At 34.9% G+C, this 53144-nt stretch overlaps 4 protein-coding genes and 2 pseudogenes across 6 annotated transcripts; 3 read left to right on the forward strand and 3 right to left on the reverse strand.

The window, feature by feature from the left end:
* The first annotated feature begins 2855 nt into the window (after positions 1 to 2855).
* Positions 2856 to 4377, forward strand: LOC145569467 (F-box/kelch-repeat protein SKIP25 pseudogene; annotated as a pseudogene).
* Positions 4378 to 5391: 1014 nt separating this feature from the next.
* On the reverse strand, positions 5392 to 9710 carry LOC145567977 (phytochrome-interacting ankyrin-repeat protein 2-like). The gene is made up of 3 exons (XM_081627413.1): positions 8912 to 9710; positions 6044 to 6215; positions 5392 to 5897 (listed from the first exon to the last, which is right to left on the reverse strand). The coding sequence occupies exons 1-3, from the start codon at positions 9053 to 9055 to the stop codon at positions 5686 to 5688; spliced, it is 528 nt and encodes a 175-aa protein (XP_081483539.1). The 5' UTR covers positions 9056 to 9710; the 3' UTR covers positions 5392 to 5685.
* A 4105-nt stretch (positions 9711 to 13815) lies between these two features.
* Positions 13816 to 19419, forward strand: LOC145567978 (glutamyl-tRNA(Gln) amidotransferase subunit C, chloroplastic/mitochondrial-like). Its single transcript, XM_081627414.1, has 6 exons — positions 13816 to 14019; positions 16383 to 16651; positions 16754 to 16794; positions 17418 to 17473; positions 18914 to 18965; positions 19063 to 19419. Exons 2-6 carry the CDS (start codon positions 16445 to 16447, stop codon positions 19136 to 19138), a joined length of 432 nt encoding a protein of 143 aa, XP_081483540.1. The 5' UTR covers positions 13816 to 14019; positions 16383 to 16444; the 3' UTR covers positions 19139 to 19419.
* Positions 19420 to 20114: 695 nt separating this feature from the next.
* On the reverse strand, positions 20115 to 29774 carry LOC145567009 (uncharacterized; annotated as a pseudogene). Its single transcript, XR_014095497.1, has 16 exons — positions 29648 to 29774; positions 29519 to 29580; positions 29078 to 29263; positions 28874 to 28991; positions 28069 to 28579; positions 27141 to 27233; positions 26234 to 26340; positions 25724 to 25997; positions 25440 to 25534; positions 22983 to 23039; positions 22614 to 22855; positions 21647 to 22055; positions 21309 to 21513; positions 20954 to 21196; positions 20659 to 20761; positions 20115 to 20547 (listed from the first exon to the last, which is right to left on the reverse strand). The product of XR_014095497.1 is annotated as an uncharacterized LOC145567009 (transcript).
* A 1227-nt stretch (positions 29775 to 31001) lies between these two features.
* LOC145567979 (LRR receptor-like serine/threonine-protein kinase FEI 2) lies at positions 31002 to 42564 on the forward strand. Of its 2 annotated transcripts, none has more exons than XM_081627415.1 (14): positions 31002 to 31221; positions 32433 to 32639; positions 33623 to 33758; positions 34603 to 34674; positions 36002 to 36073; positions 36937 to 37008; positions 37534 to 37605; positions 37689 to 37760; positions 38220 to 38308; positions 38517 to 38681; positions 38799 to 39131; positions 39226 to 39471; positions 41474 to 41607; positions 41966 to 42564. In XM_081627415.1, the coding sequence occupies exons 2-14, from the start codon at positions 32543 to 32545 to the stop codon at positions 42182 to 42184; spliced, it is 1779 nt and encodes a 592-aa protein (XP_081483541.1). In that variant the 5' UTR covers positions 31002 to 31221; positions 32433 to 32542; the 3' UTR covers positions 42185 to 42564. The 2 variants fall into 2 exon arrangements, with proteins under 2 accessions (XP_081483541.1, XP_081483542.1); XM_081627416.1 differs by having other exon boundaries at positions 38220 to 38296.
* A 907-nt stretch (positions 42565 to 43471) lies between these two features.
* On the reverse strand, positions 43472 to 49706 carry LOC145569469 (uncharacterized). Its single transcript, XM_081628812.1, has 8 exons — positions 49486 to 49706; positions 48662 to 49128; positions 48060 to 48205; positions 47694 to 47942; positions 46515 to 46649; positions 45745 to 45927; positions 44418 to 44579; positions 43472 to 43982 (listed from the first exon to the last, which is right to left on the reverse strand). Exons 2-8 carry the CDS (start codon positions 49047 to 49049, stop codon positions 43581 to 43583), a joined length of 1665 nt encoding a protein of 554 aa, XP_081484938.1. The 5' UTR covers positions 49050 to 49128; positions 49486 to 49706; the 3' UTR covers positions 43472 to 43580.
* Between the last annotated feature and the right edge of the window lie 3438 nt (positions 49707 to 53144).

Here is a 53144-nt window from a genome sequence, read left to right on the forward strand (position 1 = left end):
CTTAAAACACAAACATCACCATTCTACTGCTATACTACTTACTTTTTATAATCAATCAAACCTACTGTACATTCAGTTCCATGCTGTCACACACTCACACCTCTTAGTAATCTTTTAATTAGTTTTGTCTTCTTTTGCTTAAGGATAATCATATGTACACAAGTGTTGCTAATCAAGTAATCAGTGATTATCCTTAAGACCTTAATGAATGATTTGCCTTGCTATTTAAAAAAAAATATTCTAAAATTTCTAATATTTAATCCATTTAATTATATCCCTGTCAAAAAAAAAAAAAAAAAAAAATAAAATTAAAAAAAATAAAATCCATTTAATTATATGAAAAAGTTTGTAAACGGTTCGATTTAGAAGCGGTTTGGTTCATAAACGGTTCGGTTTATAACCAGTTCGGTTTACAATCAGTTCGGTTTTTAAATGGTTCGGTGCAAACGGGTAGCAGTTTGCTAACGGTTCGGTGTAAGCGGTTTTTTTGCCAGTTTAAACGGTTTCGGGTTGGAACCGGTTTCGGGTTAGATACGGTTCGGTTCTTTTTTGGTTCGGTTTTCTTTCAGTTCGGTTTATATTCGGTTCGGTTTGTTAACGGGTTCGGTTCTTATACGGTTTAACATTATTCGGGTCGATTCGGTTTCGGGTTTACTAAAATACGGTTCGGGTCGGTTTTCGGTTTCAAAAAAATCGGTTTTTAATCGGTTCGGTTCTCATTTGGGTCGGTCGGTTTCGGACAGTTAAACGGTTTCGGTTTGAAATTTGACAGCACTACATTTAATTAATAAGTATTCTCTTTGTTTCTTTTTATTTGTTACATTTGATATTTATGTTCTTCAATGTACATATTTGATTATGAAAATGTCCAAATAAACATAATTATATATAATATTAAAAAAATAAAAATCATTTTAAGACAAAATTAACAATACACCACATGTTATAATTTTAATCTTTAAAATAGTATATGTTCAAACACCAAATTTATTAAGGTCAACTACAAAACACGTAACTAATAAAAAGAAACCGTAAGCAAAAATCATATTATAATGAATTTGGTCACTAATTTATTAGTCCACTATTATCTTATAATATTAAGGCCCTGTTCACTTCACCTTATAAAAATAATATTAAGTAAAATTAATTTTAGTTCAGTAAAAATAAGTTCAGTTCGGTAAAATTAATTTCAGTTCAGTTCAGTAAAATTCAGTTTTCTTAAAGAAGAATTATAATAGAAAATCAGTAAAAATAATTTTAGCTCAACAAAAATAATTTCGGTTCAGTAAAAATAATTTAAGTACAGTAAAAATAATTTAAGTTTAGCAAATATAATTTTGTTTTAGTAAAAATAATTTCAATTCAACAAAAATAAGGTGAAGTGATCGGAAACAATGGTATTTTAGCTCTATTTAGGAAGTAATTTAATACAGTAATTTTTAACTGAACTATTTATACCAAAATAAAATTGAAGATCACAAACCAAGAAAGATAACAATAGTGAAGTTCCACTCCATGCATTTTTATTTATTTATTTTTTACAACTAACTCCATGCATCATGCTTAACACTATACACCGATCAAATTGAAAAACTTTGAAAATTTATAAAATAAAATTTAAAAATAAAAATGAATACTAGCACCAATAAAAAAATTAAAATTCTTTTGTTTTTTTTTTTTTTTTTTTTTTGAAAAAAGAATAAAAAAAATGTAGCAAAAAGGCCTACAAAAAGAGCCAATTCTCCATCCAAAAAAGTTGGCAAAAGGCAGCATAATTCCTGCAAACTTAAAAAAGATGGCAGTCGTATACTTTTCACTTTCTAGTAGCACGTGCATGATGATAACATAAAGGTTGCCTAACTTACTAACCCCAAATTTAATTTAAAGTAGCACGCTACATTCCTCTATCTACTTCCTTTATCCACCTTGTGTTCTAAGACAAAATCATGGCTGTCAAAAAAAAAAAAAAAAAAAAAAAAAAAAAACAAATCTATCCAACAAAAGTTGGGATTAAAAATTAGTCCAATGGCAAGGTTTACATCTCACTCTATAGAATAAATCTTACTCGAAGTTATTTAAAAAAGAAAATTATTTTTATCTTTTATGTAAATTACAAAAAATTTATTCATTCTGTTTCTAAATAAATGCATTAGTTAATTTTTTGTACTATATACATATCTTACTTTGGTAATAACTTTTTACTAATATTAAAATATAATTCTACAAATATTAGTCTACAAAATGTTTTTGGATGACCATTATAGATGTTTTGTTATGTGTTATATTATCATTTTGAAACGATGGATTATTGTCCAATATAACACGAATTCATGATAGATGTTGCGAATTTGCCAATATAACACACAAAACTTTATAAATATTATGTTATCTTTAATAATAATAATTGCGATTTCTCATGACTTGGAAGTTTCAAATTTGGATACAATTGATATGACAACAAGTAGATTATCACCTTCAATCCAGACATTACAAATATGTCATGTGAGAAACAAATTTCATTTCTCACGGTGATAAATATGAATTCCCCCATAATGAATTGCATGAGCCTTTTTCCGTCATAAACATGAAATATTCCGTAAACAAATATATAATTACATAAGGGAAAAAAAATCTTGCAAATTGCAATTATAATTTTAATCAAAAGAATATTTAGTATGAATTATGATTTATTGTATTACCTCCGATTTTTTTTTAATTGCAACTTTGGGGTATTATTGAGAAAGATATAAAATATTTCAAAGTTACAACTAAAAAAATTGTAGGTAATGTAAAAACTTTTTTTTTTTTTTTTTGAAATAAATAAATATAAAAACATCCCAAAAAGAAGGGCAAGCTCCTATCAATTTAAGCCCAAGTCCTCCACTATTATCCTTCTTTCCCACCTCCCTTTCTCTACCACACATATTCATTTCTTTCTTTTTAAACACACCTCTCCCTCCTACTCCCTAAAAAATACTAAAAAATCTATGTCCAGAAAAACCCCAAAACTCTCCGACCATGATAATCCCCACCACCACCACCGCAACCGCAACCACCACCAACAACACAATGATTCCAAAAAAAATGAGCAACAACTTATACCTGGTCTTCCAGATCATATTGCACAATTAATCCTCTCTAAAATCCCACCTTCATTGCTTTATACAATTTCACATTCATGGCGTAGTTTCATCTACTCCCCTCTTTACCCTCCTTTTTACTCTCTTTACACTCTTTTGATCCCCAATATTACCATCAATTCTTCTCCTTCAAACCCACAACAATTTCTTACTCTTATTTCTTTCTTTGCTTTTGATCCCATTTCTTCTAAATGGGAGCCTCTCCCACTCCCACCACCTTTGTCTCTTCTACTTCGGCACCCGCCTTTCATCTCCCGCGACCTTCCGGTCCAGTCTGTTGCGGTTGGTGACAGACTGGCTGTGGTCGCGGGGACTACAGAGCACCTTGTTCCCGCCTTGTCACGGCCCCTGGTGTTTGACCCCATCTCGAGGGACTGGCGGTATGGTCCGCCTGTACCAGTGCCCCGCAGGTGGTGCGCTGCTGGGGCACTTGGTACGTCCCTTTATATGGCGAGTGGAGTCGGTCCTCATTTCTCCACGGATACCGCCCGATCCGTGGAGCGGTGGGATCTATCCAGGGGCTGTGACAAGTGGGAGAAGGTCAGCTCCCTCCGGGACGGGCGGTTCTCCCGGGAGGCGACCGATGCCGTTGGTTGGCGTGGTCGTCTCTGCATGGTCAACGTCAAAGGTGACACTGCCAAACAGGGAGCTGTCTACAGCGCAGAACAAGACTTATGGGGTGACATGAAGGAAGGTATGTTAGGCGGATGGCGGGGCCCAGTGGCCGCAATGGACGAAGAAATGATCTACGTGGTGGATGAATCCAAGGGGGTTGTGAGGAAGTACAACGAGGAGACAAATGGGTGGGTGGATGTGGTAGAGAGTGATAGGCTGCGAGGGGCGCAACAGATGGCGGCTCGAGGCGGGCGGCTTTGCGTAGTTTGTAAAGGTGGGAGTGAGATAGTTGTGGTGGATGTGGTGGCATCGCCGCCGCAAATGTGGGTGGTTGAGCCACCACAAGGGTTCAATGTTGGTGCGGTTCATGTTTTGCCAAGAATGAGTAGGACCTAATCAAGTTTGAACTTTCTTTAACGTCCTACACCATACAAAAAATAGTGGTAGTTATATCAAATTAAAGATCTTAAAAGATGTATTCTATTTATTTAATTTTTTGGTTGTAAGAAAATCTTGGATTTTTAATGGAAGTATGAGAAAGATTTTGTACGTTATGGTAGGAAATACTGTATGAAAGATTTGATGACAAAGTCAAATGAAAACTTTTTAGTTCATGTAAAAATTGTCCACAGATTTAAGTATTGTCGTATTGTCAATCAAAATGTCAAAGAAAAATGGATAACAGTAGTTCACTACTTTACATTTTGCTACCTCGGCTGATTTTTTTTTCTTTTTTTTTTTGGTAGGGAAAAGTAGTAAATCAATTCAACGAATAATAAAAACAAAAGAAGCATTTTTAAGGTGGATTTTATACTTTTCAAACCAAAGATTTTGTATATTTATAGGTGTTATACAATGTTTCCCTCATATGAAAATTAATTGATTTTTTGAGGAGGAAACAAAATTAAAATGGACTCGTTCACACTTCACATCCAAAGACAGTGAACCTTCTGTGGTAGGGTGGTATGGAGTAATTTAATGAAAGATAAGGATTCTATTCATATACATTTGTATAAGAACATAAAAATAAAGTGGAAGTTAGTCAACTCGGTATAGGTTAGTAAGAATGATCTCTTCAAGCTCATTATTAAAATTTGATCACATAACCTCTTGATTGTGAGATGCAAACATATTACACTAGATAATTCTAATTTGTTATTCCACTCCATTAGAATGTGGTTGGTGAGCAACCAAAACCAATGTAATTACACAAGAGCATCACTCTATGTACCAAAGATACCAAATGTCCAAATGATAGTGACGTACTTGCATAGCATTATGTAGACAAATTTATGGTTGAATAGTTTAATTTGCATTGTTCTTGAGCCAAACTATGTAATCATGTCCAATTGATGTCTGGTTAATCAAGGTTACAAAAGATCTAAACATCCATAATAAGAAGTGAACTTTGGTTAGATACAAAAAGATGCACAGTAAACAATTTATTGTTTAGCTAATTTTGCCAACATATTTTTGACGATAAATAAAAGGAGCTTAACTATTCATTACTTGGTTTATCCAGGATTACAAGATAGCTTACATCCGGAGGGCTTTCCATCATCTATAGTGGCATAACCTCTGCTGACTTGATATTTTCCCCTATTCTAGAGATTTAAATCATTGGAGAAGAGTAATGTAAACCAAGTCTACTTTTATTTCATAAACTCAAACCATCCATGACAAAAAAACAGATCATTCAACGATGACAATTCCATATTACCTGATATACTACTTTATGACGCAACCCCAAAAGCTACATCATCATATAACAAAATCAAATGTCGAGCTTAGCAGTCAGTCATTACATACCACATACCAGAGCATAGTAACTGTATCATAAACATCAACAACTAAATAATAGACAATCGATCAAGGTGGCTGAAAAGCTAAATATAGATGTTGAGAGTGAAATGTGTGCCTGAAGGCAGCTTCAGTTATCAGAACAGTATGATATCTCACCAGAAGACGAACTGTCCTGCAAACGCTTTAGCTCATCATAAGCCCATTCAAGGCCAGGGCAATAGTGTAATGGTGGGTTAAATCGGCTGTCATTAATATCAGGTGGCAAGAAGGCCCCATTTTCAACCAGAAATCTGACTGCTTCCCTATTCCTTTCTTTAGCTGCTAAGTGGAGCGGTGTCCCTGTAATGCCCAAAAAAAAACCATAATCAGACCTCAAGTTAAGTAAAGAAAAAGATAAATAGCTCCCAGCAGGGAATTTAAAAGAAATGAAAGCGGATAAATTAAGCATGGTGAAAGGCCATAAAGCATAATACATTATTACTTACAACGACAAGGACCCTTGGTTCTGGCTTCAATATTAGCTCCCCGCTCAAGCAACACATCCATGACTTTGAGATGGCCTCCTTCAGCAGCAAGGTGAAGAGGCGTGACACCTTGCATTTTGGCGCCCCAAGCAGCCACATTTGCATCCATTCCCTCATTAAGCATTCGTTTAACCTGAATGTAGGCCCACATTTTAAAACTTCAATATCAAGTTTAAATTCCATCAGGAAAATGCAATTCAACTATGCATAGGTAATATACTACTATGAAGAAACTATTCTCTTCTACTAGAAAACAAAAGCAGCATAAAACACTGCATAATAAAAAGAGTGCAGTACTGCAGTCCCCAATGGAAAAAAAAGATGTAGAACAGAAAAAAAGAAAAAAGATGGTTGACATTCATAAATGACAGCTTCACATAGTCAAAGAGAGGTTCAGGAATCATGAACCTACTGTCACACCAATTATATGTGAAATACCAACTCTGAGTTTGTTAGTAGCACCAAGTGGCACACAAGCTAAAGTCTGTAGGTTACATTAACATATGAGTAACACCAATTCTAAGTCTGAGGGTAGTAAACTAGGCACCTTGGAAACCATATCATCTCATACCTCGAATATTTATAGGCACCTTGGAAATAGATACCTACTTTTTCAAGCCACGTGGGTTCTTAATTAGTATTACTTTCCAAAAGAGCTCCAAGGTCTGATACATTGCCCAACTATAAGTATGCAAATTTTGTCCACAATTATCAAATCAGCTCCAATTCTACCACAGAAAATCATAAAAGCAAGCACTTATTTCCTACATCCTGAAACAGTGAAGCCAGAAGAGCTCTTGATCTCACATAACAACCCAATCCTAGACAAAGTTGAAATTGGTATCCCTTTCATGTCAGTTCAAAAGATACTAAACTCAAGGCTAGATAATAGTGAGTCAAAGGATAAACATAAGGAAGAACAAGTAGCAATCACAGCAATCACATCAAGCTGGAGCAACTTACGCAGCATTCCAGGACTGAACTTATTGGACATGGAACGATTCATATGGACTACTTTAACATACTAGTTTATCCTCTCTCTCTCTTAATTGTTATAATCAATCAGTGCTGTTTACAGAGATTAAAAACTATCCTATAAACTCTCTTATGTCATACACACCTACACTTTCTTGAAACCAAATTTTTTTCAACCATGTGCATAGGTTAGAATATGATCTAGCCTGCTGTGTGCAGACTTGTAGATAACCCAAAGAATAATGATGCCAAGGAAAACAACTCAATAAGATTAGAGATATGGTTACCACATGGCAAAATACTCTAATTCCTATTAATACCTAAATCAAGGAAATACCCTAAATTAACAAAGGAGAATAAATCCTAATCTTACTTTGTTACTAAAAACAAAAGCCAAAAGACCCAAGCTCTACCTGCTAAACCTAAAAAGATTTGTCCACATTACTTCAGCAACTCAAAGCATACTCTTTCCCAACCACAGAATTTTTTTTCATCCATTTACTTTCATAAATTATTTAGCTTTTACCAGTTCCCTCTTTCAGGTCAAAACTAACCACCCTCTCCCCACCCACCCACCCCCCCCCGGGCGCCCTCTGCTTTCGTCAGCTTGATCTATGGTTGCAACTAATCTTGTCCCTGAAATAGCTAAAACTTTATACTATACAATCAGTCTGCAAGTCACTTCAGACTACATCTGGGGCTGTGATAATATTTCTCCACGCAACACTTCTAGCTGACTTAAGAGGCAACTAAGCACTTCCATATCAATAACATTATTGTTAAAACAATTTTTGATAATATCATTGCACTAAGGCCACATCTTGATGACTATTCTTGCTAATCACAGCATAAAGATAATATTCAATCTAAAAATCTTTTGATTTATACTGACAAATTCCATCACAAGAGACTAAAGAGAGCAGCCCTAGATCTTATACTTCACTATATTCCATAAGTAAAAATTAAAAATTCACAGAAAAGGGAATTGTAATACTAAATTTAGCTAACATAGATGATGAAACAATGTCTAGAAACTTAAACGACAGCTTAAAATTCTATCAACTATAAAACACTACTTGATCCGTTGCCTGTAAGGCCAACAGAGGCAATCTATCTGTTTCATTTTTTTGACAGGACTAAGAAGAGTCTACATAATCTATGGTCTAGAGGAAAAGCAGAGTGGAAACAAGAAGCCTCCTTCAAGCAATAGTGTTCAACTGTTCAAGGGAGTGACACAGTCCCTCTATCCAGCACCTCATCATCTCTATCACATTCATACAAACCCATAATTACAATTCGATCTACTTCTGACACCTACTCAATCACTCTAAGGGGCTTAAGTTGTTCACAGCCTCACGAGCCAGCAGTTATAGGAACCATGTTGGACTGCCAATGGAAATTGGGGCAGATTTAGACATATGTTTGGACCTTCTGAACCTTTTACTTTCTATCATTTAGATTTCAAATGAAAACACAGAATAGTATGCACATTAGATGCTATGGGGATGATAGGATGGCAACGATCCAACAATGACAAGTAATTGTATTGACGAAAGGGTGATCTTTCCGTAGTAAAGAACCCTCCAAGAAATCTGAAACACATATCACACCAAAAAGGCTCCACTTGGTTTGCAGATAATACTACAGCAATGACCTTCCACAAAGCTAACACCCATCTTAACCAAGAAAATCTAAATATGGAATCAAGTCAATCAACACCCAAGCTTCATAGAACACTGTCCGAAAGAAACAAGAACATATACGGATCACTACAACAATTTTCAACAACCAAGAGCAAAAACAACCAAGAGCAAAAAAGTGATAAAACTATACAATCAAGAAAGAAAATTATACCTCCTTAAGGTCGCCCTTCCGAGCAGCAATGTGAAGCGGAGTCCAACCTCTATCATCGGTATCGAAACTCGACCTATGCGACCGCTTCCTCAACAATCTTCGCCGGGAAATCCCCAACTGCTCAGCTTGAGGAGTAATCAGCATGATGACTATTTTTCTCAATAGCACAAAAACCTTTACCTCCGAAATCAATCACCAACTTATGAAACACTAATCAACCCTTGTTTCTAAAACTCAGAATCTCCCTTTCAAAGATTGAAAAATCAATAAACCCAGATGAAAAAAATCACTAATTTACATGATTTTTCAGACAAAACACTACCCAAATCAAAATCAAACTTCTTTCAGATTACTTAAAGTAGAAAGTGGGAGAAAAAACGCAAAGAAATTGAAATTAGCGAGAGAGAGCTAAGTAATTAGCCATGTTGTAAGGAGCAAAAGGATTCAAACCAGGACCAAGAACACGAAGATTGTTAACAAGGATGATTGAAGAAGCCGTAACCCAAGGTAGCTGATTAAACAAGGAGATTATGAACATTATAATTTTGTGCAAAACCCTAATTTGAAAATTCGATGAACTAGGGAACTAGGATAAAAAAAATTATAAGGGTTTCAGACGAAAATCAAACAAAACCTCGATTGATAATTAACAACATGTGTGATGATTGTTTGAAAGAGGGGAGGAATTGATTAGGGTTCACGACTATAATCGAAGGAGTAAGGTCAAGGAGGAAGAGGAGGCTTGGCGAAATTGAGAATATTTGTTGAGGTTATGGGAAGAGGAAGGAATTTTGTATTTCTAGAATTCTAGCCTTTTTTAGGACTCTTATATGGATAATAATTGCCTTCAGGGTAATATATGAAAAGGAGTTGAAACTGATAAATTTTTGAAAAGATTTCGTAATTCTAGAATTTTATATTTTCTATGACTCTTTCGATGGAAACTGATAAATTTTTGAAAAGATTTTGTAATTTTAGAATTTTATATTTTCTATCACTCTTTTGATGGTATTTGAGGCTGTCCCAATTAATCTCCGTAATAAATAAATTTAGTTTATCACGGAGTAAAATCGCTAAACCGCTCTTTGCTTCAAGGAGAAATTTTGAGCAAAACCGCTATCTCAAGTAGAGCGGTTTTACTCATTTTCAACGCAAAAATTACACTTTTGTCCCTGTGATAAACAAAATATGTTTATTATCACAAAGATAAACTTGTATTTCCTCATGATATTTGGCTTCAGTAATAATAAATCTCATTCAAATTGGATTTTAATAACAGTATGTCTTTTATGGTAAAGTAATTGTTAACTAGCTTTAGTTGTAAAATTCTAAAAATATAGAAGAAAATTTCCAAAAACTACTCCAACCACTAAACTCTACTCCCACCACTACATTGCCAACACTCATATTTTTTAATACTGATTAAAATAAGTCAAACCACTAAAAACTACTTAAAAGATACTGCCGAACACGCCCTTAACTAGTTTAAGGCCAATACCCTCAACGTTATTCAAAATGTCAAAAGATTGTAAATTTTGACAATTATTCCTACAATTTGATGTCAAAATAGTATAGTAATTGATAGACCCTCAATGTTTAAAAATCTCAACAGATTTGTAACTTTGCTCATGAAAATTTGCTTCTTAAGAATTTTTGGAGGAATCATTTTCGAAATTAGTCGCGCACAACACCTCTTGGTCGAGGCGATAAGCCACTAATTCTGCTTTTGTAGGAAGACTGATCAAACATAAATGCAAATATGCAATGCCTTTCTGAGCAACATGCACAAAATATACTGATCTAGTTGCGTAATTTTCAAAGGAAATTGGTTTGAATCTAGGTCCCTGAATTATTTTAAACAGGAAACAACAACCACAGAGCAATTGTATATAGTTCGAAGCATATATATTCGGGTACAATTTAGACAAATAACCAGTATTATGGAGGATTTTCTACACCATAAAAACTGATTTATGCTGTTGTGTCAACTTGAGTTGCTTGGTGGCTTTTACTTGGGATGTTTCGACCCATAGTGATCAACAAGCTGTTTTTCATTTGCTAGCAGTGCCTGCAAAAGCCGGAAACAAACATACACACACACAAAATTAAGGAGTTGAAGAGTTTATAATCATGGTTATATAAACTGAATAACATGGGAATGGTAAGCTAGAGCATCAGCTACTTTTACTTCCTTGGTAAACAACAAATAGTAAAGAAGTAAAGAACGAGCGAAAACATACAAATCAAAACATTTAGATCAGTAGAAAATAAACCAAAGGTCCATCGATTACATTCTCACAAGATCAAATTGATTGTTAAAGCCAACGAGTATAGCTAATAATACCTACTCCACATGAGAAGCAAAAAAAAAAATAAAAGAGATAACCACGGATCGATCATGGAAAATACCAAAAGAAGGATGGATTGACAGTTAAGGAGTAGGAACAAAACAGCAGATAAAGGTACTAGGAAAAACAAGGGGCAAAAAGAGAGATTTGCAAAGAGGGTCTCCAAACCCATTGCTCCTTTAGCTAAAATTGAACAAGGGGGGATCAAGAGCAGTAAAGAGATCACACGAACACAAACTTGTGAAGCACTAGGGATTTTTTTGCAGTTTAACCATTCAAATAGTCATTATATACTATATACACCTCTTGAGCAAAGGATCAAAGAAAACAATGTTCATCTGTCTATATTGCCAGTTTACCACAAATCACGATATTAGAGATTTGTGTCTCCCTTAAAACTATGAGCAAGTTGATTCCGTCATTCAAGCAACACAAAAATAGAGCACCTCATAAACAGTCATAGTCCTTGCAGCAGAGCAACACGAGGAAAGTGACCACATATTTTTCACATCTCTACTAATAAGATACTACCTCCGTTACATATTAGTTGCAACTTTGGAATATTTTATGTCTCACAGATAATACCCCAAAGTTGCAACTAATATGTAACGGAGGTAGTATTAATTAACTAACCACCAGCAATATGCAAATCTCAGTCTCACTCAGGTCCCACAGACCCTGTTTACAGTATTATGTGCAAGACCAGAAGCCGGGTTCAGGGTGATAAAAATACAATTTTGGCAATTCATCTAGTGTGTGAGGAATAGTTTTACAGTTGCCACTTTTAAGACATGCACACTTCTAGTTTACGTAAGTCTATACCACAATACGACAGAGGCGATAGTAAGAAAAAAAGTTTATGACAAACTCAAACAAATATCCACAACGTTACATAAAAAAGGAGGCTGCACTAAATTTGGGGCAAACAACAGACCAAGGTTGCTGGAGTGCTCCAGCGGAGGTTATAGATGTGAAGAGCGCTATGTGATGCAGCTCATTGTTAACATTCATTGTGGCATCCACCATTCATAATGCAGTGTTTTTGGTGTGATATTCCCTTCATATATAACAGAATTACCTCAGCTAAGTAGTGCTTAATCTAATGCTCAATTTGGTGTGGTATACACCGTTCATAATGCCATGAATTTCCCTTCGCTATAATAGTATAATGCAACAAAGGAGTCTGTAGCTGGGAGTACTAAGTGATGCAACTCATTTAACTAAACAGTGGCATCCACCCTTCAATGCAGTATAATAATGGAACAGCGCATTCCAAAACATTTTCAACCTCAGAAAGCTTCTTTCAACCAATTTGTAAGCTCCATCTCAAGAATTGATTGCCACAGGCAATAACTGGAACTATATAATATATCAGTTTGTTAAGTAAAACAAGTAGTAAAAAAACAATGGATTAATTTGGTACCTCATGTTACTAGTACACAAATAGTATACTTATACCAACTTTTAGCGTATAGGTTATAATATTGGAAAAGGAGAGGGTATTTCATCATCACCAACTAATTGATATCATCAATTGCAGACACATATAATAGATGTTCATCTGTATCGTTTTATAATTGCATCCCTAAACCCTTACCCCTCATTTGAACCACTGGCACCTTTTGAAAAAAAAAATATAAAAGAATAGGAAATCAAAACTTGATTACTGAATAGGATCTACCTTATTTAAAGTCCAACATTACCCCATAAATTGCCATCGTTTACAGGACACTTTTTGGTAAAAATGTTATTTTTTCTTTATTACAGTCTTACAGATAGACTCATAAACCTACTGGTTCTAGTTTATGAGGTTGAAATATGAATTGACATGCAAGCATCACCATCTCACTCTCACCGCCTCAACTAGCCTTCTACCATACTATCCCATGTACTTTCTTATGAAACCAAACATAACTTTTACATCCCACAAAAACAGCCACGGTACACAAACCTTCACAATTAATCCTTCGATTACCAACATAATTCAATCGAAAACTATCACTTATACTATTTCATGATGTCCGGAAAAAGATGAGACCTATTGTTCATTTGTTCACTATATTACTAGCAAAGGAGTACAATACTATCAACAAAAGATGACAATTGCTGACAACTATATTACTAGCAGAGGAGTACAATACTATCAACAAAAGATGACAATTGCTTTTCTTTGCAAAATATATTAAGCAAAATTGACCAACTATTACACACTAAGTGACTAATTAAAATCAGATTCACATTGATTCCAGCAATAAAAGAACAATTCAAATACCCAGAAAATCATACAAACTCCAAAATTGACACAAAATTCAGACAACCCAGATAGAAAAAAAATTCATAAAAGATCAAATTGCAAAGATTGAAAATTTTCAATGAAAGACAGATACTCTGAGAATGAAACGAACCTTGCAGATGGGCATGGGCGGACCCACGTGAGGACAAGGGGGGACCATTGTCCCCCACTTTCAAAAAAAAAAAATCAGAGAAAAAAAAATAAAAAAAAAAAAGAATTCAGCATGCCTGACGGAAAAACATGGGTTAAGAAAAGAAGGAAAGAGAAAAAATTTCAGAAAAAAAAGGGAGGAAAGAGAAAAGTTTTAAAATTGAAAAACCTAAGTGAGAAAGTAAATCGCCCTTTCGCCCACCACTGACCACCGCAACAGCACGGCACCACCGAGTCACCGACCGCCGGAATTCTCGCCGCAAAACCGCCACAGGCAGCGCCACTACCCGTCATTGCCGTCAACCCACTGAACCCAGGTCAGTTTTTTTTTTAATTTTTTTTTTATTATTTTCTAATTTTTATCTTAGATTATAAAAAATTAAAGAATTAGTTTATGAGTAATTGTGCTTATGTAATCATGTTTTTGAATTAATTTGTGATTTAGTTTATTTGTTATTAGTTTGTGAATTGAATTGTGAATTTATGAATTATTTGGTGAATATGGTGAATGGAAGATTGAAACTTTGAAAGTAGACAAGTAGTTTGTGAATTTAATTAATATGTAAATTAGTTTGTGACTTTGTGTATTGAATTAGTTTGTGATTTGGTTTGAGGAGGTGTTTGTTGTGAAGTATTTTGCAGAGATGTGTTTCCTAATCTTTGTAGGAAAAGTTGAAATTGAGGATTGATAAGGAAATCATCCCCTAAATCAGTTAAATGAGCAGAAAATTGAGAGTAATTGGGGTTGTTGTGATCCATTAGATGATTAAATTTTTTAAAAAAAAAAATGTTAACAATATTTGATGAGATATATAGTTAAATAATAATAATAATAATAATAATAATAACAACAACAACAACGAGAGATAAGTGAATATAGGGATTTTTTGTAATTTTTGGAAGTATGTGAAAATATATGAAAATGGAGGTCTATTTATAGAGGAAAAAAAAATATGAACATTGGTGTAATATTTTTTTTTTTAATACGTAAATAACGGTTACAAAAATGTTACCATTGGTTTATATCAGGAATTTTTTTCATTGGTTGGGAAAGGCTAACAGGACCCGTGTCAGCATGCCATTGGGCCGCGTGACGCGCCCTGTTAGCAGCTGCAATTAAATTTTTTTTGCTTCCTTCCACCAAAACGCAGCGTTTTGGGGAATGTCATGAAGCCACAAGTCCCAAACACATCGATTTGGTGTGGGGTTAGCAAAAAAAAAACTGAATATCAGTTTTAAAGTGGGGCCCACCGTACCACTGTTCACCCTTATATCTCCTCATCCTATGCGTTGATTTCATTCTCCCCATGAGGAGATTATTTTCTTCTCATTAGTGTAGACTATTTGTATTTTTTTTTCACACTTATTTCTTCTCATGTATATTTTTTACCTCACTAGTGTTAGTGCTCTTACAATTATAATAATGGTATTTTGTGATAGAATGTTAGTATTAGGAAAATTTGACTTTTGCTACTACTAAAATGCACCACTTTGATTTTTAGTACCCATTTAAAATTTTATTTTATTTTACTACCACTCAAAACAAAAAAAATATAGGTTTTGCTACCATTTAACATTTTCTGTTACCATTTCCGTTTGTAGGGCCCACTTAGTTGACTTCCTTCCATTTTCTTCTCTTCTCTCTCCAACCATCTCAGTCATTAAACCCCTACCCCTTCATAACAGCCCCATCCAAAACCCTCACCTCTTTCCGGCAACCCCCACCCTATTCAAGGCAGCCGCATCACAATACCTTTTTTCTTCTTAACCACCTTACCAACCCCATTAATCTCCCTTCTATGTTTAACCTACCCAATATCCACCTTATCTTCAGAAGAGTTTTTGAGTTCTTTGAGGAATTCTAACAAACACCTAGTGTGCAGAATTTGTAATAAGAAGAAGAACACATGAAAAATACTTATTGAAAATAGTAGATCTGCATCAATGGGAGTAAATTGAAATGGGAAATTGAGATCTAAGTTTTTGGGTTGGATGGAATGAAAAGTAAAAGTGAAACTAAAGAGATTATGTAAACAAAGGAAGGGGCCATCTTGGTTGGAGTCTAAATGGTAGATAAAACCAACAAGTATTTTTTACAGTAATAATCAACACTAATCAAAATCACCCCTACATTGTTCAGATTTCTTAGATTTCTAGGTACAATTTGATTAATTTGATCATGGAAATTCGACATTTCCTTACAATTTTTGTATCCTTTCTCTTGATTTTTCCTCACCCTTCTCATGTTGGATAGTCAGCAACAAGTATTCTTCTCTTTTTAATCTTCATTTTCTGGGAATCAAATTTCAAAAATGCGTTGATAATTTGCTTAAATTTTGGGATTTCGAGGAAGGGGTGGTGTCGGGGTTTCAGATGGGGTTGCCGGAAAGAGGTGTATGTTTCAGAGGGGCTGCTGTGAAGGGGTGTGGCTTTATGACTCAGGTTCATGGAGAGAGAAGAGAAGAAAAGAAAACAGAAGGAAGTTAACTAAGTGGCCCCCACAAACAGAAATAGTAACGGAAACTGTTAAGTGGTAGTAAAATCTGTAATTTTTTGTTTTGAGCGGTAGTAAAATAAAATAAAAATTTAGATGGATAGTATTATTCATAACATGCTGTTTTGTTAGCTCTTTATCCGATTACTTAGCTCTTGTTCTTGTATTTGTGTCCGTCGATAATAGCTAGGGGGTGGGTGAGGCATCAATTCACAAACTAGCTGTGTTGAAGAAAAGAGTGCAGGCAAATGGCAAGCTTCTGCAGCAGAGCAATGGTTGCATTTAGAACAGGAACAAACATGTTAGTTGGTAGTACGAGAAGCACTACTGCAATTCCCAGTTTGTTCATAAAGAAGAGAGAAAGATGTAATTACTCCATTAAATCTTCTTCTTTTGATCCACCTGATGTGGGTCGGTTGGCTGAAACTGCTCGTATCTCTCTCACCCCCGAGGAGGTAAAAGTTGAACAATCTAGCACATTCTTTTCTGCAGTTTCTTTTGACAATATTTTCACGGCTTGAGCGGGATTTGTTAAGCTGTTTGTGTTCTGATTTTAGGTTCAAGAATTTGGTCCTAAAATTCAGCAAGTCGTTGAGTGGTAAACCTTCTCCTCTTGCCTACTACCCACTTGTTCAGTTTAAGCATATGTAATTGCTGATTGCTTTCAATTTTTAAATTCAGGTTTTCCACATTATAATGGCCTATTAGTCTCTCTTCCATGTTGTGATGCTAAAATCGTCCATATTAGCTTCAGAATTTGTAGTGATGGGTTACTGTTGAAATTTGAAAGTTTATTTAACCTTCAGAAATCAAATTGGAAATTTTTATTTGGGGGGGCAGGAGTGGGGGTAGAGGGATAAAAATAATTTATGTAGTTTTTTGTTCCATATGCTGAAGTTAGGAAGGTTAACCTAGGAACGTTTACTGATTACTTTTCGTTGAAATAATCTACATGTGACATAGGATTGTAAATTTATTTGTTTCGTCTTTGCCCCTTTGGGGTTTTTAATATTCATGGATTGATGTTGTCTTGTGGTAAAATAGTTTTTAATAGGCAATTTTTTTACCTTGGTGATTGGGTGTGTTGCATCATTGCATGATTTATGGAAGGACAACCTTGATCTAAAATAAGGATTTGCTTTGGCTGTAATAAACATTTTCTAGTTTCTTATGCTCTCTCGTCTTAGCTTATAGGGTTTTCTTTCCTGGTTTATTTATTAGGTTTGGACAACTTCAAGATGTCGATCTTGAAAGTATTGAGCCAGCCATTCGTTCAGGTAATAGTATTTACTCTTCTAACTCCCTCTAGCTTCTGCAATATGATACCCCTTTCTTTGTGTAATCAAAGATAATTTTTTTATTATGTTTGCAAGAGAACATTGCAAATATTTCCTCTGACTGCATTATTATTTTGACTTGGGAATGTCATAGGATTGTAAATCATATGGAAATTATTTGTTTTTTTTTTATCCATGGAAATTCGTTTCAAGATAAGGATATATTTGCTTCTAGTGTTTATTGGAAAATAATATGTGGAAAGAAGTCTGCATTCAATCATTGTTATCAAATACACATGCTTTTTTTTGTCGAGTACTATCATCTTTGTCAAACCTATCTTCACTACTGCTGTCTCTAAGCTCTAATGTCTAATTCTGCTTCTCCAATCCTCTTTACTGCCCCCCTCTTATAAACTGATTTATCAAATTGTCTAAGAAACGATGTGGTCATTTTACTGAAATTTTGTGAATAGCCTCTTCCTAAGTGCATGATACACAGTATATGAGATTTTTTCTTGCAAGGATTCTCCTCATATACTCTCTATGCACCTGCCTGTGAACTTGTGCGCTCATTCTTTCCCTATTTGCTGTAATTAGTTTTACTGATTCATTGAATTAGGACTCCTATCCTGATTTACTTCATTATTCTTATAACGAAACTAATTAAGGTTGCACAATTGCATCCACATATGTTGGAAAAATGACATCTCTGTTACGATATTTTTACTTGATTGCCCTAATTTTTAAATTTTGGGTTGCTATAGCCTAGATGAGCAGAGTGTGAGCTTTTATCATCTACTCAGTCTTTTTGGAGATAAGAATCCTTTGTTTTAGTGTGGTTGTGTATTTATGCACCATTATGAGCCTGTTGCTGTTATGTTAACTTCAGCTGTATTTCTAATTTATCCACTAGGCCAGTATGGTTGGTTCTTTGTTTCAGACTTGCTCACTTTTGCATATCTGTACATTCTAGAAGTTTCAAACTAGAATTTCTTCAAATGTCAATCAGCATCTTGGCTTTTTAGATGAAATTACAAAGACGGTTGATTAGTTCTAAAGTGTATTGTGATTCAGACATTGTTCTAGTAGATATTGATGATCTTGCTTACCCTCTTCTGCAATGAGCATTGAATTCTTCGGCTTGAATCTGACTTTTTAAGAAAGATTCACTAGGAGAATTCGTAGCCCTTTAGGACCTTTGCCTGTGCTGACTTGTGAAAACCAAATCATTGAATTGTTTGCGTCATTGGCATGTAGAATTCCGTTGTTATGATCTGCTAGAATTAAATTTTACATTATTATATCTGAGAATATTGGTTGCATTACATGATATTCTAGATAACTACTTTGTATGATTAAGCATTGAATATATATATCCCTGATACGATATGGACATGTACAAATCTCCTATCTAACTTCAAAATGTAATCATATGTGCAGAAATTGATGGTGACAATTTACGTGAAGACATCCCTCAACCATTTAACAATTGGTAAAAAAAAAAAAAAATCTTCATTTTCATAGCCATTTTGATTGCTCTTAAATTTCAATTTCTTATCTAAACTAAGTCTCCTGTTTCTACTGTACAGGGAAGCTATTATAGCTTCATTTCCCAGTTATGAGGAACCATACATCAAGGTGCCCAAAATTTTGAACAAAGAGTAACAGCAGATATGTTTTTTTGTATCAAGAATTTTCTGAAGATGTTCAATGATTCTTAGGCAGAGCATATTCTAAACTAGGAATAAAATGCTTCAACTTGTAGTTATTGCCACATCAGTGGCCTGTCTGTGTTATGGCTGAATTTAAAAAATTCAGTTCTCTTGGGAGTCATTGTAATCTGTCTAGAAGTGAATCCGCCTGTGAAATGTGAAGACATCTTTTTCCGAAACCAGTGTAGTTTCAGCTTTTGATTATGAAGCTGTGAAATCCTTTCCCGTTGTCAATCCTGTATTGCTTATACTATGTGTTACTACTTGCTAAGTTCCAATTTGAATGTTAGACTACAATTCTACCCATCATACTAACACTATCTTCTCCATCATTACTTTTATTAGTACAATTCAACTCTAACACAATAGAGAAATTACTGTTGCAAATGCATATTTCCTTTGTTCTTTTTAGTTGTAACACTAGGATCACGACACTATTTACACTCTAAAAACTAGTCATCTAATATCTTGTTAGATTCTTCTCGATATTTGTACTTTATTAAATTTCTAAAAATCAAATTTTTACCAAAGCACTACAAAGATATTAATAGTTTAAATTGTGCATTAGTAACTGTGAAACTCTTAGTATTGTAAATAAAAATTTTTAGTTTAAATTGTGCATTAGCAAGTAGAATACTTCCCTTGTTTTTTTTTTTTTTTTAAGTCACTACGTTGAGGATTTCACAATTGTCCATGCACATTTTGACATTTTCTAACTTAAACATCTCTAGTACGAAGTAGTACTTTAGTAAAATTATAAAATGTCAATATTATGAGACAAATTTAATAAAATCTCACATGACTATGTTTTTGAAAGGAGAAAGTAGTAATCATCATTCCTCCATAAATCGAATTTCCAAAGCATAGTCAATGGTTAAAATCAAATGCTCCATTCTGAGTTAGTTTGGGTGAAGCGTACAAGTCCGTGTTAATACGATTGTTCTGTTAAATAAGTATGGTAAATGTCAGGAAGAATCATACATGGTCAAAAAGTGAAGCACATATGTACCTATTATGTACAACATAGGATACAAAAGATTACACAATGGATCAGCTACACAAAAAGAATGACATTTATCCTAGGCCTAATAATTTCTTTTACTCCTGTTGTTTTCTATACCCTTTCAGTTCTTTTGTGTTTCTCATCTACGCCCAAGAGCAACATACAAAAAACCTAATACTTGGGCAAGAGACAAAGTAAATGATGTTATGACTTATGACTGCCAAAATACGTCAAAGTCGGAACTATACAACGAGCGATCTTGTATCTCCAAATTTGCAACATGCCAATTTATCAGTCGAGACTGAAGACATTTACACAAAAGCAGTCCCACTGGAAAAATCCACCATTCACCTTCATTCCTGCAAATACACCCAGTAACAAAGGAAATCATTATGAGGCAGGCCGATGACAGCCTATGTTTACCTGTAATTAGCGAATAAAGAAAACATCTAGTAAAAAGGTTAACTTACAAGCCCCATGGCTGCTAATAGGGAAAAGACCGTGAGCATTCAGCAGGGCCAAGGGATCAGCCGAAGAGGATCCAAATTGCCAAGTTAACCCTTCTTAAGTAAGCTGATTGGTAAGTTGAGCAAGATATGTAGAGTTGTTTATGAAGATTTTACTAGAGAAATCAATAAAGGATGAGCTAAATAAGAAAATACTTCTTTAAAGCATCAAATTCTTTTTAAGTACTAGATCAAGGTATTTAAGAAGAAATAAGCCATAAATGTAATTAAACAAAAGAGATGGACAATTTGTACTTACAACATTGACCAAAGAGGTGATGTTCCACAGAGCATACAGACGTGCAAGACCAGCTGAACGCCGAGGACCATGACTAAACAAAGCATTAATTCCAGCAGGAAATGGAAGAAGAATACCCAGTGGTAAAAAACATAATACAAGGAATACATCCACCATTGATACAGAATATAGCCGGAGTAAAGTAAGCAGCACTAGACTGAAATCCCCCAGAAGCAATATAGAGATAAACAAACCAACAAGATCCTGCAAGAGGACAATACATATAATAGTGATGGTAAGTTAATATCCATGAAGGCCCTTGTAAACTATTTTTTCAGCGTAACTCAATTCAAAATTAATTAGCAGAATCCATTACCTGGTGCCCTACAGGCTTAGTATTGTGAAGAATGAGAAAAAAGGGGAAGAAGATATCTCTCTTTTCCTCCAGATCTCGTATATTTTCAATGTCCAAAATAGCTCCATATGACCTCTTATGCCGCATCAAATAGTCATCTGTTTTGCTAACATTGTCTAAGAAGGCATCTTCCCAGTGATAGCCTGATAAATTTCCTACCCGGATGCTGTTATGTGATCAGAAGCATTCATCAAGAGAGTCACCAGAACTAAAAGATACTAGACGCAGAGGCTGAGTATGCACAAATACATATACAACAATATAAGAATAAATAAACAAGAATGAACAAAACAACATGCCTAGAAGGTAGCTCAGTTTGCATATTCCCATCGTGATACTCAGGGGATAGAGACTCAAGGTTCTCATCAAGAGTACAAACCAAAAGACCATACTGACAATATCCACAAGCTGTGGCTTGAAACCAAGCAAGGTCAATACGTAGAGCATAATTCTTCAGCTTGGGGTTAGCATGACTTTCAAGCCACCTAAGAACAGGTCGAAATGATTTCCTTAAGCATCCACGCCGAACCAAGCGTAGATGCGCATTAAGACAGCATAGCTTAAGGGTGCCATATAGCTTCCATCACCGCCAAAAAGTATAGCCAAGGGAAACCTTTCAAGTAGATGAGGAGGGAGATCACTCCTTTTCTCATCACCACCAAGGAAAAAATCCACATATGCAAGCATCAAATTAGGAGTAGCAGCAACCTGTTAAATTCAAATGTGGGTTCAAAAATAAGCTTTAACAAAAACCTGTTCTGAAGACACTTCCTTTTTTCAACATCTTCTCTCATATTTTATTTCTCCTCACATGGTCCCCCCAACTCCTACTTTTTATTACATTACCACCACTATTTTACAATTTTTTACTCCATTCAACTCACCAACCTTAAACTAAGTGCCGGTCAAACCATTACACTTAAAAATTAAATTATGTAAATAAATAAAAACGCTGGGAGTACAATCAAACAACCTAATCAGCCATATTATCACAAACCTATCGGCTACCCCAGTACCCCTTAAACGCAGGAAGTCTGAAAAACTACGCCTTTCGGACAAATCAATATCTTAATTGAGAAAGACATCTTAGAAAAAAGATATCAAAAAAATCAGCAACCAGTACAAAATGATCCAAGAAAAGGCAAGTTTTGTTACAGGAATTACGTAGTAAAGGTTGGTGAAAAAAAGAAAAACAGACAATCCTATTCCAAAACCCAAAAACAATCAGATATAAAAGAACAGAAGTAAGCAGGTACAGAGCTTAACCTTTATTCCTTCATAAAGAGCACGAGAACGACAAGATCTTAAGCAAGCATGATCATATTCTGATCTCTGATCGAACAAATTCTCGAAGTCGCTGCAGTTTAATCCTACGGCGCCACTGTAACCAAGACCAAGCCAATGGATATGCTAAAACACCAAGTATGCTATATACTGATCCCTCCCACCACTGATATGTTGCAAGAAGATTAACCTCATCTACAAATCTATTAAAGGCACCCTCATACCTGCAAATATGAGACAAGATACCCTTAATGTTTGTAAAAGATTTCAAGCATCAGAGAGCATTTTGAAGCCACCTCAGGTGCATCCAAAGATCAACTGTATAATGGCTGAGAAAAAGAAAGTACTAACACAATCTCTTTTAATTGTTCCGGTGGGGAGTGAGGGAGGTGTAACACCCCAATAATTCTCCTTTTTTCCAAACCACTTACTTTAAATAAAAATAGAGAATTATTGGCATCTTACCGCCACGTGTTAAAACGTTAAGGATTTATCAAAGTATCGCAGCGGAAATCCAAGTTAAATCTTAAAATAATATAATTTAGAAAACCAATAAGTCAAAGCTTACAAATTAGAATCATAAATGCCCTTATTAAAACCAAACCAATATTCAAAATCCCAAAACATAATTGAAATAGTAAAACATAAATAAGTTCAACACAAATAACGAATACTTTCAATCGCACCAATCTCTTGACAATGCGTATGTCAAATCCCCGAACTTCACATCATCAAGCTAACCTGTGCAATACTGCTGCCCAATAATACAAGTGTAATAATTGGATCATCACAGGGTCATTGAAAGGCAAAGGCCATGACCAAAAGTAACACATACAAAAGCACGCAATCAGCAAAGCTTACATACAAGCTACAACGTACAAAACCTAGCATGCTCAATTAATTAAAGTAAATAAACATACAACACGAATTCATTAATCAAGACTAGCTCCATACTTGAACAATTCAATTGACTCAACATATTTACTAACCAATTCCAAACACTTGACTCTTTATATTTAATTCTGATTAATTTAATTTGGAGTAAGCAATAGACGAGGTTGTCCAACCCACCAAATCATTTTGGTCCCAATTGACCATTTAAAATAAAAGTTTAGCGCAATGCAAGAATGGGCGCGACTCCATTCTCACAAAGTTAGTCTAGGATCCCATCTAACTTTCATTATGTAATAAAAATGTAAATACCAAAAGAGAAGAGGACATGTTGATCAAACAAGCCTCGGAAAGCCACGGGCTACCACCGTGTACCCCAACCCATAATTGTCAATACTCTAGAAGTGCACATTTTTCAGAGTTTTATTGCTCATCCATGTTTCACTTTACGTGATTACAATTTTAATTAATAGCCGACTCATTCAAGTAGACCATACATAACAATCATACATCATTTTACTTTTAATCTTATTTAGGACAATGGTGATCACATCACAAATTGACCTTTAATTCCTTTAAACTTCCAAATTATCCAAAATTGTTGAACATAGTCAACCCACCTAGCCATTTCGGCTTAGTCCACTTTTACTCATCATACTAACAAGTCATGCTTGAGTAATAAATAAAATAATTATAATCTTGTGGAATAATTAATAAATTCATTCCACTTAAACCATTTAATTCCAATCCTTCAATAATCAAAATATGGTTAATAAACCAATCCAATAAAAACATGCTTGTATCAACATTCCATACAAACAATTAATCCAATACAATTCAACGTGCTTGCATCCATAATTCCATACAAACATAATCAGTTCACCAAAACATGTGTCATAAACATAAGCACATGAATTAATTTAAATGTATAACCAAACAATTTCCATCCAAGCGTTCTCTAAACATGAAACTAAGTTCTTTCCTTTTGGTACCTAAACATGATACTACTTACAACGAAGTAGACATGTACGTACCTCGTATAAACAATCCTTTGTGCCACTTTTAATCACTCAAAAAGTCTCCTAGGGAATAATCACTCAAAAGTTGATTGAGACTCCTTAAAACTTCCTTTAAAACATGTTTTTATGCTTAATTAATCAATAGAAATTGAATAGGAACAAAAGCCCCAAATTAATTGATTATTAGAACCCTAAAATCCCAATTTAAATAAATTGAAACCCTAGGTTTTAAAATTATAAAAATCTGAAAATTATAACAACAATTATAATCTGAAATTATTAGTTTAAAACATCAAAAACATGATTTTGATACTAAAAATATAATCTTTATACTACAAAAATCAAAACCCAAAACAAATAAACAATTTTAGACAAAATAAAAAGAAGACAAAAGAGAGAGAGAGAGGAGGAGCAGCCACGGTGGGTCGCTGCTGCTGGAGGTCGCCGGCGGCAGCGGTAGGGTGGCGCCGGTGATGGCAGTGGGCAGCCACAAGGAGGAGGAAAAAGAAAGAAAAAGAAAAGAAAGAAAAAGGAAAAAGAAAAGAAAAATAAAGGAAAAGATAAAAAAAAATAAAATAAAGAGAGAAATAAAATAAGACTAACCTTTTGTGTGGGAAAAATTTTGGGAATGTATGGGGTATTTATAGGAGAGAGAGTAGTAGGGTAAGTAGGAATATTGGGCTTCATAAAAATAATGGGCCAAAAGAATGAAAGGGACTAGGCTTTATTTGTATTGACATAAGCTAATAATGGTTCATAAAAACCATAATGTAATAAAATAATTTTCCACCCAAAATAATTTGAAACTTTTTAAAAATAAAATTCGGAAAAATACAAATAAATATTATAAATAAAATAAATTTTCATTTATAAAATATTTAAAAATACGGAGGATTACAGGAGGTGCCAAGGTTCAGCAAAAGTGTTTGGTCCCATAAAATACATCCTATGAACATGACTCTGAGACTCCTAGGCTCTGTTTGTTTCCAAGACCTGCAACAAGAAACAACAAAGTAAGACAATAGTATCAACACTACAAATGTAAATTTAAAAAACAGAGATAATTGAAGATCACTTCCATAGTTCACAGATTAAACCAAGTCATGTCCACTTAATTAGAGAATCGCCCCCCGCCTCTCTCTCTCTCTCTCTATAAAAAAATCAGAAGACAGGATTGTGCACCTCATTAAGCGACTCCAAGAAAGGGAAAGAGTGGTCTATCTGAGAGCCGTGTTGCGTTGGAGCAGGACCAGGTAATTCGTCGACCCCAACAAACCTCATACGTGCAACACTAAGCACAAGAGCCAACAAGATAAGGAGGCCCAGTAGAATAAGACCAAACATCCAAGATCCTCCAAATGTATAAATCAGCTCCTCAAGGGCGCTGTATAGCAATGTGGCATATGATATCTGTCTGAAATACATTTGTAAGGGCATGTAGCTTCAGTAGCGCCACCTATCAGAAAGGATCAGCTTATTAATGAAGCAGCCAATATTTAAACATTACATCCTCCATATTGTAGCTTGTAGTGATTAAGAAGTGCAGGAGTAATTAATTCACACATGAAATTTCTAGATCTGAACAAATAATTACAAGAAATCACAACAGTATTAAAACTGCCATAACCTTTTACTAATTCAGCTCAGCAACTGTAAAACTCTTGCTGACATTTAATTAAGATTTAGAAGTACCTCTGACACTAATGTAAACAGCACGATGAGAAAACTCCAGTGAAGGACAATGATGGCATAGATGTTCTTCAGATCCAATGACATCTTTGTAAGTGCCGGGGGCATTCCTGTAAAGTAAAGCATTAATCTAGGAAAATGAACTTAGAAATTTTATATTGTGTGCACAGCCAACCTACTCCAAGCCAATGAAGACGAATTTTAGTGTGTGAATAGCACACTTATACATAGACGGCTTTAGAGATGCCTGGCCATGGAGCGCTAAAAAAATTATGGAAAACAAAAAATTAACAAAAAATTCTTTTACGCAACCATTAATTTTGTCCAGAAAACAAATTTGTTATCAGGCATAATTTTTTTTTCCCATACGATTAATATGTAACTGAGTAAAAGCAACAAGGTGTTGTTAGTTGTTTCCCATAGCATACATGGATAAAGGGGGAAAAATAAACATCTATCATGCCACATGCATAATATTATAAGTAGTTTTCAACTATACAACGACCAAAGAGACCACAAAACTCCAGTTAAAGATCAAATATCATACATAAATTTCAACTAGACAAGCTGTTAGCTGGGGCCTCCCCAATCCCCTCCATTTAATTAATTTAAGATCAAAAGATAAAAACTGCTTAGAAAAACAGGTACTGATGATTCCATAACAGCAGCAGACCAACCAAATTTCAAAATTTCTATCCTGGTCTTGGAAATTGGGTCCTATCACACTTTTAGTTACTGAGCATTTTTTTTTCGTAGCAAGAGATTAGCCATCTACTCATGATTGTAACGTGGGTGACTCAACGGCCACTTTATTTGAGTAACTTAATAAGCATATTGTAGCTATAAGAGTAAAGCCAATTAAATAAAAATTACAAAGAAAATTTTGCAAGAACTTCACTTCCAAATTTACCTTGCAAAAGGTGCTATAGAGACCTTTTGGGCAAGCTTTCTTGTCATTGTTCCATTTTCTCCAGCACCACCTTCATCACCACCAGATCCTCCCCTATAATAAAGCAATAACACATCCAAGTGTCAATGAAAAATTGGAAACAGTAAAAAAAAAGTAGCAGAAAAAACAAAACTCTCATATAATTTCCAACGAACACGTAACAACAAAAGAGACGCTAGGCTCTAGAGAAAGATATCAAAGAAGGATCATCATTTACAAAGACATCAAAGTATATTTAACTGCACACTTTAAACCATCAATTATTTTGTTTTATTGGTGTCAAATTACTCAACAGAGGGGAAGAGGAGAGGGGGAGGGGACTAATGCAAACATGTGCCACATCCATATATGAAAAGAACAAAGCTGCTCCACATACTCCTGAATTGCTAAATATCATCTCAAACTATATACGAGCATGTAGTAAATATGAAACCAGATAAGAAAAAATGCATACGAAAATGACGGTATTACGAGGTAAATGCCAACTAAAAAAATAACAAGGGAATGAACTATTGACTTCAGTATATAACAGGAGGGAGCCCCAGTTGATCTCAGAGATCAACAATCTAATTTATCTCCTCTCACAACTTTGTGTATTGAAATCTGTGCCACTTTATTATTTTACTTTTATCATTTAAAAAATAAAAGAAAATGAATAAATTGTGAGAGGAGATTTATTCACATCATTTATCTCAGAGATCAACCTGAATTTACCCTAACAGAACAGCAAGTGAGATGTAAAAAACACAAATGCCAGATTTATTTCATATCATTCACTAGACAGCCCAATACAGTAACAAAATAGAGCATACAAATCCAAAGCAATAACGGAAATAAAGATTACAATTGCATGCAAAAAAAATAAACAAATTAAGAAGCCAATACAAACCCAGTGATAATTTTTTCTCTAACGCTGGCAATCGGCTGATAAAATTCACCGGTAGGGATATCAGACCAATGGAAATGCACCCTGCCTCCAGCACCACCACCACCACCCAGTGGACCACCATTCCCACCAACACTAGATAGGGTGGCATTATCGCCAATAGTCAAGGTCCTCAAAAATAATAGCATTATAGCACAGTACCACCTGATCCACCCCCAAGACCTTCACTAAAGCTGTCAAAACTAGAATAAGCTTTCCTACTTCCATCTTGATAGCTTCCTCCATCAGCTCTCAGTGAGCCCTCAACAGAAAGGCTGGATAATGGATGCTCCATTAAACCCATGACTACAACACAAAAACAATAGGACACAAAGTAAATATTTATTTCCATATGATACCCCACCCTCAACACAAGTATCACCATGACATCCAGCCCCGCTATTACCACCATGACCACCACCACCATTGAGGCCATTACTGAGAACCTTTCCTCTGCCAATTCCACCAGTGCAACCTGCACAATTATATAACATGCTTACTCAAAACAAAGGACAGGGTACTTAGTACATCCTCCAATTGCAGCCCAACCAAACATACAAAAATAAAATAAATAAAGTAAAAAAGGAAAGCAATAGGAATTTAGGGAAGAGATTGATGTCCATGTTAGAGCAACCACCGCAAATTACTAACGACAGATACTGTCTATGGTTATAGCTTAGGGATCTCTTCTGAATCTCAGACCTATAAACGGGATCCAACCACATAAACAGATATACACCTAGACTAGAAGAATTTAAAAGATGCATACCCAAGCCAGATGCAGTTATTGTTCCAGATGGTCCTACATCTACAATCCTGGCTCTATGAAAATGAACAACTGACCCTTCTATAGAGCCTTCAACAATCACATCTTCAACTCTACACACCTGTCAACAACTCCTCCACGTGAATTAGATTTAAATATTCGATCATATTTGGATCTTGTTAATAGCATTCATTTAAAAATACAAACCTGCAAAGTGAATGACAAGGAAGAATTGACATTACAATCTTCAGAAGGATGCAGCAATTCTAAAGGACAGTCATTGTCATCACAGTACATCCTAGGTGTCTTGCAAGACAAAATGAATGAACCACTTTGACACCAAATGATGTGGTAAAAAGGTTGAACTGTTAAGAGTTCAACAAAACTCACATGTCATCTTTCTTTTCACTCTCCAATGGGTCACACAAGAAGGATCCTGGCCAATCTGCAAAAGTATATAAAAATGAAATGATTGCATGGCAAAATAATTTGATGTTTCAACCATAATCCAATACTTGCGTACGATACAATAATGAACCAATGAATATTGTGTAAAAACATGACTACTAACTGACAATAAAATAATCTAAACCATGGAATTAAATCTCAGGCACGTCACAACCTCATTGTTAGGAATTTTAAGCTTACCGCAACCAAAATATTAGGCCACAAGCCACCCACATTACCCACAGTTGAGACCGTGTCTGAGACTTAAATTAAAACCATCACAAAAGGAAAGAATAGGATTTTAATACATCCCAGATCCAATACAGAAACCTGCTAATGAGATGGGACAGACAACTTTGAGGCCAACAGCACGAGCTTCAATCTGGGAACCCTTAGACTTAGAATTTTTCTCAGCATTCTTTTTCTGAGCTTCGATCTTTTGCTTTCCTCTTGTCATTTTTTGAATTGGGGAACACCAAGAAAGGGTTGCGTTGGTTTCAAGTTTCGATCTTTGTGGTCAGCGTTTGTGTCTCTTCTCTAATCTGCCCCTTCGGCCTTCGCCACCACACAACCCCACCAAGCTTCCACTTAAATAAGGGGGAATTATTTTCTAGTTGAAGGATGACTTTTATATCCCACCTTTAATTTGTGTCGTGTGATGCATGATAATTTTTTCGTAGTATGTTTGTAAGTAAATACTACTCGTAGTACTTCATTTGAGTAAAAAAAAATGTTGTTAATTGGTTGGTAAAGTCTAGGTAGAGGTGTTATACTCTATAATACGAATATAAAATACAAAAGCGAAAACAAAATAAGTGGCAGTTGTAAAGTCTTGTAATGTTTTGTTTAAGTGTTTTAGGGACATATATTGGCAATATTGCCAATATGACTTGTATTCGTAAGGTGTATTACATATGGTAAAGTAACAAGATAAAGTTAGTACATAGAAAATATATAACAAGGACTCGTAAGATGTATATCAATGGTTAAATTAGTACTCTGTACTAAAAAACAATTAGTAGCCTAACTTTGTTTGGATTGGTAGTAACTAAAATGTAAAATAATTATTAAAAAGATAAAGTTAGTACATAGAAAATATATAACAAGGACTCGTAAGATGTATATCAATGGTTAAATTAGTACTCCGTACTAAAAAACAATTGGTAGCCCAACTTTGTTTGGATTGGTAGTAACTAAAATCTAAAATAATCATTAAATTGGTCTTGAAAAGTGATGAATCAGAAATTCAAAACTCAATAGTTATTTAAAAAGAAAATGAAGTACATTACGAAGGATAAAAGAAATAATTAAAAATGTATATGTAAACCTTAAGCCAAGGCTCACTTTTGCTCCTCCTTACCGCCACGCTCCTCGTCATAATGATGCCACTGCCGTCACCAGTTCACCACCCCCATCGCCTGCCCCTAACAACCGCCGTCATATATACAACTTTGAGACAAAAGTCAAAGGACAGTATAGACATTTCCAATGGTTGATTAATACGAAGTACGGAGTATTAGTACTTGTACTCAATAATAATACAGTAATCCACTCTACTTACTACTACAAATCATTGTACTTAAACGACGTCGGTTGCACGTGCGGAACATCCTCCTTGCACGTGCCAACTCTCTCTCCTCTCATTGGCTCGTCCCAGTTCATAGAGCATCTTCCTCACTTTCTCTCTCTTCTCACGCTACACTCAACTCTTTCTCTCTCTTCGCCATTATCATCATCATCGTCGACTTTCTCTCTCCTCGAATTCGCTGCAATTCAGGTTTCTTGTTAGCTGCAAATTATCGGAGAAACTTCTGGAAGTTGCATTTTTTTCCACCGATTTTTTTCGTATCTGAGATGCATTTTCAGTGAAGGAAATTGCATCTCAGATTTCGATCATTTAAGAGGTAATTACTCGATGTTTTGTCAATCAATTGCTTAATTTTGAGTTTAATTTTGTTATCGATTTCGGTTTTTTGTTCAATTGATGGTTTTTCTTGTTTTTAGGGTTAACCTTTTTTTATTTTGACGTGATTGTGCTTGATTTTTAGTCAGTAGTGTAGAATATACTGAGAATAGTGAATTTGGTTTAATTTAAGTATTTTTAGGGGTTTTAGGGTTTATGTTGAATCGGTAGGTGGAATTTAGTGAAGAAAGTTAGGTGTTTACTGAATTTTGGTTACTGTGAATGGTTGTGGAGCTTGAGTGCTATTCTGCGAGTCATATTTGAAGAATTAAGCTGCATTGCAGCATTGGTATGCTGAAGTGCAATCAGGGGTTTTGAGGCGGTTTATCGAGTTAGAGTTGGATCGCTCTGAGTCTTTTACTTGATCAATTTGGAGCTACCAAATCTTTCTGATTATTGTTAAGTGGTTGCTACAATATTAATGCAGTTGGAGGCTTTCTAATCTTTCTGATTCTTGTTTAAGTGGTTGCTACAATAGTAATTGCAGTTGGAAATTTTATGTCTTGTGTTGAAGTTATCTTTCTGAAATTAAAATTACAGTAGAAACGTCTTTCTGAAATTAAATTTTATGCCTTGTGGTGGCGAATGAGATTGTGCCCTTCTATTTGACTTGTGAGCTAATATTGTCTTTGTCATTTTGAGGTCGAGTTTATTGTGAGAAATTTTTTGACAATGTTGTGATTTTGGCTAATTAAGGTGGCTGCTTTGAGTGGATCAAGTTTATATTTCCTTATTTAAAGTCTGGTAGTTTTTGATCATGGGATTTTAGAGCTGTCATCTGCCACTCTATTCAATGTCATTGCTTTACCTTGAATTTGCCTCTCTAAGCTCTCATTATTTTAGCAAAGCATCTTTATCTGACCTGTCCAAGTGGTAGTTCTTTTTGTCGCTATCTGTTATATTTGTGTATTACATTTTGTGTCCATTTTTAAGATTTGAGGGTACTAATGAACATGTTAACTTATACTGTATATTCTATGTTTTTTCTTAAAAATATTGGTGCTTTTACTCTCCTTTTGCATGCTTTGGGAGTGATAAATGTTGACTTAAAATCTTATGCTTTATGCTATCCGACATCAATTATCTTAAACATGGTTGTTGGGTACATGTACTTGTTATTGTATTGCTGATCTTCACTATTATTCTTTGCAGTTATTTGATAGATAAAACTTGTAATGACGATATGCGGAGCAGGGAGAGACACTATAATTGGGTATATCAGATGATGTACTGTGTTCTTATCATGCTTTGCTTTCTCCGCCATGGAAATTGTTCAGTTGAGACTCGGTCACATGTACAATGTATTTGCTGTAGTGATATGCATTCTGGTCGCTGGTAGCAGAGCTCTCAGTCCTGACGGTAGGTTTTGTTTCTTTATTGTCCATTTCTTGTTCTCTTACCACTAACTGAGTTCTGCAGAAGTTTATTTGCCTTTTGTAAGGAATTGAGGACATGAATTTTACACTGAGCCTCTGCCGATCTCTTTTTCGTATGAGATATATTATAAATAATGTTAAAATGTTTGTCTTAAATGTTATCACCCATTATTTGCCTCCTGTCAGGACATGCCCCTCCTTATACAAGGTATGTATGACCCCATTTCCTACATTATAAATAATTCACATCAGGTGGATGTTATTAATGTAATTTTTATTGACTTTTTTTTTTTTTTTTTTTTTTTGTGATATTAGGTTATTAAAACAGAAAAATATTCTTTTACTGAATTATTATTTTTATTGATGATTGAAATAGGTTCAAGCTTATCTAAACCTTTCATCCTAGGTCCTATTTTTCTAAATTTGTGCTGTTGGAAGTATTTAACGGGGAAATTTGAAATCAACAAAACAAACTCGTTAAGAGGCAGAAACCTATATAAACAGTAGGTGTCAAGTCCATCTCCCCCCCCCCCCCCCCCTCCCCCCCTTTTTAAGAAATAATGTTAAGGGATTTAGGAACTTGTAGATGAGCCACATGTTTGCTCCATATACAAATCACTTTGTGATGGATTTGTTAATGTATCAAATTATTATGGTGTTTCCTCTTTCCTGTATAATACACTTCTTGACATATTTTGAAGAATCATAAATCTGTTGTTCCATATGTGCTGTTAGGCTGTGATGATATAGAGTCCATCATTAGCATCTTGGCGTTTGAAATTTGTCACTTTTTGTCGTAGCTGCCATAATCGTCTATGTATTGCCTGCCACTTCTTTATCTTGGATTGCATGTTGTATATCTGTGTCTGTTGACTGGAAAATTTTATATTGCCTAGAGAACCCAAGGGTTTCCTTGCTCATTTTTTTTATTACTAAAATCATGTTGATCTGTTTGTATACTTGCAGGCGAGGCCCTTGTGAATTTTAGAACATCAGTTCCCAACTCAGATGGTATTCTTCAAAAGTGGAGACCTGAAGATCCTGATCCATGTAGGTGGAAAGGAGTGACATGCAATGAGAAATCCAGGCGGGTTATACAATTGTAAGTTTTGACACTTTGTTTTATTTTGGTGATAAATTCATAACCTTTAAGAGTATTGCATGTGGCTTGTTAGAGGTTAGGACTCCTAGTTGTTTGAGATAAAAAATGAATGGGGCATTACTTTCATACGACTCAATTTGTTGCCTTATTTCCTGTGTTTATACCTGTTTAATCTTTGCTGATAGAGAAAAATTGTGCCTCCTTCACTATTTGAATATTGACCATTTTAAATTTTAAACTATTCACAAATTCAACCATTTTTTGTGATTTTTAGGCAAGAAAATAGTATAGTCATGTGGGATTTTTTTTTATTTGTCTTGATTTTTTACTTTCAATATCAACTTTTTACGAATATATAATTAAACTTATCAATGGTTCAACTTGTGTTTTGGTAAGTATGATACTCAAATAGTGCAATTATAAAGCAATGAAGGAAGTAATTATTTTGGATAATCTTCAATTTGGCATCTGAAATTTGGGGCTTTTTTCCTTTGAAATATTCACCCATTTCTGTGAGGAGCTTTTTTCCTACTCCTCTCTTGCATTAAGGGCTAGACTTTGAATTGTTAATTTCAATCACTTCTTGAAATCATATTAGTTGCTTTGTGATAATAAAGGAGTTAAGATTCATGGGCTTATATTTATGACGTGTAGCGTGTACTGGTGACTTAGTGTACTACAATTAGGGCTCACAATTTGCATCAAATTCATATTCTTTTTTGCTTTACATGTTTGTGCTTGTAACATGTTCAATTTATATCCACCTCTTGTAACATTGTCTATTTTCTTTATTGTGGGTTTTGGTGGCTATGAGTGATGTTTGTTTTCATGCCTTTATTTGTAGGAATCTTTCACACCACAAGTTGAGTGGACAAATACCTCCTGATATTGGGAAGCTTGACCAATTGGAGATCTTGTAAGCAACTCTCGTGACTTCATTGTTGGCTTCATTCCTTTTCTAGTTTAGCTTTTGTCCTGAATAATTTTACTTGGGATCATTTTATGTGCATTTGTTCATGTACATACCTAATTAGACACACGCGCACGCATGTATTGATGAATTTATGACTTTATGTACAACAGCAATAAAACCAAAGCCTTGTGTTTCTCTCTTGGTCATCCACAAATATTCTTTTCATTCGTTTGCTTTTGTTTAGCACTACATATATGCATACACCTTTATTTGAATTTCTTATTAGGAAAATTTGTGAGAAACTACCTTTAAAAAACCAGTTTTTTGTGAAATACTACTTAATATTAAAAATGCTGTAAGCTACCTTATATTATACTTTTTGTTGTATTATGGCACCTTATCCAGATTCTAGTTGTTGACCAAAACTTTTCAGGCGTTGACCCTCCCTTGTGCAAGCCACATGACCTTAAATGAAGATTTATCACTGTTTTTCACACCCAATTTCCCTCCTTATATACTTTGTTTTTCCTCTCTTTTCAATTCTCCTCAAATGGCATTGTCAATCCTCAAATTAATTGATCAAATCCTATCAGCCTTCAAATTTCAACTCTAATTGAAGGATTTCTGTTGCAAATTACAATGGGAATCTCCATAATAAACTCACTCTTATAAGCAATTCATAGGTAACATGTTATTTTTCCCCTCCCTTTTCTTTTGGTGGGTGCTTGAGTTCTAAAGTTTTTTTTTTCCCCAAATCTAGAAAACTAGATGAAAGTTCAGTTTCAGTATGCAATTCCGGAAGAAAATGAAGTATTAAAATACTTAAGTTTAATTTGTTTAAAAAAAGAGCAAGTAACGTGGGTTTTAAGATACCAAGGAATTGAGATTTTTATAATTTTGTTTTGTTTGGGGGTAGGGTTTCATGGGTTGATATTTGAGATTAAGGATGATGTCAATGGGTTCGAGATTTGATAGTTTTTATGGGAAATGTAAATCAATTGAAGATGCACATAAGGTGTTCAATGAATTGCCTGAGAGAAAGTTTCTTGAACACGTATGCTTGTTGGGTATGTTAATTTTGAGGACAGTGCATAGAGGGTGTTTGATGCAAAAACAAAGAGGAATCGGGTTTTGTTGAATGTCATGATGTGATACTCAGATAATTGAATAGTGCTAGCCCCGCTAGGATGTTGGTTGATGATTTGTCTTCTAAAAATGTTATTTTGTACACTTTTATGAATTATGGCAGATATATTGTCTTATCATATACATTTGTCTTAGATATTGGTAATTAACAAAAATTAATTTCCATCATTTGCCTGTTTTCCAGGGAACTTAGTAACAACAATTTTTATGGAAAAATTCCTTCAGAACTGGGAAATTGTACAGGGCTGCAAGCACTGTAAGTCACAGAGCTATTTATTTTGTTGCTTATAATTTGTTGTATTTGGGTGGCTGCCTTTTTTTTTCCTCTGTATGGCATCAATATAAAGATTCTGTGTCAAATTGGATGGGCAGCAGTGTTGAGGCTGCTCACTAGTGTCCTAGTGTAAGCCGGTATAATCAAGGACACATATTAGGTATATAATTCTTGAGTTCTTGTCCAAAAAATTCTGTAATAAGCAAACAAGTAGGATCTTGTGCTTTTGTGGAGCAGTTCTATTTATCGACAAATGTCCATTTACATGCGATTAAGGGAGTAGAATTATTACTGTAAGGAAGGATGCAACTAGATAGGAAATTTTTTGACACTGTTCAACTGGAGTGTATCTATACATACAAATCTTAGAGGAAGTTTGTTGATCTATGATTATTTTTCTATATAGAATTTAATGCCTAATGTTCTCAATTACATTCAAATGAACCAAGATACTGAAACTAGATGGTATTATATACTGAAAAATACAAATTGCTGATATTAACAACTTCTAGTACTCTGGGTAACGTTCCTGTTTTCAAGTCATTGATCTCTAAGCCATTCCGCCATCGCTGTTGAGTGATTCATTGAATATGTCCAGTAAAAGGAGTTCAAACATATGCTTCTTCATATAATTGTCATGAGTAACAGTATTCAGAAGACGTCAAGAGGTTGATGAGAGTATACTCCTCATTAGTTATCTTCGGATTGTATGAACTCGATGCTGAAGTATTTTGTTGGGAAATGTCAATGTTGAGGATTTGGCTGCTAAGTTATTTTTGTTCTAATTATTTTTAGTGTATGTGGGATACTGCTGTTAGGTAATACTTCTCTCTTCAAATTCACAGATACCTGCAAGGCAACTATTTAAGTGAACAGATTCCCAGCGAGTTGGGGAATCTTACCGGGCTTCAATCTCTGTAAGTTATTTTCAACTATATTCTAATGTTTGTTTCCTGGATTTTTGTTCTTTCTTGAAGCTGTACACCATCAGCTGCTTTCTATAGTGGAAGAAGCTTAGTTCTTTCATGTTTTTGTCATAATTGTGACCAAATCTAAGATCAGTTGGTGAATTGGTTGTTGATCTGCACCTCAGTGAGAGCTCACACTGGGTTTTTATTGTGTATTTTGGGATCGTAACTAATTGGATTGTGACGTGTGATGGTATGTGAGTGTGACAAAGGAAATAAGACTTTTAGGAAGTTATTGTCTTTTTATCTGATGTGCCATCTCCTAAATGCTATATTCAAAACTTTTATATTGGTTGTACTTAATATTTGCACGCATACAATCAATTTTCCTTTGTTTACATTTCTTATTTTGTCTAGCTTTTGAAATTGATTTCGTAGAGCCTTGGCTTTCTGTCTCGTGAATTTTCCAACACTTAATAGATGATGCATCTTCTTAAACTATTGATAATAAGTGATTATTTTTTGTGTTCACAGTGATATATCAAGCAATTCACTCAGTGGATCAATTCCTCCTTCACTTGGACAACTAAACAAACTCACTGCTTTGTAAGTATCTAAACAAACTCAAAGATAGGTGCTCATGTAATTGTATCGAATCAATATTGAGCCGATGTCCTTATGTTTCATAGCAATTTGTCTACGAACTTCCTGGTTGGACCCATACCGTCAGATGGTGTACTTGCCAAGTTTGCTCAAGACTCGTAAGTATGCTGTTGTTTAATTCCTATTTGAGATTCTTTGATGTTCCTGATTTCTTTTCAGATGGCTATGTTTTATGTCTATTTTTGTCCACTTAGGTTTATAAGTTATCATGCATTGCTTGCTGAGCTTTGCTCTTGTTGTCATGTTAACTGTACTCTTACATCTTGCCTAAGAGACTAAGACATTAATGCTGTTCTTGCCCCTCCTTTCCTCCTGTTTTAAACAACTTAGTCCATGATTAAACCTTGCAAGTATACTGTATTTGGGAGTCTGTAACTTCAGGACTGCAGTATTTAGGCTTCTTGATGTTTCATGTCGATCTGATGCATACAACTGTTCTACTTTTTGTGCGTGTTTAATTTTAAGGAAATTTTGTTTCTGATGATGCAGTTCTCAGCTACAGATAATATTTCCTTTTTTTTTTTCAATTTCTGTGCATAATATTTTCGCTCATCCAGTTTTGTAGGAAATCGTGGCCTCTGCGGTAAGCAAATTGATGTGGCTTGCAAGAACGGAGGGACAGGAGGAATTCCAGGTAGTTCTCCAGGTAATCTTAAATGTGCAAATGTGAGCATTTATTTTATTTGTACTGTTAGATTTCATGCATTTAAAAGGCATATCATGGTTCACCTCCTGTTAAAATCAAAGCCACAATTGTCATGGGGCAGGTTACATTTGTTTGGTTATAGCTTATTTTTATTCTTCTATTTTTTTCGTCCCTTGTGAGTATGTTCATTTTCAATCATTCCATGTAGGTCAAGGTGATGGCAAGAAGCCGTATTCGGGCCGACTACTTATTAGCGCATCAGCAACTGTTGGAGCCTTACTTTTGGTGGCTTTAATGTGTTTCTGGGGATGCTTTTTGTATAAGAAGCTTGGTAAAAATGATGCTAAAGGTCTTGCAATGGATGTTAGTGGAGGTGCTGTTCTGCTGTGGGCTATCTACGAATTTTATGCATCCTTGTTGAGATTTATCATCTTTGATTTGCACTGAAAATATTCTGAGTGTATAAAATTCATGCTTTTTGTTGCTTCAGGTGCATCAATTGTGATGTTTCATGGAGACCTTCCATATTCTTCAAAAGACATTATTAAGAAGTTGGAGAACTTAAACGAGGAACACATAATTGGTTGTGGTGGCTTTGGGACCGTGTACAAACTGGCTATGGATGATGGTAATGTCTTTGCATTGAAGAGAATCGTAAAGTTGAATGATGGTTTTGACCGATTCTTTGAAAGGGAACTTGAAATTCTTGGGAGCATCAAACACCGATATCTTGTAAATCTTAGAGGATATTGCAATTCACCCTTATCAAAATTGTTGATCTATGATTATTTACCTGGAGGAAGTTTGGATGAAGCACTTCATGGTAAGATATCTATACATATAGTGCTTTTATTATGTGTTCCTATCTATGATTTGACAGATTTGTATTACATGATATGCTGATGATGGATTTACAGAAAAATCTGAGCTACTGGACTGGGATGTGCGCCTGAATGTAATTTTGGGGGCAGCAAAAGGGCTGGCCTACCTGCACCATGATTGCTCCCCTCGCATAATTCATCGTGATATTAAGTCAAGCAACATATTGCTTGATGCAAATTTTGAGGCCCGTGTTTCTGATTTTGGACTGGCTAAGTTGTTGGAGGATGAGGAATCCCACATCACAACAATTGTTGCTGGAACATTTGGTTATCTTGCTCCTGGTGGGTAATCCTGAGACACTAGCTCAACCTAAATTTCATGAATATATCTGCATATCCTTTTCTACAAGGTTTTATCATTTTATGCTGCCAGTGTCCAACTTTCCACCATATTTGATGAAAATTTTCTGATGCTGAAAATGTTCATGTGAAGGCTTGCTGTGATATCACATCTAATTAGACTTATATTTATCACTAATTGTTTCTGGCACATATATTTTGTAAAATCATCAGTATTATATATCTTCTAGTATCCTATATTTTTCTTTTTGCACTATACTAAGGAATTCTGTTTCTGAAGATGCTTTTTGTGTGGGTCTCTCACAATTACTTTCTGTACTAGGTATAGACTAAATTGTCTAAATATGTATTAGACTGTGTTGTTTTTCCCTAACCCATGTACATCGTGATTTATACTAAGCTGTATGTATCTCAATTCCACTTATAATGATATGGAAGCTTTCCAATCTGGTGTTATTCTTAATGTTATCTAAAAAACAATACTATAACTCTCTATGGTATGGAAATTAAACCGGTTTTTAGTGATCCACCTATTATTCTAGAAGGATCATGCCCAAGTGTCCTTTGCATTTAAGATTTTGGCCAACAGTTCTGCTGAATTGTGGCAAGGTTTACTCAAGAGTCAGAGGAATAGGCATCCAATTCCTGTTTCTTGAAAGTTTTTCCCAACTCTCTTAGACTCCCCACACCTCCCACTCTTCCTACCCTGCATTGTTCCTTCAATGATCTGTCCAGTACTCCAGTGACTCCAGTCCCCCCCTTCTCTTTCAAGTATATTAGGCTGAAGCAGTGGTGGAGAACTGGAGACTCTTAAATCCAATGATGGTGGTAGGATTGGAATGTCTTAGCTTGAGGGTCTTTGGGGATTCAGCTGGGGTGGGGTTGAGGTTCTCAATGGAGGGGCAGGGCAAGATTAGTTGATTTTGGATAGGGGAGGTGGGGCATGTCAGTGGTAAGGCCCAATTCTATAGTTAATACAGACCATTTTTGTGGTATTCGACTGTTCGTTACAAATTGAGACTTCCACTATGTTTGGATAACAATAGTAAAGAGAAAGGAAGAGGAAGTAAAAAAGAGGAAAGAGAGGGAGGTGAGGGGAGGGGAGGGAAAGAGTGACCTTTCACTTTCTGTCTAAATCTTTCGAACAATGGAAATATTTGATTTATTCATAGGGAAAGGATAATGGATACCTCCGTTTCTTGTCATATCTAGATAAGGGAAAATGTATCCTTCACTTTCACTTCCCTTCATTTTTCTTTCGTTAATTAGTTGACCGATCAATTATAGAAATTCCTCCTTTTCTTTTTAGTTACATCACTTTCTTAAAACAGAAGTTTCAAATTAGTTGCATCTCTTTCCATTTTAGTTAATAAACTCTCTATCTCTCTCCTATCACATGGGTCCATTTTTTTATTCTCTCTATCTCTCTCATCTCCAAAAATTACCTAGGAGTCCGCAATTTACAAAATGATGCAACTAAAAAAATAAACAGAGGAAGTATGTATAATGATGCTTCATGTAGTCATAACATAATGGACTGTAAATTTGATATCCATTTTTTTTTCTTTTTTTGCATGCTTGTAACTATTGATATTTGATAATGAATCTGCACATCCAGCTCAGGTTAAGAGTGTAAAATGAATAAGGAGCCTAAGGCTGTTGGAGTGGTGGGCAGCACTGGAGTTTGGTTTTATTTGCATCATCAAGAATTTAAGCCTCTTCCTTTCATGGATTTGATGGCCAAATTATCCCCCTAGATATTGCATTTTCTTGCTTGATATGAGGAGCCTGGTTTATACCTAGAGTTTAGTGATGACTTTGTGTGGAACTGAAATGAGTGTATGTCTTGGAAAATAGTTTTTATTTTTGTGGCTCTGTATCATGCGAAGTAATAATGACTATAAAAATTGTGTTTTAATTTTACTGGTAGCAAACTTATTTGCTATGGTCTTTTAATTAACTGAATTTTCACTTTGTCCTACAGAGTATATGCAAAGTGGGAGGGCTACTGAGAAGACTGATGTTTATAGCTTTGGCGTTCTGGTTCTGGAGGTCTTGAGTGGAAAACGTCCTACAGATGCCTCTTTCATTGAAAAGGGTCTAAATATCGTTGGTTGGGTATGGAATAACTTTCAGATGCTCATGTTCTAACGTCTTCTGATTTTTTTCTGTACTTTGGCTGTTGGGCATATATCTGTGTGTGATTAAAAACTGTGGCTATTTTAAACCTTCTATGAGACAATTGTCTATATTATGATTTACTCCACTATGTTTCTGGTCCAGTTCATGATTTATTAAACATGCCCAACAACTTCATAAATTTTTTTGTTATGTGCATCCTTTCTTTTTTAAAAATCTAAAAAGGTTTGCACATGTATGCAATATGCTCCCCTTATTTATTTTATTTTATTTATTTATTTTTTTGGCTAAGAGTCCACATTTATTATAGCACACTCATACACAACTTTCATTGCAGTTGAATTTTCTAGTGACGGAGGATAGACAAAGAGAGATAGTTGATCAACATTGTGAAGGGGTGCAGCAGGAAAGCCTTGACGCTCTGTTGTCAATGGCTATGCAATGTGTCTCTTCATCTCCTGAAGATCGACCAACCATGCATAGAGTAGTTCAAGTACTGGAATCTGAAGTGATGACACCATGTCCTAGTGATTTTTATGATTCAAATTCTGATTGAGCTATGGGAGGAGCAGTGTGTTGGGATTTTTCTCTTCTCTAGCAACTTTTTATAGAGCAGAGGGAGTGATGCAGTGGCAAAAACAGCATATGCTATTTGTTCATTCTTTCAGAGCTCCGAGGCAATTGGAAGTAGCCATTCACCGCAAGATGGCGTTCCCACGGGAAGCTCTCTGGTGGAATTTTGCCATTCGTGATTAGGATTGGGATAAATTGAGTGTCGACAAATTGTGTGAGTGCAGTTAATCCATTTATTTACCATAGTTTTGTTTTGTTTTTTTTTTTTTTGTTTTTCCTCCAACATTTGTTGAAGTGTATATACTTATTGTACAAATTGAGACACTACTGGCCATAAATGATTAGCCTGTTACTTGTTTGTCATCTTTGTAAAGTAGAAATCACCTGAATAATTAGCTTATCAGCATTTCTTGTTTTTCAGACTCAATTATCGATTATTGCTGTACTTTACTGCCATAGTTGCAAAGTTTTTGTGCATTACAGGCGGCTATCTTGTCTCTAATTTGTTGAGCAAGCTTGTCTTTAATCTTCACTGATGCTTCTGCATCCTCAACCCTCTCTTTCTGCTGCATTTTTTTTTTTTTTTTTCGTTCTCTTTTTCAGATTTGATGTTATTGTAGATTTGCGTCCTTTATACAATTCAGTTCATTGCCATATCAGCTCCATTAGGAGTAGAAATTGTCTTTCTGTTGAAAGTAGCAAGATTAAAGTACACATAAATCCATTAGTCCACTTCCGATACTCTTAATTTTTGATGTCGGGTTCCTAAAAACTTTCTTTTCAAAGTTCAATAACAAAACATGTACACTTTCTTGATCCCTTGCAAATTTCGGTACATATCATGCTGTCTCTATCTCAATGTCAGTGCTATTTTTTCTCGAAAAAAAAAAAGAAAAGAAGAAAAGCCTGTGCATCACATTACATATTAGCAAGCATTGGGCGTTCCCAAATCCAAACACCACTTGTGTGTTTGCCCAGATTATCTCACAAACTAACGGAGTAAAATTGCAAGCCCTTGTATTGTTTTTACCAAGTTAAGAATTCTTCTGTGAGGCCGTGATTTACTTTCCTAATTTTTTGTTTCCGTTCTTTATTTTCTCTTTTACTACCATAAAATCAACTATTCAAAGTTAGTTGACACCCACACCCTTAGAGAAGCTGGACTCATGAGATGACAAATGCCTGTCACCATGATATAATAGAGATTAGAGAAGTCCTAACCGTTATGATGATGAACACACCATTTTTAAGGCAGCCAAACAGGAAGAAATCACTGAAAATTGCTGAATTAAACATCATAATAATTTATACAGAGTACAGTACAACGCCGTTTCCTTCTGCTCTTACACAAGTAGAGCACCTCAATCATCAATTTTCTTTCACAATGATGGTAGCTTCATCTTGGTAGCATGAAATGCATTTGTGAAAATTTGTTGTATGAATCCATGCCTAGGTTTCTCTATTGTAGTAATCAACCATTCATAGTCAGTCAATGTTGATTCAGATAATGGCTCCAAGAATTCGCATTTATGTAAGATGTCAGGCGGTGGAATTCCAGATATCAGGTTTGTGGTCAGCTTTGGGGCGCCCTTGGGAAGGACTTCAGAAGGTACATTTTCTAAGGCAGATGGCAATGAACCAGGATAAACTCCTTGCTTAAATGGAAGCTCTCGAGCAGGTTGTAGGCAGAAATCTAACCACTGATGAATAAGTGGAGATGGCCCTCTGATTCGCCCTCCAAGTTTTTCCATTGGTGGACATTTAGTTGTAGCTGGCACAGCCTACATTGTTGATTTGTACAAAAAAGTATTATCAGAAGATTACACATAGGCAACTTTTTCTGTGACAGATTTGCAACAAAATCACACTATGGTCAAAATCTTAGAACTGACTGAACATTGGAATACAAGATGACTTATATTAGCAATTAAGTCAAAAGAACAGTATGAGGATACATAAATCTACTTCATGCTCAAGTTAATTAATAAATAATAGCCTCTCCACCCCCAATAATCTTCTTGTTAACCATTTGGGAGGTCTGAAAAGTATTCTTATTAAGCATTAAGCTAAGTAAACTTACTTGAACGATCAGCAAGCTTAAGTATAAATGCCATAAATCAAATAGGGAGTTTAGTTCACAATAGGCAAACCATCACATTTCAAATAGATATTAAAAGTTAGGATACTGTTCTAACATAATTTTTGCAGAAACATACCCACTGATCTGCCCATAAACTGGCTCCTGACGTTGGAGCAATAACTGCAACATTTGACATTCGCTTGGCAGCAGGAAGGATGTCACTACTCCATCCTACAGCCACCCAAGCATCACCTACACTGAATGCCTTCAGATAGTTTTCGCTGTCAAATAACAAAACCTGCATAAAAAAGTGACGCAGCATGGAAAGTGTCAGTGATACTATCACACCAGAAACACCATTCTTCAATAACACAGCAAAAGGGAAAATAAAGCTACTCCCTCCTCCTGGAAATAACAAATTTCATGTATACCACCTAGGACGTCCAGAAAAATAGCTGTCATATTTCCTAACGTTGTGATTGTTTGTAATAGTTTTTACCATTATTCAGTAATAGGAAGAGTACGAGAAACTGAGAATGGTCCAACTGTCACAATTCACAAAGGGTCTTTTGTTTATAATGGCTCAGGGGAATGTGACTATTATTTCCAGGTGAGGGAATATGTTCCAAGATGCTTAATAGCAGCAGATCACAAGCCAATTACATATAGAAGAAATCAATACAACTTCCTTCGGAAGAAGAATAGGTGAAACAGAATCTCAAGGGTTGGAGCTTATAAAAGGCCTCAAGCTACCTTTAACATACCATACGTCTGTACCAATATCCTAATGCCTATAATCAGGATCCCACCTAGGATAAAGTTGGGTGTAAATCCAGAAATGTATGCAGCATTGTAGCCTTGTTTAAAATTGTAAGGATTCCCCTTCAGTATTCCCCATGAATGCAAAGAGGCTGATATTGTTACACCCTTGATTTGGAGGCCAAACTAAAAGGCCAACTACTTCACAGCAAATAAGAAGTAAAGGACAAATTAACGCTAATATTAAACTTAGTCCATAGTTAGTCAAAATTGAATAGTCACCAGTACAGGATCTCGAATGGGTTTAGGTTGAAAATCTGCAACCTTACCTGTGAAATTGCAAAGAGTATATTTCTAATAACAACAGCTTCTAATTTCCCCAAAAATTCCAATTTCATCCAACATGATCTCTTAACAGTAAACTGCTCTAGTCTACAGAAAACAATGTTTAAAATTTTTAAAAAGGGTGAATTACTAAAAATATTTTTAAAAAGGGCAATTTTTAAAAATATTTTTATAGTACAGGTTACATTGTCATGAGCTCATGATGCCCAATTGCCCATAACCAACTTTATCCAATTATCCATTTGTTTCTTTTTCCACACGTAGTACATAGACTATATATTGGCTCACCATTAACAAGAATATGTACATCATTCATTCAGCATTACCCACCAAACCAAGTGTTCACTTTCTTTTAATACCTGTTTTGCAAGTAGAGCAAGATTCTGCTGTACAGCACTTGTCCCGCCAGGAATCTCTTTCCTGATGTCATTAGTATTGTAAGATGCTCCCATATACTTCAACACAGCTCCTATAACCTCTCTAGGTGAATCCACCATAGAAATCTTTCCTGCAAGCTCAGGACGCCATAAATCTTTCCAATCCTGCAACGGTACTCACTGTAAAATAGCTATAGCACTGAAAGCTGAGAGTACTAGCAAAAAAAGGGGAGGTGGGCAACGAGCAGAATTGAGAACATTCAGTTGAAATACTCCAAGTGACAAATAGCAAGTATCAATGGACAGTAAATATGCATGAGAGAGTGGCAGGGCATGCTTATGACATGTTTTGAATGTGTATTTCTAGTATTTAGAGAATGTTAGAGTTCACTGTGGGAGCCTGAATTATTATTTTACAAGCATGCCATTTTAAATCTGATAGTTAATGTTGTCCCTCTACCATATGTTATTAGTTTTCCTGGAATTTTAGTAATAAAAATGCAAGTTATAACTCATAAGTGGGTAATTTTTTTCCTAATCAATGTCTTCGCTTAAAATCAACACAGCTTACAGACTTCAACTACTACAGCAAAATCCATGATAGAAAGTGATGCAGATTCACCAGCATTTCTTTCAGAAAACATCACCCTGTACACCCCCCCCCCCCCTTCCTTTTCTTTTACAGAAGTGTAGTATACTTGTTTTCAATTTTCATGATGAAAAACTGAGCAGTTAAATCCTTCAAAACTAACCTCTATTGGAGCAAGTCCAAGCTTGTCAAATTTGCTCTTCTTGTATGCTATTACCATGCTTCCCCATCTATATGGTACTGCCCATATTCTACCTTCAGGATCGATTTTCCCTTTGTTATTCCTACGCAAGAAAACCTACAACTACGTAAGTGAATGTAAGCAATGAAAACATGAGCAGGCCATATACTCTTATGTGTGCACAAAAATTCATCCCCTGTAAAAATTAGTGACAAAATAAATACTGGGACTTTCCAAAGAAATAATAATAAGCATGCAATCTGTCATCCTACTGACCCGTACAGAAGGAAGATGCAACTCATGCAAGTATCTGGGCAAGAATTTTTTTCAACAAGATTTCTTGATAAAGTAGTATTACCAATCTCAGAAAATATACAATACATTAGGAATTCCCTTCTTGAGGAGGGCTTACAAAAATCATAGATACTAATAAAAACACAAAAAAATCCAAGCCTGTGCAACAAACATCCTGCTAAATAGGAGGAGAAATTTAGAGGAAAAATCTTCAGAGCAGCCTCAAATCACCTAACACATAAACTATCTATATATATTTTAATGCTTTGTTGTACTGCAGCCCATACAGTGGCAAGATGTAATACTCGGGTTAGTTTAGAATTAGTTTGAACTCATTCCCTCAAGCATTACTGCTTTGGTGGAACTTTATTTGCAATGAATCCTTTCTAATTTTCCTCTCAACAACAGCATCAGTAACAAAGGCCTCAGTCTACACACAAGTTGGCTGCTCTGAAGATTTATCTCTCATCAGTTATATACCCTAATTTCTTTAAATGTACTGGTATGATCATGTAGACAATAAACAGTCAAGCAGCACGATGATCTAAAAAAGTAAAAGTCAACCAACAATTAAAAAACAGTTCAGAAGAGAATCTTTGCAGAAGTGTGATTTATTTGATCTATCATTTCCTCTTTGTTAGACTAATATAATACAAATAATAGTAAGAAGAACACAATAAGCCTGAAAGAAAAGTGCAAATGTTATGTCATGCTAGTCAAAAAGCCAAAAGTATCTCAAAACTGCCCAACTCAAAGTCTCAAACAATCAACAACTAGAAGAAATGTATGAAGGAAATGTGAATTGTCTTTCAAGGTTTCTGGAAAAACAACATAACTAAAGATTTCCCAGTTAAAGCATGCCTCTACCTTCCACTTTGCTGAGAGACCTTTAAACCAATCATGATCCTCAGCCATTTGCATTGGTTCAATTATAGACTTATTGATCAACAGATCAAGCCAGGAGTCACCAACAGTAATGAGATCAGCTGTGATAGCAGATTTTGGAGAAGCATCTACTTTGCTTATGGACCTTAAAAGTTCAGAATAAACATCTTCAAGTGTTCCACGGAACTGAACACTTAGCTTTAATCTCTTTCCTTGAGACTGAATGAAATCCTACAAGTTTAAAATGTATGATAAGCGATCTACTGTTCCAAATAGTACACGGCAGTAGTCAACTGGGTTTGGGGGAGGGGTACCAGTGCAGCCAGATTGCTAAACAAACCAACAGACCTTGATCCAGGCAGGTGGTACAGAGCCTTGTAGAGCAACAACTCTCAAAGGGACAGTCAAAGCATATGTTTTGGATTTCCATTTTTCAAATTCTTCACGCTGCTGTTCGCTGTCCACATTTTGCACACCTCTTTCTGAAACTTTATCTGGATGCAAAGATACAAATCCATGTCACCTTTTAACGCTTTTGAAATAGCCATCTAATAGCCTACAACATCTATGCAGCTGTAGTTTCCATAAACTCATTATCAAATAATATCTGCAGCATATATCTATTTGGTATCCTGTTTATCTGGCTCAAAAGCAAGTATTGCAAGACAAGACATGGAAACTATTATACATAAAAATAATTTGCAAACATGTAAACTATTATACATAAAAATAATTTGCAAACATGTCAAGGGCTCAACGCTCAAGGCAGTTTCTATAAGACAACATATAATGAATACATGCATAAAGTATTATTAGAAATTTAACATATGCTAGTAGAGTAAGTGCAAGTTTGCAACATCAGCAATTAGAAGTTTGAGAAGTATATAATTATAATTATAATTATAATTATAATCAAAAACCAAAGGAAAACACCAAGAATTAAAAAGCACCTTCAGCAATGATTTCCTCTTGAAGTGGTGGACATGTAGCAGGATCAACAGCAGCAAGCGCATTAGATGCCTTACTAGAAAATGAAAAGGTAAAGATGCCAAGAGCAACCAACATCAATGACGAGGTAGAAGCCTTAACAAATGCCCGAGGCAATTCGAACCACAGGCATTCTTTGGAAGAGGTAGACACTGATAAACTCACATCCAATTGCCGATTTGATGAAGCATTTATCCTAAAAAAGCTAAGGCTCTTGTGAGGAAACACAATAGTAGGCCGACGGCAAGCAAATGCAGGATATAGGCAATTCAGTGGTGGCTTTACTAACTTCATTGTTGAATCCACAGGTAATAACTTTTCAATGCAGCCATTATTTGAGAATAAAGCCATCAAAAACTTCAATACTCATACAGGATTTGCAATGCACACTTTAATCCAATATTCCAAATACAAGATTTCACAATAACCTCTGCAATGATATAAAACAATCAATTAAAGACCCAGAAAAATTACATATTCAAGTTCGCTTTTTTTTTTTTTTCTTTCACAATTCTGGTAATAGTAAATTAGGAAAAAAAAAACCCAGAAATCAATATTTCGTTTAATCTTCCAAATCAATTCAATTCAATGCATTTTGCAACTACCTCTTTTATTTTCGGTAACAATATACAATTCATTCTCATGACTTTACATTTTTATGAACTACTAATTTGAAGCATAAAAATTAAAGAAGTGGAATTTAATCTAAATTCATAATTATTCCATCTTTATGGCTATAAAATTAAATACCCAAGAAAAGAAAATGGAGGAAAAAACAACGGATTACCTTCAACTCTACTAAAATAAGTGAGTTAACAATGGAGCTTCCACTAATAGTTTGCTACTGAAATCCTTCAACTTGGGTTAAGTTTTCAAGGGCAAGAGAAATTACTTCATTATTCGAACGATTTGTTAAGATATTGAAGATGATACTCATAATACAGTACAACCCACTGAGCAATGGTGAAAAAAGCTTCCTCGGTGCTCACATAATAAAATTGATAATTGTTTTACCTTCAAAAAAAAAAAAAAATAAATAAATAAATAAATAAAAAAAACATAATAAAATTGATAAATATCGAGGAAGCCCCATTTGCTTCTTAGGCCTCATAGTTAGGCACGAACATATACATAATGGCAATTTCGTAAATAATGACATTTTAAGAGTAGTGTTGAGAGATAATATAGTACTAGTGAGAATCAACATCTCAGTAGTATTAATAGGATTTTTAGTAGTACAAAAAGATGTTATGCAATTTTGTTTATGTCTAACGGTGATATATTAGGACTTCTTTAATTTTATTATAGAGATAGACATTAATTATCACAATAATCAAGTAGTCTATAATATTTTCGTAAATAAATCAATAACTTATCATTTCCATAACATTTGACATTTTTAGCTAACTAGCCTGTCATTTTCGTAGACCTTGACATTATTTTTATTTTTTTTTATATCTATGTGATTATAGTAATATAATGCTAATGATATATGAGTAATTATGTTGTTGAAACTACAAATTTGCAAATAGTCCTATATTTATTTTTAAGATGTCTGCAAAAAAAATTTACAACTTAAAATATGAATTTTCTTTCAAATAATCAAGAAGATTTTTAATAAGAGTAGATAAAAAGGCTATTAATTATTAAGTGTCATTTAGTTGACAAAAAAATACATAGAAAAATAAAATTTCTAGAAATTGAAATTCTTTTGTGGTGTTGTGTTGATAAATTGGCAGTACGTTGGGCACACCTTCCTAGTTGATAAGTACACTGCTTTACAGACTTGATAGCCCTCTCAATACCTTATTTGAGCTTTGTTACTCACCGAGGCCAAGGACGAGGTTGAACCGTCGTCATTCCGAAGATGTTCCACTTCTCACAAAATGGGGGATGTTAATCACCTAAGGAGAACTTGGGGCCTGTTCTCTTCGGTTTAATTTTAGTTTAATTTAGTTCATTTCCAATCATTTCAGTTCAGTTCAACTCCTAATTTTCTTCTCTCATAAACAGCTCAGTAAATCAGAACAAGTCTTAGATAAGTGAATTTTGTCATTACAATTTTCACTTTGCATGATGAACCAAACACTATTTAGCATTTCTTAGGAAATCAATTACATAAGAAATTAAATTTCCAAAGAATGCAAATTCCTACACTCAACCAAATGAGCCCTTATTTTTACTTGATATGTAATTTTTCAAAAAGTTATGAAGTTACTTTAGATAATTTTGTTGAGCTAATATCTAATCATGGACTCGTTGCCAATTTTGAAATATCATAGTCTACGTCTGAGATACAGAGTACTTTGTAATTCATACGAACCCAAGCCAAACTGAGCCTCAATACAGGGTTTGTAGGGGGAGCAAGCCCGAAGAACATATTCCTAAAGGAACTCCATGTCAACTTGTCAAACACAAGAAAAAAGACAATGACTTAGTGAATTTTTTTTTTTTTTTTTTTTTTTTTTTTTGAATAGCCAATGACTTAGTGATTAGCAGTATAAAATCATTGCAATTTTGTAAGATTAGATACATCTAAGTTTTAGGCAAATCTTTCAAATGTTGGCCCAGAATTTATAATTATATACCATTATATATCATTCCAATTACTTGTTTATTGGTACATAGACTATGTGCTACACAATGTTTTGACAACACCAAAACTTAAAACCCATGATTTTGTACAGTTTCTCTACTGAATATTGTGATCCCTTCTAGTGAATATTGTATGAAAAACAATAAGCTGTACAGCTTATTTTACAGCAAAAATTAAGTAGTAACTAGAAACTATTGCTGCAAAAGGTTTGCCCAGGATACATTGCCTTCTGAAACTTCAACCAACCTTTGTACTAAGGGGAGGGAAACCATCCTGTCTTACCATTGCATTCGCCATTGGACCAGCCACCAGGAATCACCTGAATAGAGGCAAACAAAGCACAACACCAAAATCAAGTTGGTAATCATTACAGTAATATGCATGACTGCATGTACTGATGTACGAAGTGACTGAAATTAAACCTCCAGCAATTGAAGAACATACCTGCTGAACCACGACAATATCACCAGCTAGTAGACTCAACTCCCATTCAGCTTGAGCATCGAATGGGTGTACAACCAGTGAAATAGATAAGATTAAACAAAGAAGACGTCAAAGAAAAAAAGAAGCTTAGGGAATACACGGCCTAAAATGAACATATATAGCTTATGACAGCAGAATATATAAACTAGTAAGTTGAACTTTGAACCTTCTGACATTTTCTTTACTGAAATCCAATTAAAAATTCCAAGTAAAGGCTAAATTTGGTAGAGATAAAGTGAGGATAGTTGTGAAATTCTCAGCTGAAGTTTCAACATTTCACTCCAGATGAAAAGTAGCTTAGGAAACTATAATGTATTGTTCTGTAGAGAATGCGTTAGAACCATTGATAATAGTTGTAGAGAATATCAAGTGTTAACGCTTCAGTTTCTCTTTCTTCTGCATAACTACATCTATATTGCGGAGAAACATTCTTGGGGGTTGTTTATATTGACAAGTTTAGCAATTTTACTGTTGCAACATAGCATGCACCATCTTCTTGTTCTATGTAATGCTCCTTGCTTCAATTTTAATGGCTCTGGGCGGCCTCTGTGTAGCATCTTCTGGCAGTGATGACTCACACAATTGTTCCAGTAAAATCATTTAAAATACCAGAATAATTTACAACAAAGATCAAGACACATCTTTAACTAGCATGTAGCATCATGCATGAAATTCACACGGTAAACAGAGGTAAAAGCAAATTCAGAATATATGCAAGTTAACAACCAATCGGTGTCACAATGAACAAGAGAAATATCCAGGATCATTTTACCCTCAACAGTACAAAGCAAATGAATGCAAAAGAAAGAGATAAATTACATACCTCAGGAAGAACCTTTTTCCAACATAGCAAGAACATTGTGATGGTAAGATCTTTCAGCATTCAGCTGCAAGTTACAACACCCAAATACATTACCACAATCATTTATGAAGAAATTTAGAAATTTCTGACAGGCTAAACATACAAGTCTTAATAGACTACAGTCTACAGGAGTCCTTTTATGCTTTCTGATGGAAGTCAATCAGAATCTTTAGCTGATGATAGGTGCGGGATCATAATTAGGGGGTCAAATCTGTCACAAATTAACACTTCACCTAAGCCTTAATTCTTAAAATATAACCTAATATATACTCATAGCCTCAAAAGCATTCTGATGACATGTTATATCTATCAGTAAAATGCAGAGGCATTAAGTTATGTCATGCTCCCAGCAGCTACTGAAATACAAATATCCAAGTCTGCATGAGCAAGTGTGGCTTCTTTCAATGCAACTTTGCCCATAGCAAGAAACAACTCCATATATGAAGTAAAATACGACCTTCTGTGGAAACAAAGATCAGGAAAAGCAAAATGCACATGAGATTCA

Source organism: Chenopodium album, chromosome 11 (genome assembly GCF_948465745.1).
Source record: "Chenopodium album chromosome 11, dcCheAlbu1.1, whole genome shotgun sequence".
In the NCBI taxonomy this organism is placed as follows: Eukaryota; Viridiplantae; Streptophyta; class Magnoliopsida; order Caryophyllales; family Amaranthaceae; genus Chenopodium; species Chenopodium album.

What these genes read in the sequence shown, in the direction of transcription:
- LOC145567977 (XM_081627413.1), bottom strand. Translation starts at nt 9,055, where the DNA reads ATGCTGATTACTCCTCAAGCTGAGCAGTTGGGGATTTCCCGGCGAAGA. An exon ending in GGAAGGGCGACCTTAAGGAG is followed by an intron (nt 6,216 to 8,911) that starts GTATAATTTTCT and finishes GCCTACATTCAG; the next exon opens with GTTAAACGAATGCTTAATGA. An exon ending in AACCAAGGGTCCTTGTCGTT is followed by an intron (nt 5,898 to 6,043) that starts GTAAGTAATAAT and finishes TGGGCATTACAG; the next exon opens with GGACACCGCTCCACTTAGCA.
- LOC145567978 (XM_081627414.1), top strand. Translation starts at nt 16,445, where the DNA reads ATGGCAAGCTTCTGCAGCAGAGCAATGGTTGCATTTAGAACAGGAACA. An exon ending in TCTCTCTCACCCCCGAGGAG is followed by an intron (nt 16,652 to 16,753) that starts GTAAAAGTTGAA and finishes TTCTGATTTTAG; the next exon opens with GTTCAAGAATTTGGTCCTAA. An exon ending in ATTCAGCAAGTCGTTGAGTG is followed by an intron (nt 16,795 to 17,417) that starts GTAAACCTTCTC and finishes TTTATTTATTAG; the next exon opens with GTTTGGACAACTTCAAGATG.
- LOC145567979 (XM_081627415.1), top strand. Translation starts at nt 32,543, where the DNA reads ATGGAAATTGTTCAGTTGAGACTCGGTCACATGTACAATGTATTTGCT. An exon ending in TCCAGGCGGGTTATACAATT is followed by an intron (nt 33,759 to 34,602) that starts GTAAGTTTTGAC and finishes CTTTATTTGTAG; the next exon opens with GAATCTTTCACACCACAAGT. An exon ending in TTTGGATGAAGCACTTCATG is followed by an intron (nt 39,132 to 39,225) that starts GTAAGATATCTA and finishes ATGGATTTACAG; the next exon opens with AAAAATCTGAGCTACTGGAC.
- LOC145569469 (XM_081628812.1), bottom strand. Translation starts at nt 49,049, where the DNA reads ATGGCTTTATTCTCAAATAATGGCTGCATTGAAAAGTTATTACCTGTG. An exon ending in GTCTCTCAGCAAAGTGGAAG is followed by an intron (nt 46,650 to 47,693) that starts GTAGAGGCATGC and finishes ACGTAGTTGTAG; the next exon opens with GTTTTCTTGCGTAGGAATAA. An exon ending in TTGCTCTACTTGCAAAACAG is followed by an intron (nt 44,580 to 45,744) that starts GTATTAAAAGAA and finishes TTTTTTATGCAG; the next exon opens with GTTTTGTTATTTGACAGCGA.